Below are 53,168 nucleotides of genomic sequence, written 5' to 3' on the forward strand. Positions count from 1 at the left end.
ACGGGGGGAAGGACTGGCTCCCGGACTAGGCTGCGACGTTCCTCTCGCAACCAGAGACCTGCCACAGCCCAGGGATTTCTGTCGGCCTGGCCGGGAACCGAAGGACGCCTGTTCATGGCTGCTTTACGGATATAGTGATTAGTGGCTTTAATGACATGTACAGAGACCACAGACATCACATGGGCCTGTCCTCAGTCACCTGGACCATGCAAAGGGCATGTCAGCAGCTACCACCACCCTGCGCACAGGAACCGGCGTTCCCAGACACCTCGGGGGGCTGAGATCTGCAGCTGCCCCAACCTCCCGCCTGGGCTGGAGCCTGCTGTTTGCCCCAGTTCTACTGGCCAGGCGATGCCTGGGAGCCCCTGGGGCAGCAGGTTGGATACCCCTGGGCCAGGGCTGCAGCGGGCAGTGGGACCCCCAGCAGAGCCCTGGCACTAGTGCAGCTCAGTCACCTGTGGGCGGGGGGCAGAGGAAGGAGAGATGCCAAGGGCAGAAACAGCTTCCCACAGGGCAACCCCTGCCCTTAGTGCCAGAGCCAGCTGTGGGGGGTCAGGGGACGCCAGTGCTCGGAGCAGAGCCATCATCACGTGACAGGATCTGTGTCCGGAGAAAGCCCGTGGCCAGTGCCGTCAGAGGGGTTAAACCTACTGGCAGGGGACCAGCTGCCCCATGAAGCAGCGAGGAGTCACGGAAGGCATGGGCAGAGCCAGCCAGTCACAGGCACAAAGAAATCTCCTCCAACGGCAGACCTGCCTGGGGAAAACCATCTTATTAGGAGAGATCCAGCGCCAGGCCACCCTACCGGGGGAGGGGAGCTGGTCCCCAGGGCACCGGACCACCCTACCGGGGGAGGGGGAGGGGGCTGGGGCACATGACTTACGAGGAGACGATGAGGGAACTGGGCTTATTTAGTCCTGCAGAAGAGAAGAGTGAGGGGGGATTTGATAGCAGCCTTCAGCTACCTTAAGTGGGGTTCCAAAGCAGATGGAGCTTGTCTGTTCTCAGTGGTGGCAGATGACAGAACAAGGAGCAATGGTCTCAAGTTGCAGTGGGGGAGGCTTAGGTTGGATATTAGGAAACACTATTTCACTAGGAGGGTGGTGAGGCAGTGGAACGGGTTACCGGAGTGGTGGGGGGAGAAGAGACCCGTTCCTGGGGAATGACCAGTCCACTGGAAGGCTCGTCTCTCCCCCACCCCATGCTGTCTGTCCTTCCCCCTCCTCTTGTCCACACCCCGAGCCCCGGTGCCCCCCCCCGCCTGATCTACTCGCAGTTTAGACACCGAGCCCTGGGGAACCCTGGCCCTTCCCCTCCCCACCCTGCGGGCAGCCTGCGGCACTGGGCTCACCCTGCCATGCTGTCCGAGCCCCCCAGGGGGAAGGGTGGGGAGTGGGTCAGACGGCAGCACTGCAGGAGGGGTCAGAGCAGGCCGAGCCCAGCCCGGGCGGAGCCAGCAGCCCCACGCCAGGCACGTAGCGGGAGCGACCAGGGGCCCGGCTCTGGCTGGCCTCGGCCACAGCGGCCATTCGCACGGTGCTCTCTGTCTCCAGCAGTCTCTCCCAGTGGTACACCAGGCCGTGAACCTGGCACCACTTCATGGCAGCAGACAGACCGGCTAGGGCCTCGGCAGCGGTGACCTGGCTCCCTGGGTCCAGGTCCCCGTCCTCCTCTGAGCACTCAGCAGCCTCGGCCCACTGGCTCCTCTGGGCCAGGGCACACTCCTCACTGGTCATCTCGCCCACGGCCGGCTCCTCGGCATCCATGCCGACGAACTCGCTGAAGTCCTGCTCGCTCATGAAGGGCGGCCGGGGCACGTCGGCCAGCGGCGGCAGGTCCAGCTCCTCCCGCTCAAAGGGCGCCAGGTGGAAGCCGGCCTTCCGAAAGCAGCTCTGCACCGTGGCCTGCCGGACCAGGCTCCACGCCTGGTGCAGCATGTAAACGGCGTCCAGCAGTGTGACCCGCCCGGCGATCTCAGCCGCCCGCCCCTGCTCTGGGCTCAGCAGGGCCTTGGCCGCCACCAGTGCCCGGTAGTGTCCCTTCAGATTGCGGACGACGCCCATGTCCAAGGGCTGGGTGATGCTGCTGGTGTTGGGGGGGAAGAAGGCCAGCTTGATGTGGCGCAGCTTGGCCTGCAGCTCGCGGGGGTGGGCGCTGTTGTGGGCCAGGAAGAGCAGGACCTTGCGCCGGTTGCGTCGCAGCTCCTGGTCCCACTGCAGAGCCCACTGCTGGAAGATGTGCGCGGTCACCCAGGCGTTGGCTGAGTTGGCGTAGGTGATGGGCAGGGCGCGCAGGTCCTTGGGCAGGCACCGCGGCCGCCGGCTCTTGCCCACCAACAGCAGGCGCCTCTTCTCCGTGCCGGCCTGGTTGGCGCAGCAGAGGACGGAGACGCGGTCCTTGGCCTTCTTGCTGCTCAGGAGTGGTGGGTCCCGGCCGGGGTAGCAGCGGTACAGCAGCCCGGTCTCGTCGGCATTGAAGATGTTCTCGGCACTGTAGCCGGCCAGCAGGGAGGGCAGCACCTCGTTCACCCAGGTGTGGGCGCTGCCGACATCCGCGTCCTGCTTCTCGCCGAGCTGCCGCTTGAAGACGATGTTGTGGCGGGTCTTCCACCGGCAGAGCCAGCCGTCCGTGGCCTCGAACTCCCGGCCTGAGTGCAAGGCCAGCTCCTGGGCCTTGGCCTTCAGGATGGGGCCCGAGAGCCTCTCCCCCCTGGCCAGGGCCTGCTGGAACCAGAGGAACAGCGCGTCCTCCACCTCTCCGCCCTTGCCCTCCCGCTTGCGCTTCCGCAGTGGGTTGGCGTTGGTGCGCCAGTCGGCCAGAATCTGCTCCCTGCTGCGGCCGATCCGGCCCGCCTGGCTCTTGGAGATCCCAAACAGCTTGGCCACGCTGGACAGGGAGGCAGAGGGTGACTCTAGGGCCTGCAGCAGCTTGACCCGGTCAGCCAGCGAGAGCTCCTTCCTCTTGGAAATGACTGCGGTTGTGCAGCAAGAGAGGCGACGCTTGGAAGAGTCTGCGGGGAAAGAGACCCTGTCAGCTCTCCGCAGCCCGCCCAGCGCCTCTCCCACACCTCGTTCCCAGGGCAGCCCTGGGCAACTGGGCCCCACACACCCCACATCTTCCTGGAGCAGTCGTACCCCCTCCAGCCCCAGGCTCTGAGCCCTGCAGCCCTCCTGGGAGCAAAGATCATCCCTGGCTACCAATGGGGAAACTGAGGCACAGAGAGAGGCTGTTACTTGTCCAAGGTCTCAAAGCACCTCACTGGCAGATCTTGGAACAAAACCCAGGACTCCTGGCTCCCACCTCCCAGCAGATCCCATTCCCCTCCTAGAGCTGGGAATAAGAACGCAGGAGTCCCGGCTCCCAGTCCCACTGGAAACCCTCCACGTGCAGCCCTGAATGAGTCACCTGCAATGAGAGGCTGTGACCCAGGAGTGGGGAGCTGTCATGGTATAATTCCCCACTCTGAACCTTAGCAAGATGGGGTACCAGCATGAATTCCTCTAAGCTCAATTACCAGCTTAGTACTTGTATCGCTGCCACCAACCAGGAATTCCAGTGCCTGGTACACTCTGGTCCCCCCAAAACCTTGCCCGGGGAGCCCCAAGACCCAGACCCTCTGGATCTTAACACAAGGAAAGTAAACCCTTTCCCTCACTGTTGCCTCTCCCAGGCTTTCCCTCCCTGGGTTACCCTGGAAGATCACTGTGATTCAAACTCCTTGAATCTTAAAACAGAGAGGAAAATGCACCTTCCTCCCTTCTTCTCTCTCCCCCTCCCAGACTCTCCCTGAGAGAGACAGTAATCCTAACACCGAGAGAAATTAACCTTTCTCTCCCCCTTCCCTCCTTTCTCCCCACCAATTCCCTGGTGGCTCCAGACCCAGTCCCCTGGGGCCTCACCAGAATAAAAAACAATCAGGTTCTTAAACAAGAAAAGCTTTTAATTAAAGAAGGAAAAAACAGTAAAAAATTATCTTTGTAAATTTAAAATGGAATATGTTACAGAGTCTTTCAGCTATAGACACTGGGAATACCCTCCCAGCCTAAGTATACAAGTACAAAGTAAAATCCTTCCAGCCAAATACACATTTGCAAATAAAGAAAACGACCATAAGTCTAACTCGCCTTATCTACCTAGTACTCACTATTCTGAACACATAAGAGCCTGTATCGGAGAGATTGGAGAGAAACCTGGTTGCACATCTGGTCACTCTCAGAACCGAGAGAGAACAACAACCAAACACTAACAGCACATACACAAACTTCCCTCCCTCGAGATTTGAAAGTATCCTGTCCCCTGATCGGTCCTCTGGTCAGGTGACAGCCAGGCTCACTGATCTTGTTAACCCTTTACAGGCAAAAGAGACATGAAGTACTTCTGTTCTATTAACCCTTAACTATCTGTATATGACAGGAGCCCACCCTGTTCTCAACCCCTGCGCTAGCAGCTGGTCACCCTCCCCACTGGGGGCTCTGAGCAATAGGAAACCACAAGATCATACCTCGCCCAGACCATGGGGCTGCCACAGCCCAGCCTGCATTCCCTGTAAGGAGCAGCAGCCGGGAGTTCCTAGGAACGATCTGTGAGTCCCAGCACGACACTCATGTGGGGCTTTTTCAGACAGAGTTTGAGTTTGGGCCCCTCCGCTGGGACGTGGGCACTAAACCCTGGTGGGGAATCGACTCCAGGAGCCAGCGGCTGCAGGCGCTGCTTGCAGAGAGCGTGGGACACATTCCCCAGCAGCAGGGAGAGATCGCCAGGAGCGGAGACGGGTCAGCCGCGCTAACAGGACACAAGGCTACGTGAGGTGCAAGGCGGAGAGTCAGCCGTGAGCAGTAATGCAGAGACAGCGTTTGCACGTGTGATAACAGGCCATGCTACACAGGGACCTGGCCATGCACACGCACAGTCACTACAGCTGTGTACGAGCACGCTAGAAACTATGGGCCTGGAAGTCTCCAGGCCTGAGTCTCCTGTCTCGGGCCGTGTGCCGCTGTTTGCACCTGAGCCATCATACGCCCATGCTGCCCAGCCGTCAGCGACAACTCGGGGCAAAGCAAGGGGGGAGGGGGCAGGGCCTCGGAGAGGGCATGCCAGGCCAGCCAGCTCCATCCAGGCTAGGAACTGGGTCCGCAGAGGTGTGTGCATCACTCACCTGGGGCTCTCCGTCGCTCTCCTTTGGGGCTCTCCCTCGATCGCAGCTCCTGGCTGTCCCTGACATGCGGCTCTTCCCCTCGCTCCAGATTAGAGACGAGCTCAGGTTTGGGGCTTGCAGAGCCTGGGCCGGGGGGAGAAGCACAGTCAGTTTCTGGCACTTTCCCAGGACCCTGGCTCGGGCTCCCCTGGGCTGCTGTGGAGGTGGGGGGGGGGCGCGGTGCTTGGGGTCAGGTGAGAAACAGTCCTCAGAGCTGGCGCTAAAGGGGCCGTCTTGTATGAGGCACAGTCAGAGTGGTTAATTCCCACAGGGGCCAGACAGAATCTCCCCCCACACCCTGCCCCCCAACCCTCCATCGTCCCCCGCCAGGGCTCCCCACCCTGCCAGCGCCTGGAGCGCTCAGACACGTCTGCACAAGCAATGTGTTGACCAGGGCTACGAGGCCAGATCTGGGCAAAAGCAGTCCCTGGGGCTCAGTGCTGGGCACCACGCACAACCGGGTTGAAATGGAGACAGGGACCGAGTGAGACCCCCAAGAAGTCAGCAGGGGATATTGCAGGTCACAGCTGAAGTGCACAGACAGGAGCTAATGCAGCCCCACACCAGCCTTCCCACGCCTCTCCCGCTCTGATGCCAGCCCACCCCGGTGCCCACCCCACACCTCACCTGCCCCAGCCTGCCCTGGTCCCAGGCCACCCCATGCCTTGCCCACCCCACACCTCGCCTGCCCCAGCCCACCCCATGCCTTGCCATGCCCCACAGGGGTTCCATGGTTGTCACAATCAATCAGCTTTCCCCACAGCAGGAACCGGTGGGGGACCCCAGTGAGTTCTGAGTTGGGGGCTGCTACTAACAAGGGATGGCCGAGGAGCTCACCCAGTGAGGCCAGCAGTTCGTAATTCTCCAGCATTACGTGGCGGTACAGCTCCCGCTGCCATCCGGCCAGTTTCTTCCACTCCTCCTTGGTGAAATACACAGCGACATCCTCAAAGGTCATGGGCCCCTGGGAAACAAGCCACCCCTGCTCAGCACCACCCGCTTCGGCGGCCTGTGGACACTCGCAGCCCGGACTTGGGGCCCTTCGCTTTGACCACGTCGCCCTCTCTTTGCTGCCCTCCACTAGCTCCTTCGCTGCTAGTTCTCACTGTCCGTCCTCACCCACCCGCTATCTCCCTCTCAGCTGCCAGCCGGCGCAGGGCCCGCCTGGTACACTGTCAAACAAGCCCCTCGGCGCCCCCACAGAACCACCTGGGTATCCACCTTCACGAGCCTCCTGTGCCGGAGGCTGGGACACCCCGAGCCTGCTGCCCGCCACGCTCAGCCCCGCTGCATTGTGTCCCCAAGCCTGCCCTCCGCCCGCCCGCCTCTGCTGTCTCTGGGCTGGTACCTACCGACCAGCTCCTGGGGCCCAGGCTTCCTGCTCAGAGCGTGACCCACAAGGGGGGCCCGGCCCGGCCCACGCCTGGGGCGACCAGGCAATCGCTAGCTAATAAGCCAGCCCAGGCAGGCGGGTTCCCAGGCAGGTTCCCACTTGAGCGGGGCTGCGGCTCTTCGCAGGGAGGGGGTTGCAGTGTAACGCTCAGGAGGCAACACATGGATCCAGCGTCCCAGGGCCTCAGCCCCCTCATGCCAGGCTCCAGGGCAGGATGCAGGCATCACCCTTTGCTGTGGATGGGAAGCGAGCCAGAGACAGGCCTCCCCGGCTGGGCTGTTCCAAGTGGGGTGTGCTGGGGAGCCCCTGCTCCACAATGGCAGGGACTGCGGCCGGGGGGGGGGGGGAGGGGAGGCTCTGCAGAGGTTGGGAGCAGCAGGGTTTGAGTGGCAGCAATGCTGCCAGGTGCGCTGGACTGAGATGCCCTGACGGGGGGGGGGGGGGGGGGGGGGAGGAACTACCCTTTGTCTGCACTGCCTGGCACGGTGTGCAGCTATTCCCTGATCCCCATTTCACAGAGGGGGATACTGAGGCACAGAGCCGGGAAAGGACTCGAAGAGGTTCCACAGCAAGTCAGGAACAAAACCCAGGAGCGCTAACTCCCAGCCCCCTCCCCTCAGCCACTAGGCCCCATTCTTCTCCCAGAGCTGGGAATGGAACCCAGGAGTCCTGGCTCCCAAACCCCCTCCTCCCGGGCCCAGCCGCAGCACCTAGGAAGCAGCAAGAGCGCTGCTGGCTGGAGACGCCGCCAACCCTCGGTGCCTCCGCCCGGCCCGGCCCGGCGCAGCCCCGCGCCCCCCAGAGCTCCCCCCCCGGCCCGGCCCCGGCGCCCCCCAGAGCCTCCCCCCCCGCCTGGCCCCGGCGCCCCCCAGAGCTCCCCCCTCGGCCCGGCCCGGGCGCCCCCCAGAGCCTCCCCCCCCCCGCCTGGCCCCGGCGCCCCCCAGAGCCTCCCCCCCCGCCTGGCCCCGGCGCCCCCCAGAGCTCCCCCCCCGGCCCGGCCCCGGCGCCCCCCAGAGCCTCCCCCCCCCGGCCCGGCCCGGCGCCCCCCAGAGCTCCCCCCTCGGCCCGGCCCGGCGCCCCCCAGAGCCCGCAGCCCGGCCCGGCCCGGCGCCCCCCAGAGCCTCCCCCCCCCCCCGCCTGGCCCCGGCGCCCCCCAGAGCCTCCCCCCCCCCGCCTGGCCCCGGCGCCCCCCAGAGCCTCCCCCCCCGCCTGGCCCCGGCGCCCCCCAGAGCCTCCCCCCTCGGCCCGGCCCGGGCGCCCCCCAGAGCCCCCAGCCCGGCCCGGCCCGGGCGCCCCCCAGAGCCCCCAGCCCGGCCCTACCCTACCTGCGCCGAAGCCCCTGCAGCCATTTCCCCGCTCTCCCCCCCGCGAGCGATGGGGCCGCGGCTGCCCAGCGGCACATGCCCTCGCCCGGCCCCCGGTGCAGCGCGCCCCGGTCCGGCCCTGCCGGCGGCTGCGGGAGGGACGCGGCGCCCAGCCCCGCAAAGCCCCCAACCTGCCCCGGGCGCAGCCGGCTCCTGGCGCACGCTGGGCCCCGCCGTCCCGGCTTTGTCCTTGGCAGCCCCGCCCCGCGTCCCGGGGGGCCGCGCAGCCTGCACCGGGCTGGGGGAGGCGATTGCGGGCGGCCCCTGCGCTGTGTGCGGGGCTCGCCCCGGCCGGGCTGCAAGGCGCTCCGGCTACAAGTCAGCCTGAAATCCGCAGCCGGTGGCCGGGCCTGGAGCCTGCGGGTTCGTTCGCAACGCTCCGAGCGCGGCAGCTGGTGCCGGCTGCGGTGACCCAGGGGACCCAGCCGCGCCGCGGAAGACGCTGGCCAGGCCCCTGGCCCCAGCCTGGCGGAGGGCTCGGCCCAGCCTCTGGCAGGTACAGTGAGGCCGGTCCCTGGGCGCGGTCAGACACCGCGGGGAGCTGGGAAAGCAGGAGGGTTTGGTTTCCTCCCGCGGTCTGTGAAGCGCAGGGTGCGAGGAAGAGCTGCGCGGTGCGCGGTGCGGGGGCACAGACGTGGGACCAGCTCCAGCTAAGGCGAGCTGCGTTTAGTCCGTCGGTTACGGGGACAGCCAGACCGCCTTTATTATTATTTCTTGTGAACCCAGCACATTTAAGGTAATTTTATTTAATGAAAGAAGTAAAATGCTGTTTTTGTGCATTTTCAATTGACTTTGACTCCCTCAGGGAGCTGATGGGCAGGATCCCCTGGGAGAATAACATGAGGGGGAAAGGAGTCCAGGAGAGCTGGCTGTATTTTAAAGAATCCTTATTGAGGTTGCAGGAACAAACCATCCTGATGTGTAGGAAGAATAGTAAATATGGCAGGCGACCAGCTTGGCTTAACGGTGAAATCCTTGCTGATCTTAAACGCAAAAAAGAAGCTCACAAGAAGAGGAAGACTGGACAAACGACCAGGGAGGAGTATAAAAATATTGCTCAGGCTGCAGGAGTGAAATCAGGAAGGCCAAATCCCACTTGGAGTTGCAGCTAGCAAGAGATGTTAAGAGTAACAAGAAGGTTTCTTCAGGTATGTTAGCAACAAGAAGACAGTCAAGGAAAGTATCAGAGGGGTAGCCGTGTTAGTCTGGATCTGTAAAAGCAGCAAAGAGTCCTGTGGCACCTTATAGACTAACTGACGTTTTGGAGCATGAGCTTTCGTGGGTGAATACCCACTTCCTCAGATGCATGTAGTGGAAATTTCCAGGGGCAGGTGTATATATGCTAGCAAGCAAGCTAGAGATAACGAGGTCAGTTCAGTCAGGTAGGATGAGGCCCTGTTCTAGCAGTTGAGGTGTGAAAGCCAAGATGTAGTTGGCAAGCCATTCACAGTCTTTGTTCAATCCAGAGCTGATGGTGTCAAATTTGCAGATGAACTGAAGCTCAGCAGTTTCTCTTTGAAGTCTGGTCCTGAAGTTTTTTTGCTGCAGGATGGTCACCTTAAGGTCTGCTATAGTGTGGCCAGGGAGGTTGAAGTGTTCACCTACAGGTTTTTGTATATTGCCATTCCTAATGTCTGATTTGTGTCCACTTATCCTTTTCCGTAGCGACTGTCCAGTTTGGCTGATGTACATAGCAGAGGGGCATTGCTGGCATATGATGGCGTATATTACATTGGTGGACGTGCAGGTGAATGAACCGGTGATGGTGTGGCTGATCTGGTTAGGTCCTGTGATGGTGTCGCTGGTGTAGATATGTGGGCAGAGTTGGCATTGAGGTTTGTTGCATGGATTGGTTCCTGAGCTAGAGTTACTATGCTGTGGTGTGCAGTTACTGGTGAGAATATGTTTCAGGTTGGCAGGTTGTCTGTGGGCAAGGACTGGCCTGCCACCCAAGGAAAGTGTGGACCCCTCACTGAATGAGGGAGGCAACCTATTGACAGAGGCTGTGGAAAAAGCTAATGTACTCAATGTTTTTTTTGCCTCTGTCTTCACAAACAAGGTCAGCTCCCAGACTACTGCACTGGACAGCACAGCATGGGAAGAAGGTGACCAGCCCTCTGTGGAGAAAGAAGTGGTTAGGGACTATTTAGAAAAACTAGACAAGCACAGGTCCACGGGGCCAGATGCACTGCATCCGAGGGGCTAAAGGAGTTGGCGGATGTGATTGCAGAGCCATTGGCCATTATCTTTGAAAACTCATGGTGATCGGGGGAGGTCCCGGATGACTGGAAAAAGGCTAATGTAGTGCCCATCTTTAAAAAAGGGAAGGAGGAGGATCCGGGGAACTACAGGCCAGTCAGCCTCACCTCAGTCCCCGGAAAAATCATGGAGCAGGTCCTCAAGGAATCAATTCTGAAGCACTTAGAGGAGAGGAAAGTGATCAGGAACAGTCAGCATGGATTCACCAAGGGCAAGTCATGCCTGACTAACCTAATTGCCTTCTATGAGGAGATAACTGGGTCTGTGGAGGAGGGGAAAGCAGTGGACGTGTTATTCCTTGACTTTAGCAAAGCTTTTGATACGATCTCCCACAGTATTCTTGCCAGCAAGTTAAAGAAGTATGGGCTGGATGAATGGACTATAAGGTGGATAGAAAGCTGGCTAGATTGTCGGGCTCAAGGGGCAGTGATCAACGGCTCCATGTCTAGTTGGCAGCCGGTTTTTAGCTGAGTGCCCCAAGGGTCGGTCCTGGGGCCAGTTTTGTTCAATATCTTAATTAATGATCTGGAGGAGGGTGTGGACTGCACTCTCAGCAAGTTTGCAGATGACACTAAACTGGGAGGAGTGGTAGATACGCTGGAGGGTAGGGATAGGGTACAGAGGGACCTAGACAAACTAGAGGATTGGGCCAAAAGAAACCTGATAAGGTTCAACAAGGACAAGTGCAGAGTCCTGCACTTAGGACGGAAGAATCCCAGGCACTGCTACAGACTAGGGACTGAATGGCTAGGCAGCAGTTCTGCAGAAAAGAACCTGGGGGTTACAGGGGACGAGAAGCTGGATATGAGTCAACAGTGTGCCCTTGTTGCCAAGAAGGCTAACAGCATTTTGGGCTGTATAACTAAGGGCATTGCCAGCAGATCAAGGGACGTGATCATTCCCTCTGTTCAACATTGGTGAGGCCTCATCTGGAGTACTGTGTCCAGTTTTGGGCCCGCCGCTACAAGGAGGATGTGGAAAAATTGGAAAGAGTCCAGCGGAGGGCAACAAAAATCATTAGGAGTGTGGGGCATATGACTTATGAGGAGAGGCTGAGGGAACTGGGATTGTTTAGTCTGCAGAAGAGAAGAATGAGAGGGGATTTGATAGCTGCTTTCAACCACCTGAAAGGGGGTTCTTCTTCGAGTGATTGCTCATATGCATTCCAGTTAGGTGTGCGCGCGCCGCGTGCACGTTCGTCGGAGAAACTTTTACCCTAGCAACCCAGTCGGGTCGGCTGGGCGCCCCCTGCAGTGGCGCCGCCATGGCGCCCAATATATATCCCAGCCGACCCGGCCACCCTTCAGTTCCTTCTTACCGCCCGTGTCGGTCGTTGGAACTGTGGAGCGCGGCTTCGCTGATCTCCACACTCCCTAGCAGCTCATTTAGCTTTCGTTGTACATAGTTAATTATTGTATATAGATAGTTTATAGTTATCAATAGTCAGTAATTTAGTGTTGTTAGTTTAGTTTTTAGTGGTAGCGAGGGGATCGGGGTACCCCCCCCCTCCCCCACACGGGGAGCCGGAGCCCATGCCCGGCTCCTCCGGTTTCAAGCCCTGTTCGGCTTGTCACAAACCTATGCCTGTGGGAGACCCTCATGACTCCTGCTTAAAATGCCTAGGGGAGTCGCACTTAACTGCTAAGTGCTCAATCTGCAAGTCCTTTAAACCAAGGACCAAAAGGAGCGGGACATCAGATTAAGACAGCTCCTAATGGAAGCGGCCTTGACACCTTCGCCCTCGGCTCAGAGCGCAAGCAAGCCGGTGAGCAAGGGCACCGCGGCACCGAGTACCTCCTCCAAGAAGGCGGCACCGAAACCGGGCCAGAGCCGCTCCACCTCCCCGAGACCGAAGGCGGCGAAGGCACAAATCGTCTCACCATCAGCCGCCCCGCAGCCAGACCCTGCGCAGAAGGCGGATTGCCCGGCACCGATACCGACCGCGGCACCGCCCAAACCGGTACCGTCGACTCCGGCCCCGCGAGGTCCGTCGAGTCCGGCACCTGGTAGCTCCCCGGTGCACACAGTGGTAGAGCTCTCCACACCTACTACCCCGGAGACATTTGCCGCGGCGAGAGAGCTGATCGCCATTAAGGAGGCACCCATGCCCTTACCCCCGGCACCGCCGGTGCGGGTCCTGTGTTCTATGGGCAAGCCGACCCTGACCAGACCAACTTCGGTCAGTGTAACAGACCGGCACCGCTCCAGGTCGCGGTCCGGCAGACGCTCAGCTTCAAGACGCCGTTCAGGCTCACGGCGTCGGTCCCGATCCCGATCCCGATCCCGGTACCGATCGAGCTCCCGGCACCGATCACCTCGACGGCGATCGCCTAGGCACCGGTCGAGCTCTCGGCACCGATCACCCCGGTACCGCTCAGGCTCCCGGCACCGGTCAGGCTCCCGGCACCGGTCGACGTCACGTGCGTCAACTTTGTACTCCCGGCACCGCTCCAGCTCACGGCACCGCAGGGAGCACCGTGCCTATAGAAGCAGATCCAGACAACGGCACTCGCGATCCCGGTCGACCTCCCGGCACCGAGCCGGTCGCAGGTCCCGGTCTCGCTCTCCCCACCGATACCAGCACCGGTCGCCAGTATCCAGAGGTGTGAGGTCGGTCGGCACCTCGGCACCGACCTTTGCAGCACCACCGTGGCCATCAAGAGGCACGTCGGCATCCTCCCATGCTGGTAGCTATTACGAACCCGAAGTACCGCTGGGAGAGTTTCAAGACCCACACACACAGGACACGAGTGCCCAACAGTGGGGTTTCTGGACACCATGGGCTTACCAACAGACCCAGGGTGCCCCCCTACCTCAGCCACGTCCCACTACTGCAGAGCATCGGGTGCCAGAGGCCACTGTTTCCCGACCTCCCGTGATTGAGCCGGACAAACAGCCGCGTCCAGACTCACCGGGCTGTCACGAGCAGGAACCAGAGGAACAACGAGACGCCGCACAGGATGACCTCATCCCCGGAGTCTCCTCCTCCTCCTCGCCGGACGAGGCAGTGGCCGGGACTTCAACATCGGGTCCTCCACCAATAGATCTCAGGGCCCACCAGGACCTCCTCCGTAGGGTGGCCCTTAATATCAACCTCCCCGTGGAGGAAGTCTCAGAGGTTCAGGACCCGGTGGTGAGCATCCTATCGGCAGATGCCCCTACCCGAGTAGCTCTACCGTTTATACGGACTATTCAGTCTACCACCGAAAACCTGTGGCAGTCACCAGCCTCCATCCCGCCGACAGCTAAAGGGGTGGAGAGGAAGTACATGGTACCCTCTCGAGGGTACGAGTACCTGTATGTACACCCTCCCCCCTCCTCCCTCGTGGCCCAGTCGGTCAACGACAGGGAACGACATGGACAACAGGCACCGGCCCCCAAGTCCAAGGAGGCTAAGCGCATGGACCTCATGGGTCGCAAGGTCTACTCAGCGGGGGCCTTGCAACTCCGTGTGGCCAACCAGCAGGCCCTTCTAGGACGTTATAACCACAACATATGGGTGGAGGTGGGTAAGTTCGCAGAACTGCTACCCCAGGACTCACGCCCAGAATTCAACGCATTCCTGGAGGAAGGTAAGAAGGTGGCCAGGACTGCCCTCCAGGCCTCCCTCGATGCAGCTGATTCGGCAGCCAGAACCATTGCGTCAGGAATAACCATGCGGCGCATCTCATGGTTGCAAGCCTCCACACTACCTCCAGAACTACAATACACTATCCAAGACCTACCCTTTGACGGGAAAGGGTTGTTCTCGGAGAAGACGGACTCAAAATTGCAAAATCTAAAAGACAATCGGGTCATTATTCGCTCTCTGGGGATGCATACCCCGTCCACCCAGCGTAGACCCTTCAGGCCCCAAACACGGCGCCCATACTTCCCACCCCGTCAGAGGCAAGACCTCAATAGATGGCGTGGACGCGGGGGACGCAGACGCCAACCCAGCTCCCAGGGAGGCCAGAACCAAGGGCCCTCCAAGTCACAACCGGGCCCCAAGTCCGGGTTTTGAAGGTGCGCCCGGGGACGGCTTATCAGTCTCAATTCAGGATCCTTTCCCTACCTTCTACAACCGCCTCTCCCGCTTCCTCCCGGCGTGGTCTCAATTAACGTCAGACCGTTGGGTACTACGCACAGTAAAGCATGGATACCATCTACAATTTGCTTCTTCACCCCCTTCCCGCCCCCCTTCCCAGTCCCTCTTCAGGGACCCCTCTCACGAGCAAACCCTCCTACAGGAGGTTCGTTCCCTCCTGGTGGCGGGGGCCATAGAGGAAGTACCTCTAGCCGAGAGAGGCAAGGGATTCTACTCCCGATATTTCCTGATTCCCAAATCCAAGGGAGGTCTCAGACCCATCCTAGACCTTCGGGGCCTCAACAAGTGGATGCTCAAGTTGAAGTTCCGTATGATCTCCCTGGGAACCATTATCCCATCCCTGGATCCTGGAGACTGGTACGCCGCCCTCGACATGAAAGACGCGTACTTCCATATTGCCATCTTCCCACCGCACAGGAAGTACCTCCGCTTCACGGTCGCACATCAGCACTTTCAATTCACAGTTCTACCCTTCGGTCTCTCGACGGCCCCGAGGGTGTTCACCAAGTGCATGGCCGTCGTAGCTGCCTACCTCCGTCGGCGGAAAATCCATGTCTTTCCGTACCTAGACGACTGGCTCCTGAAAGGTTCCTCCCAGTCGCAAGTACGACGACATGTAGAGGCCGCCACGGACCTCTTTTCCCGACTGGGACTGCTTGTCAATACCGAGAAGTCCAGCCTGGTTCCAACACAGAGGTTGGACTTCATAGGTGCGACCCTGGACTCGATTCAGGCCAGGGCCTTCTTACCTCAACCCCGCTTCCAGGCGATCGGTGCGATCATCCGGAGCTTGCAAGCATCCCCTCTCACCTCTGCTCGAGTATGCCTCACACTCCTCGGTCATATGGCCGCTTGCACTTACGTGACAAAGCATGCCAGACTCAGAATGAGGCCCCTCCAAACGTGGCTTCATTCAGTATACCGACCGAGCAGAGACCACCCGGATGTGTTAGTGACGGTGCCCCCCGACCCTCTTCGCTCCCTCGACTGGTGGCTGACCCCATCGTTGGTATGCGCGGGGATGCCATTCCATCCGCAACAGCCATCGATAACTCTAACAACCGATGCGTCATCCCTGGGGTGGGGAGCTCACGTAGAAAACCTTCGCACCCAGGGCCTATGGTCGTCCCACGAGCTAACACTCCACATAAATGTCCGGGAGCTAAGAGCAGTCCGCCTTGCCTGCCGGGCATTTCTCAGTCACCTGCAAGGCCGTTGTGTTTCCGTACTCACGGACAACACAACGGCCATGTATTATATCAACAAACAGGGGGGAACCCGGTCGTCTCCCCTTTGCCAAGAGGCCATTCGACTCTGGGATTTCTGTATAGCCCACTCGATAGACTTAGTGGCATCCTTTCTCCCAGGGGTCGAGAACACGCTGGCGGACAACCTCAGCCGATCCTTCCTCTGCCACGAATGGTCGATCAGACCGGACGTCATACATTCCATCTTCCAGAGGTGGGGATTTCCCCGCATAGACCTCTTCGCAACCAGGTCCAACAGGAAGTGCCAGGAGTTTTGCTCCTTTCAAGGTCTCTCCCCGGGGTCGACCACGGACGCTTTTCTCCTGCCGTGGACCCGCCATCTCCTGTATGCCTTCCCTCCGTTCCCCCTGGTACACAAGGTCCTGTTGAAGCTGCGCAGAGACAAGGCGCACCTGATCCTGATCGCACCTGCGTGGCCCAGACAGCACTGGTTCACGGCCTTGCTGGACCTATCTGTGGCCCCCCAATTCACCTTCCTCTCCATCCAGACCTGATTACCCAGAATCATGGCACGCTTCACCACCCGGACCTGCGAGCCCTGCATCTCACGGCATGGCTCCTGCATGGCTGAGCTCGGCGGAGCTCAGCTGCTCTGCACCGGTCCAACATATACTTCTTAACAGCAGGAAGCCCTCCACTCGCTCTACGTACAGGGCCAAGTGGAAGCGTTTCTCTTGCTGGTGCGCTTCTCAAGGGGTGAACCCTACACAATCCCCAGTTTCCATAATCCTCGACTACCTCTGGTACCTTAAGCAGCAAGACCTAGCAACTTCCTCCTTAAAGGTGCACTTGGCGGCCATTTCAGCCTTCCGACCAGGCGAAGATGGCCGCTCCATATTCTCTCATCCCTTAGTCACCAGATTTCTTAAAGGACTGGAGCGACTATACCCCCCTGTACGCCGCCCTGCCCCTACTTGGGACCTCAACGTAGTCCTGAACAGGCTCATGCTCCCACCATTCGAGCCACTGGCGACGTGCTCGCTCACACACCTATCATGGAAGACGGCTTTCCTGGTAGCCATAACATCGGCCAGACGGGTCTCAGAGCTGAAAGCTCTCACAGTGGACCCACCCTACACCGTCTTCCATAAAGACAAAGTACATCTACGACCCCACCCGACGTTCCTCCCTAAGGTGGTGTCCGCCTTCCATACAAACCAGGACATCTTCCTCCCCGTCTTCTTTCCGAAACCACACTCTTCTCGGCGGGAGCAACAGCTACACTCCTTGGACGTACGTAGAGCGCTTGCTTTCTACATCGAGAGGACCAAGGGGTTTCGGAAGTCCCCTCAGCTGTTCGTGGCGATCGCAGAACGCATGAGAGGGCAACCTATATCCTCTCAGAGGATCTCCTCCTGGGTAACTGCTTGCATCCGCGCATGCTACGACTTAGCTCGTGTCCCCTCTGGCCACCTCACAGCACACTCCACAAGAGCCCAGGCGACATCGGCGGCCTTCCTGGCGCACGTGCCTATACAGGAGATATGTCGTGCGGCGACCTGGTCATCGGTACACACTTTCACCGATCACTATGCGTTAGTCAGACAATCTAGAGATGATGCGGCCTTTGGCGTAGCAGTTTTAAATACCGCCACATCTCGCTCCGACCCCACCGCCTAGGTAAGGCTTGGGAATCACCTAACTGGAATGCATATGAGCAATCACTCGAAGAAGAAAAGACGGTTACTTACCTTTGTAACTGTTGTTCTTCGAGATGTGTTGCTCATATCCATTCCAAACCCACCCTCCTTCCCCACTGTCGGAGTAGCCGGCAAGAAGGAACTGAAGGGTGGCTGGGTCGGCTGGGATATATATTGGGCGCCATGGCGGCGCCACTCCAGGGGGCGCCCAGCCGACCCGACTGGGTTGCTAGGGTAAAAGTTTCTCCGACGAACGTGCACGCGGCGCGCACACCTAACTGGAATGGATATGAGCAACACATCTCGAAGAACAACAGTTACAAAGGTAAGTAACCGTCTTTTCCAGAGAGGATGGATCTAGACTGTTCTCAGTGGTGGCAGATGACAGAACAAGGAGCAATGGTCTCAAGTTGCAGTGAGGGAGGTCTAGGTTGGATATTAGGAAACACTATTTCACTAGGAGGGTGGTGAAGCACTGGAATGGGTTCCCTAGGGAGGTGGTGGAATCTCCTTCCTTAGAGGTTTTTAGGGCCCACCTTGACAAAGCCCTGGCTGGGGTGATTTAGTTGGGGTTGGTCCTGTTTTGAGCAGGGGGTTGGACTAGATACCTCCTGAGGTCCCTTCCAACCTTGATATTCTATGATTCCCTGGTTCTGCTGGGAGAGTTGGTTGTGCCTGGAATTGAGGAGAAGGCCTAGCGAACCTGTGAGATTGGCCACCAAGAGCAACCCGCCTCCTGCGACAAAACAAACCAGCATACGGTATAACCCAGGGTGCTCCGTTCCTCTCCAGCTGCAAGGCAAAATCCTGCCTTGACTCTAACAAGCCTGCTGGGCGTGAGATGGTCAGCACAGAATTTGGGCCATCACCCCGGGCTAGATTTCTCTGTCTTGTATTTTTACTAGGCAGCTATTCTGGTGCTCCTGTGTTATAAAAGCAGGGAAGCCGAGCCGGCTGTGAGCGACACTGGGACGTGTGCACACCCTTGGCTCTGTGTCTCGGGGAAGTGTCTGTGTTTTACTTGGGTTGGGCAGTGGCTTAAAGGCAGAAAGCTGCCCCCCCTCCCACTCCTGAGGCAGCTGGTGATATTCCAGGAGGAATCCCCATGCAGAGACTTTACAAGGTGTAGAAATGGTCCAAGGAAAATCAAAATTAAAACCCTTTTTCCACATCATTTCTTCCCTGGATTCAAATATGTGATATTGAAAATCGTGAGGCTGTTCTAGGGAGACCAGCCGTCCGAGGAGATGGGAGAAGAGCTCACGCGCTTTGGGGCTTGTCTGTCTAGGTGCTGTCATTTCCAGTGGGTTTCTGACGTCTCCATTGCTAGCCAGGAATCGAGGCTCTAGAAATCCGGCTTCATCCTGTTGCCCACCCCGTCGAGCTGGGCTCTCCAAGTAAGAGTTATTGCCATGAGTCGGGACGGGAGCACGGATCTCACAGCTCCGGGGCAGCCTGGCGGATGTGTTGGTCTCCGAGCTCTAGCCCCTGTTCTCGTGGCTGCTCTGCCTGACACCCGTGTTCCTCTCATGTTCCTTCTGCTTTGCGTCGCTGGCTGGCGCGAAGCAGAGCCCACGGGTGACTCTGGCACAGACCAGGACACAGGGTGGCAGCCAATTGGCCAGAGTTCTGGCTTAGGCCGGCGGTGGGACCGTGAGCGAAGGAGAAGGGAGGCAGTAAGGTGCTCTGCTGGGGGTGCCTGTGAGATGGACGGGGCACTGGATTTATCTAACGGCTTTGTGAGTGACGGAGGAGGGTGAACGCGGCATGGGCTACATTCGCTGCTGCTGACCTGGGAGGGGTTGGAGAACCAGTGAGAAGTGACACACAGGGGCCTTTGAGATGCAAGTGTGGGGAAGGCCCAGCAGAGTGTGAGTGTCCCGTGGGGCACGGTCTCTGCCGGCGGGTGGGAAGTCAGCATCCCCGGCCCTGAGGAGCCAGACTGCTCTGGAGGGATGACACGGAGAGAAGTGGCTCCCGAGGGCATGGCAGGAGCCGGGGAAATGCCCCAGGGAGTTCACCACTAACAGAGCTTGGGTGTTTCTGGTTCGTCTCCTTGCTCTCTTGCTGAATTCCCGCGTGGCCTGTCTGGCGCCCCAGGAGCTCGGCCATGGCTGCGTGCCGAGCGTTCGAGGAGGGGGAGGGACTGTCGCACTGGGTCAGGCCAGGGGCCCTGTGGTGCGGGGTCTGACTGTGGCCAGTTGTTCCAAAGGAAGGGGCAGCGATGGGATCACCAGTCCCGGGGGGTGCTGGGATTTGAAGAGGGAGATCGTGTGGTGCCGGGAAGGGGGCAGGGGAAGGAAGGAGCTACAGAGGGCTGAGCACAGCACAGTTGTGGGCATGGGCAGGGAGAGACACTGGGGAGCACACGGCCCTGGGTTACTGGGTCCCCAATGCATGGGGAGTTCAAATCCTCACACTGCAAACATGCCCCTCGTCCTCACCGCCTGGCCTGAGCCCGTGGAGGAGCCGTGTCTCTGGTTAAAGGCAGATGCTGCCTGGGAATTGGGTTCTGGATCATTCCTGCCACGCCCTGGGTGACCCGGGAGGCCCAGAGCATGACTCGTCTTTCCCTTGGGCAGGCTCCGGTGGCCTCGACGCGGAAAGCCCAGCTCAGATGGAGCGAGGGGACAGGCTGCGTGTGGGCGATCGCAGGGAGAGGAGAGAGAGGGGAACGCCTGACGCCTATGGCACAGGTGAGTGTGCGTTGAGCCCCCCTGGACTGCTCAGCAGGAAACCGGCCGCTCTCGCTTTACCGACTCCACGCCATGGAGAGCCCACCCTGCCCTGAACGGCCCATCCCCACCCCGCAGCGCTCACACGGTGCATCTTCTTCCCAGCTGCAACGTTTCTAACTTCAGCTTCCAGCCCCCGTCCGTTGTTCTGCCGTGGCGTGAACGGCTCCCTGAGGACAGAGGGTTCAGGAGCTCGACGGTGTCACCTCTGAACCTGCTCTTGGTTGAAAAGTATCTGCCAGTGCCGGGGCCCCGGGAACCAGACTGTGACTCTCTGTCCTTGCAGGTTCTGCTGACCTCAAACCCCAGGTGTTTATTAAAATGGAGCAGGAAGAGGAGCCGTGCACGGGGGGGCCCCCAGAGCAGAGAGAGAGAGGAATTCTCCATGCCCCTGGCACAGGTGAGTGCTGCGAAATTCCACCTGGGGTTGACCAGGCAAAGGGAGGCCAGGAAGAGCCAGGATCTTGGGGAAACTCGTATAAACTGCTACAGTCGGGCTGCCTGCGTCCTGCCAGCTGTTTCTGACCGTGGAAGGGCCCCAGATCGCGCGAGCTGCACTAGAAGTTGATCAAAGCCGGGCGTGCTTGGAGCTGCAGGGTCGCTACCAGCACCGGAGCCTTTGCCACAGAGGGGAGCTGGGATTGACTGGGATCTAGACGAGTTGAGCAGAGGTAGGGGCTCGTCGAGCAGCAGCGCAGTCCCTGTGCTCGTGTGCAGCCGGGACCCTGCTTCCCAGAGCAAGGCGTGATCCCACCTCGAGGAGTGCGGTCGTGGGATGTGGGCCCATCCCCAGGGAGTGGGTCTGAGCCCCTGGCACAGGGACGCCTCGTGCGGTGGGTCTGGCTCTCCTGACCCAAAGGGCCCCGGTGCTCTCTCTGGAGAAATAAGCGTTATTTGTCTGCCCTGGGCCGTGAAAGGACAGGCACAAAATATTCCCCATGCAAGAAACCCAAAGTCCCAGTCCAGGTTCCCCAGCCGGGTGCTGTGCAGCCCAGAGTCTCCCAGGGTTAGTCCAGCCCAGGACTGCCCCAGCTTGTCCCACGGAGACCCAGGACGTGATTCCTTCTCCCCTTCTCTCTCTTTCCCTCTCCCAGGTGCAGGCTGGCCTGACGTGAAGCATGAGATTGTGGTGAAAGTGGAGCCAGATGACGAGTCATATGTGGGCTATACCCAAGGCCTGGGGGACCGAGACCTCCCCGGCTACCCCAGCACTGGTGAGTGATGCTAACCCCCTCAGGTCCAGCCCGGTTAAACGCTGATCAGGGCTGGCTGTGTCCGGCCCCCCTACGTCCCCCTGTAAAGGGAGGCGCAGACACTTCCCAGCCAGGCAAGGCCAGGCCCTGCCCTGCAGCGCTCCCAGTCTAGGTCCGGGAAGAGCCGAGGCGGCTGGCTGGGGGTGTGCGGGGAAGGGCTGGGGGGGGAGGGGCTCAGGCGGTTAGGAGTTCGGCAGTGTCTGCAGGGAAGGCTTAGAACCACAAGCACGTCCTGCCCTCGCAGTGCGGGTGACCCAGCTCTGCCCGGGAGCACAGCGAGCCCCGTCCCACTGGCCCTGCCCTGCCCCAGGGCATGCAGGGCAGCCCCCACTGAGCCGGCTAGGCAATGGGGTTGGCCTGCCCCTCTGCCCAGTGCTGGGGGCGGCTCCAGCTGGAGCCAGTCCAGCTCCTTGCCCGGCAGCAATGGGGCAGCCCGAAAAGGTGCCACCAGACGTCTGCCCTCGCGCTGGGAGGACGCAGGGGAGTCTCCGTATGTCCCCACGGCGCGAGTGCACGGGCCAGGCATCTCTGCCCTCGCGCTGGGAGGACGTAGAGGAGTCTCCGTGCGTCCCCACGGCGCGAGCACGTGGGCCGGGCGTCTCTTCTCTCACACTGGGAGGACGCAGAGGAGTCTCCGTGTGTCCCCACAGCGCGAGTGCGCTGACTGGGTGTCTCTGCCCTCGCGCTGGGAGGACGCAGAGGAGTCTCCGTGCGTCCCCACGGCGCGAGCGCGCGGGCTGGGTGGCTCTGCCCTCGCGCTGGGAGGACGCAGAGGAGTCTCCGTGCGTCCCCATGGCACGAGCGCGCGGGCCGGGTGTCTCTGCCCTCGCGCTGGGAGGACGCATAGGAGTCTCCATGCGTCCCCACGGCGCGAGCGCACGGGCCGGGCGTCTCTGCCCTCGCGCTGGGAGGACGCAGAGGAGTCTCCGTACGTCCCCACGGCGCGAGTGCGCAGGCCGGGTATCTCTGCCCTCGCGCTGGGAGGACGCAGAGGAGTCTCCGTGCGTCCCCATGGCGCGAGCGTGCTGGCCGGGCCTTGGGACTGGGGCTGGTTCCCCCAGCGCAGCAGCAAAGCTACGAGTTCTGCAAGAACGTTGGGCGGCAGCAGGTACCTCGCTGCCCTGAAACTGGCTGAATCCCTGCCAGGAAGTGACACGATGAACAGGGGCTGCATTTCCCCCAGTGCCCTGCACGTCCCTGAGTGTAACTGGGACAGGCCGGGTGGCCGGGGGGTTAGAGGGTCTGAGGTTTGGCTGAGGAGAGGTCCCGGGTGCTTCAGCTCCCTGACGGTAACCGGGAATAAGACCTCCCTGGCGTGCCTGAGGGGTGAACGCGCTGCGGGGAAGAGCTCCTAGAAATGAACGCTGCTGACCGCGGGAGAGCAGCTTAGCAGGAGTCGAATGCTGCCCTGGAGCCAGTCTCTCCCTCGCAGCCGTGCCGTGGGCACAGGGACCGTGCAACGTGCTTGGCTTTCCGCAGGTATCAAAGCAGAGATCGTGGTCAAAACGGAGCCCGAGGACAATGCCTACGGCGAATGTGCCCAGCATTACGGTGAAGGAGACGGTCCCAACGACCCCTTCTGTGAGTGGTGCTGGGATCCACCGGGACGGTCATCGGGGGCAGGTGTGAGGGGAAGAACTCAGGGACCCGCCTGTAGATTTCTCAAGGTGGCCCCCCTGCTGTTGCCAGCTCCTGGCACACCCAGCTCCAGTGTCTGGTGTCCTGGTTCGCCTACAGGAGTCACCAGAAGCTGGGGCACCCTGCGGCCTGGGGGGCGTGGGGGGATTTGGGGCAGACTGTAGTAAGTGGGAGGAGGACAGGATGGGGCCTTGGGGGTATATTCACAGGCAGGGACAGAAGCTCTGAGGTCTCTTGCTGCGTCTTTCACACACAGACAGACACACTCCAGCCAGTGTTCCCAGGGGCAGTCAAAACCCAATTTAAAGCTGTTTCGCAGGTTCTCCCTCCCCAGCCCGAGTGACCGCAGGAAACAGCGGGTCAGGGTTTTTCTTTCCTGTGAACAGGTGACGCAAACCCAGAGATTATCGTGAAAGTGGAGCCAGACGATGAGTCGGCCATTGGCTATCCCCGGGGCCTGAGCGAAGGCAGAATTCCCGGCTACCCCAGCCCAGGTGAGCCGTGCGGATCCCCGGAGCAGCTCCGAGGACAGGAAGAGCTGGAAACTCAGGGGGGCCCTGTATGAAATTGGCGAGCCAGGCTCGCTGTGTTGTGCCGGCTCCTGGCACATGGATCCTGCATAGCCACTGGCTGCAGTGGAGCCCAGAACTGCAAATCTCCCTGCCCTCGTGAGCGAGAGACCGTCCCACTCCAGGGGGGCCGGAGGCTAAGCCCCGGTTACCTGGGGGCGCTCGCGTTAAGAGATTGCCCACAGCAGTGCTGTCAGGAGGCCTGAACTGCCCCCTCAAGGCAGGAGGCAGGCCTCCTCACCAGGGGGCAGCTCTAGACATTTCGCCGCCCCAAGAGCAGTGGCATGCCGTGGGGGGCGATTTGCCGGTCGCCGGTCCAGCAGCTCCGGTGGACCTCTTGCAGGTGTGCCTGCAGAGGGTCCACTCGTACTGTGGCTCACCGAAGCCGTGGGACCAGCGGACCCTCCGGAGGCACGCCTGCGGGAGGTCCACTGGATCAGCAGGACCAGAGGACCCTCCACTTGGCGTGCTGGGGCCTGGAGCCGCCCCTGCTCCCCACTCGCCATCTGCAGCTGGGAGGGATGCAGCTGGGCCTGGGACGGGTCTGTGCCTGCTGAGTGCTGTCTGACTCGTGACAAGAAAGACCTTGTGAAAATTACCTGAGGGCCTCTGGCTGTGCGCGCCTCTTCGGCCACGACGCTGACCCAGCAGGGTGGTGGGAGCCGGCCCTGGTTGTGCGCGCCTCTTCGGCTGCAACGCTGACCCAGCGGGGTGGGGGGAGCCGGCCCTGGTTGTGCGCGCCTCTTCGGCTGCAACACTGACCCAGCGGGGTTATGGGAGCCGGCCCTGGCTGTGTGCACCTCTTCAGCCGCGACGCTGACCCAGCGGGGTCGGGGGAGCCGGCCCTGGTTGTGCGCGCCTCTTCGGCTGTGACGCTGCCCCAGCGGGGTTGTGGGAGCCGGCCCTGGCTGTGACCCCATGAGAAGCCAAGAGAAATTCCTTCACTGCCTTGTGCGAGTGCGATGACCTGGCCTCCAGCGGGGTTCCCTGGTCAGACTGTGACAGGGCTGCCCTCCGCCAGCTCCCTGGCCTCCTTCCCAAGCATGTCTCCAGCACATCTGTACTTGGGTAAGCCAGCGAGTCTCGCAAGCCGGTTGCAAACCAAGGAGAGAGCTGGGTGCCATTTGGTCAGTAACGGTGGAGCGTGAATTTTGCTGTTGCTTCACCAGCTCCTCACAGCATGATCCAGTCCAACCATTGCTGCCAGGCACCCTCAAAGGAGCGAGAGCGTCTGTTTCACATAAGCCAGCAAAGGGCCGAGCCTGCTCCCACGGTGCCCTGGCATCTTGGGCCTAGAAACGAGCCTAGAAATATGAAAATAGCAACACCTGGATCCCTGATGTTTCTCTTTTGTCTTATTGATGCTTTAAGTCTTTTTAGCTGCCTCTGGCTTCCATGAGGTGTTGGACTGTGCAGCAGGGAATGGGGCCTGAAGTGAGGCCATGTCTGCACTGGCACGTTCGTCGGCAAAACATCTGTCACTCAGGAGTGTGAAAAGAATAAACACCCCCCGAGCGATATAAGTGTCGCCAGCATAAGTGCTAGTTTGCATAGTGCCATGGTGGGTGGAGATGCTCTCCTGCTACCACCGCTCGGTGAGCTGGTTTTATGATGTTGACAGGGGACCTCTCCCCTGTGGGTGTTGTGCAGCCCCCCGACCTCTCCCCCGTCAATGTAACCAGGGCTTTGGAGCGGAACCCGGACCTGGAGCACGGAGCAGTGGAGCTCTAGGTTTTTGCCCAGAGCTGGAGCGGAGCCGGAACACAGAAAATCTTGACTGCTTCACTGCTCCAGTTTTTTTTTTTTCCCAATCCTAAATGAATGATATTTAGCAAGAAAGTCTTAAAGATGCCAAAAAGTTTCAGTTTCTATAACAATTGATATTAATATCTACTTTACCACTTTACGTAAAGTGTCACAGTTATTCTCACTTAGGCCAAAATCGAGATTTAATGTACAGATCCAAAATTACAATTAAAGAACCAGATAATTATCAGACATCCGGCAACAGTGCAGGCAGGCTGCTCCCACCCTTGTGCCAAGGCTAGGCGAGTACATACACGCGTAGATCAATTAGATTAGTATGTGTTGATACTTCTTTTGTAAGGGTTGATCAACGAGACGCGCCGAGTGCTGCGATTACGGAAAAGTGTGACGCGAGATGCAACATTTAAGATATCACAAACAGGTATATTGCAAAAAAAATATTTTTGTTTATTGATATATTAAGATATCACAAGAAATATCATAGAATCATAGAATATCAGGGTTGGAAGGGTCCTCAGGAGGTATCTAGTCCAACCCCCTGCTCAAAGGGGGACCAAACCCAACTAAATCATCAGCCAGGGCTTTGTCAAGCTGGGCCTTAAAAACCTCTAAGGAAGGAGATTCCACCACCTCCCTAGGGAACCCATTCCAGTGCTTCACCACCCTCCTAGTGAAATAGTGTTTCCTAATATCCAGCCTAGACCTCCTCCACTGCAACTTGAGACCATTGCTCCTTGTTCTGTCATCTGCCACCACTGAGAACAGTCTAGATCCATCCTCTTTGGAACCCCCTTTCAGGTAGTTGAAAGCAGCTATCAAATCCCGCCTCACTCTTCTCTTCTGCAGACTAAACAATCCCATTTCCCTCAACCTCTCCTCATAAGTCATGTGCTCCAGCCCCCTAATCATTTTTGTTGCCCTCTAATGGACTCTTTCCAATTTTTCCACATCCTTCTTGTAGTGTGGGGACCAAAACTGGACACAGGACTCCAGATGTGGCCTCACCAATGCCGAATAGAGGGAATGATCACATCCCTCGATCTGCTGGCAATGCCCCTACTTATACAGCCCAAAATGCTGTTAGCCTTCTTGGCAACAAGGGCACACTGTTTGATTCCTTGAGGACCTGCTCCATGATTTTTCCAGGGGCTGAGGTGAGGCTGACTGGCCTGTAGTTTCCCGGATCCTCCTCCTTCCCTTTTTTAAAGATGGGCACTACATTAGCCTTTTTCCAGTCATTCGGGACCTCCTCCGTTCACCATGAGTTTTCAAAGATAATGGCCAATGGCTCTGCAATCACATCCGCCAACTCCTTTAGCCCCTCGGATGCAGCACATCCGGCCCCATGGACTTGTGCTCGTCCAGTTTTTCTAAATAGTCCCAAACCACTTCTTTCTCCACAGAGGTCTGATCACCTTCTCCCTCTACTGTGCTGACCAGTGCAGCAATATGGGAGCTGACCTTGTTTGTGAAGACAGAAGGAAAAAAAGCATTGAGAACATTAGCTTTTTCCACATCCTCTGTCACTAGGTTGTCTCCCTCATTCAGTGAGGGGCCCACAGGTTCCTTGACTTTCTTCTTGTTGCTAACATACCTGAAGAAACCCTTCTTGTTACTCTTAACATCTCTTGCTAGCTGCAACTCTAAGTGGGATTTGGCCTTCCTGATTTCACTCCTGCAGCCTGAGCAATATTTTATACTCCTCCCTGGTCATTTGTCCAGTCTTCCACTTCTTGTAAGCTTCTTTTTGCGTTTAAGATCAGCAAGGATTTCACTGTTATGCCAAACTGGTCGCCTGCCACATTTACTGTTCTTTCTCCACATTGGGATGGTTTTTTTTGCCGCCTCAATAAGGATTCTTTAAAATACAGCCAGCTCTCCTGGACTCCTTTGCCCCATTTTCATTACCACTACAAATAGTTCTTTTTCTCTCCTGCTGATAACAGCTCACCTTAACTGATCACTCTATACACACTCTTACAGTGTGTATGGCAACACCCGTTGTTTCATGCTCTCTGTGTATATATCTATTTTCCTACTGTATTTTCCACTGCATGCATCTGATAAAGTGGGCCGTAGCCCACAAAAGCTTATGCTCAAATAAATTTGTTAGTCTCTAAGGTGCCACAAGTACTCCTGTTCTTTTTGCCCCTCAGGTTGTTCTCCCAGGCGATCCTGCCCATCAGTTCTCTGAGGGAGTCAAAGTCTGCTTTTCTGAAGTCCAGGGTCTGTATTCTGCTGCTCTCCTTTCTTCCTTGTGTCAGGATCCTGAACTCGACCATCTCATGGTCTCCCAGGTTCCCATCCACTTTTGCTTCCCCTACTAACTCTTCTCTGTTTGTGAGCTGCAGATCAAGAAGAGCTCTGCCCCTAGTTGGTTCCTCCAGCACTTGGACCAGGAAATTGTCCCTAACACTTTCCAAAAACTTCCTGGATTGTCTGTGTACTGCTGTATTGCTCTCCCAGCAGATATCAGGGTGATTAAAGTCTCCCATGAGAACCAGGGCCTGTGATCTAGTAACTTCTGCTAGCTGCCGGAAGAAAGCCTCATCCCCCTGGTCTGGTGGGCTCTAGCAAACTCACACCACGACATCACCCTTGTTGCTCACACTTCTAAACTTAATCCAGAGACTCTCAGGTTTTTCTGCAGTTTCACACCAGAGCTTTTAGCAGTCATACTCTCTCTTACATACAATGCAACTCCCCCACCTTTTCTGCCCTGTCTGTCCTTCCTGAACAGTTTATATCCATCCATGACAGTGCTCCAGTCATGTGAGTTGTCCCACCAAGTCTCTGGTATTCCAATCACATCATAGTTCCTTGACTGTGCCAGGACTTCCAGTTCTCCCTGCTTGTTTCCCAGGCTTCTTGCATTTGTGTGTAGGCACTTAAGATAACTCGCCGATTGTCCCACTTTCTCGGTCTGAGACAGGAGTCCTCCCCTCTTGCACTCTCCTGCTCGTGCTTCCTCCCAGTATCCCATTTCCCCACTTACCTCAGGGCTTTGGTCTCCTTCCCCCAGTGAACCTAGTTTAAAGCCTCCTCACTAGGTTAGCCAGCCTGCTTGCGAAGATGCTCTTCCCTCTCTTCGTTAGGTGGAGCCCGTCTCTGCCTAGCACGCCTCCTTCTTGGAACATCATCCCATGGTCGAAGAATCCAAAGCCTTCTTTCCGACACCACCTGCGTAGCCATTCATTGACTTCCACGATTCAACGGTCTCTATCTGGGCCTTTTCCCTGCACAGAGAGGATGGACGAGAACATCACTTGTCTCTCAAACTCCTTTATCCTTCCCAGAGCCACGTAGTCTGCAGTGATCCGCTCAAGGTCATTCTTGGCAGTTTCATTGGTGCCCACGTGGAGAAGCAGGAAGGGGTAGCGATCTGAGGGCTTGATGAGTCTCGGCAGTGTCTCCGTCACATTGTGAATCCTAGCTCCTGGCAAGCAGCAGACCTCTCTGTTTTCTTGGTCAGGGTGGCAGATAGATGACTCAGTCCCCCTGAGGAGGGAGTCCCCAACCACCACCACCCACTTCCTTCTCTTGGAAGCGGTGGTCGTAGAACCCCCATCCCTAGGACAGTGCATCTCGTGCCTTCCAATCGGTGGAGTCTCGTTCAACTCCCTTCCCTCAGATGTATCATCTAGTCCACTCTCCGCATTAGTACCTGTGGAGAGAACATGAAAACGGTTGCTCACCTGTATCTGCATTGCTGGTACATGGACACTCTTCTTTCTTCTTCTGGAGGTCACATGCTACTAAATTTCTTTGCTGTCCCTCTCTTCCCTCTGCACAGCCTGCTCCGATTCTTCAGAACGTTGTGCCCGTAGGAGGATATCCTGACATCTGTCCAGGAAATCTTCATTTTCTCATATGCAGCACAGGGTCAATATCTGTTTCTCCAGATCTCGAACCTTCTCTTCCAATATGGAGACCAGCTTGCACTTTGTCCAGACAAAGTCGCTTCTGTCCTGTGGAAAAAAGACAAACATGGCACAACCTGTGCAGGTTACAACAGCTGAACGCTCACCTTTCATTCTAAGAACCTCCTCAGCTGTTGCAGAAACTACTCAGAGAAGCCCGCAAGATGAAAGCCTCAGTGGGCTCTCCGTAGGCAAACTCCCAGACAAACTCCCTCTGTTAGCCTCTCCTCTGTTCGCCGCTCAGCTGGTTCGCTGCTGACTGCCTCTTTATAACAGGCCCACTCAAGGCCCACTGGAACAAAGCACTCCCAATTCACACTTTTCAAACAAACAGTCAAGCACATGGTCAAACTGACAAACTGTCCCTGCAACAGACACTCAGATACTCACCAACACGGCCCTCCAGTGCAGCACTTAGCGTCCCTCCTCTCAGACAGATCCCAGGCAAACTCCCTCTGTTAGACTGTGCTGTTCACTGCGATGTTAACTACTTAAGCTCATTTCTCACATGGGCTCCGGTTACCAGTACATCTGTTCATTTGTACATGCCCCCGTATCACTCTGGCGGACTTATTTTATATGTCATCTGTTCAATGGTCTTTTGATAGCGTTGTTTGTAATTCTAAATTTACTGAAAAAGTCGCGTGCAGCAGGCATAGAAATATACAGGAAACATTTTTGCATAAATTAGGAGTGATTTTTGTGATATATCCAGAGTGACTGGAAAATGTCCAACACAACTTTGGGGGTGAATTTTTAGGTCATCTTAAGAAAAAAACGTTTCTGTGAACATGTGTCCTAAAATTCTTCCTAAGGGAGCTACAGTCCCTTCAAGGAGGTGATGAAAAGTTAAGGTCTGATTAATATCTCAAAAACGCTTTAATATAAAGTAATGAAATTATGTCCATGTCTTAGCGTTAGTATGTGCTACCATATTACATTATCCAAAATTATTTAAACCATAGGCGTCCCGAACTGGCGCTTGGTCATTTTTATTTCATATTTCAAGAAAGGCTTGTCAGCAACTGCCCTGGCTACGAGTGGTAATATTATGTTCCATAATAAGTTAATAATTTTTGGTTATATATTATTAGGTTTAAAATGTATGGTTCCAAAGTTGAAAAAAAAGTAATAAGTAAAATTGTATCATTCTAAGCATCTAAGAAGATTAAAATTTTTAAACAGTTTTCTCGGAAATGGTTAATTATACAAAATAAATTGAGTACCATTTGAATGCATGTTTAAGCATTAAATCATATTCCAAGGTCATATCTGTTAAATAGTCGAAGATTTAAAAAATACTTAATAAAATTGGCCCAGTGCCCCCAGTTCACGACGCCTGCAGTTTAAATAATTTTAGTTGAATGATGTTGTATGATAGAACATTGGAAATAAACTTTAATGGGAAAGTGGATTCAAATTGCAGGCTCAGTCCTTTTAGTAAAGAGCAAATTTTCGGAAATATGTTTTTCCTTCATCAGGCTGGAAACATTTATACAAGATAGAGCAAATACCAGGTTCTATCTTGTATAATCTATTCAGGCCGATGAAGCAAAAACATATTTCAAAAAAATTGCTCTCTTTACTAAAAGGACTGTGCTTACAATTTGAATCTGCTTTCCCGTTAAAGTTTATTTTCAACCTCGTAACGTGTAGCCTCGTTACTTCCCAACAATTAATGGTGTAGAACAGCCATACCATGTACTAATGCTATGGCACATACCAAATTTCATTGATATATCTATTAAAAAAAATAATTGGAGATATACCTATCTCCTCCAGCCCCCTGCCTTCATTAGCAGGACCAAGTACTGATTTTTTGCCCAGATCCCTAAGTGGCTCCCTCAAGGATTGAGCTCACAACCCTGGGTTTAGCAGGCTAATGCTCAAACCACTGAGCTATCCCGTTTTTGAGATATTAATTAAAAACTTGGAAAATAGTTCGAATATTTTTACCACAAAATTTTATAAGAAAAACTAACTTGCAATTTATAAATAAAAATTTATATTATGTATATTAAAAATACTTCTTACTTCATTAAAACTGCAAGAAACATGTTAACATATTAAAATATACTTTAATAATAATTGTGTAAAAAGAAAATGCAATCATTTTTGTCCAGAAAATCCAAAATAAATTGGAAGTACCTTAAGTGGTTAAGATATCACAAGCAGGAATGTTATAAAACAATGTAATGCTTTTGTTCATTGCTTTTCGAAGATCATAACAAGAAACATTTGGATGTGGTAGCAGCACAGGAAGATTTGGCCAAGGCTTCAACAAAAAAATCAAGTCTGTCCCCCATGATTGATAGCCGATTTACGGAAAAGGATCTCAACGACGTCTTTACTTTTGAATTTGAAAAGTCCAAATTTGGGCTTTTGGGAAAAGCCAAGAAGAAATCGGCAACATGCAAGGTGGAAAAGGAAGTGAATGGAGAGCTCAAAACATGTAGCTTCAAGACAAGTGAAGCAAGTGCCGTGAAAAGTTTCAACCTTTGGCGACATGTAAAACGTAACCATCCTGAAAAGTATGCGGCTCTGGTTACAAAAAAGGATCAGGAAGATGAAGCAAAACCAAAAGCTGACGCGGCTAAACGACGTTCATCTGGCTCTTTGAAAACTCCTGGAGAAAATATTTTTTGCAGAGCTTCATCCAAAAAGAAACCCAGAATTGAGCAAACAAAACTTGCCTCATATTTGAAGTCCTCAAATGTTACAGTCACCATGGATGCCAATACTTTCCGTGAAGGGCTGATGGAAATGGTTTGCTTGAGTTCAACACCGCTCACTACTTTCGGGTTAAAGAACAAAGGATTCCAAAAAATTGCAGGTGAAATGGGTCGGCAGCTTGGCGTTTCGATGGGGCATGATGCGGTTCGTCATTTAGTTATCAGCACAGCTGAGTCTGGCCGCAAAGAGCTCAAGAAAGCTTTGGAGCAAAAATTGTGCTACCTGAAAATGGATGCGGCAACCCGTGGAAACAGAAATTTCCTTGCAATCAATGCTCAGTACTATGAGGAAGGCAAAGATAAAGCTGTGATAAAAACTCTGGACATAATCGACACTGAAGGGCGTCACAATTCTTCGTACGTGAAAGCTCAAGTAAAAGCTATTTTAGAAAAATTTGGAATCAGTGAAATGCAAGTGCTGAGCATCTGCGTTGACAATGCAGCAAACATGATGTGTGCTGTCAAAAATGTCAGCGAGGTCAATGAAACCATTTCTACCTCTGAGAACAGGGATGTGGACAGAACTGAAGCTATTTTGCCTGATGAAGGAACTAAAGGAATTGATGAAATTGAACTCAATGTGGATGCTGCTGCGCAATGGGCTAATGACCCTACTCTCATACTTCCAACATGGCTTCATGAGGACGACTCAAAAGTCCAGCTGATGAGGTGTGGTATTCACACTCTTCAGTTGGCAATCTGGGATGGACTGAACAAAGAACATGCGAAGAAATTTCTGGCAAAAATTCGACAAGTCGTTCTCAAACTACGAACCCCAAGTATTCAAAGTGTTCTGCTTGATCTACATGGGATAACTCAGTCATTGGATACTGTGACTCGCTGGGGTTCCACATTTGCGATGATTGATCAGCTTCTTGTTTTTCAATCTTACTGTGAACAAGTGGCTGCTGCTGGAACAAGAGAACTCAAGTTAACAAAAGCTGAATGGGATGAAGTGAAGAACCTGCGAGACCTCTTGGCAAAGCCAAACCAAACAACCGTGAATCTTCAAGCTGTCGATGTAACTCCAGGAGTTTTAATGAAGGAATGGCGAAAACTGTCAAAATTCTTGCAAGAAAATGGTGGACAAATCGCAGAAGGAATTCTATCCTCCATGCAGAAACACGAAGAGAAGCTTTTTGACAATATTCATTTCCTTGCTGGAGTTTATGTTGACCCACGGTATCGGATTCTTCTTACCTCAAGGGAAATACCAAAGGCAAAGGAAGGGCTCCTTGATATTGCTCGACGACTCGAAAAACAAAATCTATTGCTACATTTGAACTCGGCGAAAGAGGTTGAAGAAAACAACACACAACAAAAGGAGTCATCAACAATCAAATTTGCGGTTTCAGAATGTTCACATCTTTCAGAAATAGGCTGTTCTCAAACTTCTGTCTCCACTCTGAACTTATTTGAGCGTCCATCCCTGAGACGTCTTCAGCCATCATGGGGAAATGGCGATAATTCAAGCATCAATTCTTCAGAAGATGACGACTTTGAAAAGGAATTGGATAAACAAGAAAGACGCCGGCGAGTTTCTGCAATTCATAATTGTAATGAAGCATTATTTGAGAGAAACTTTCGGGATGATTGTGAGGCAATGGAGTCTATTGGTAGGCTAAAAGTTAAGTCTGTTTTTGAGGCCATTCACAGCTACCCACACCGCATTCAGGCTGCCTGTAGAATTGCTTCGAGCATGCCAACAACTCAAGCTAGCGTAGAGCGACTGTTTTCGGCTTTAAAGTTAATTTTAAATGATTTGCGGCAGACTATGAAAGACGACTTGATTGCTGCAATAATTTTTTACAGAATGAATTATGAATGATTCTAGTTTATTTCATTGTTGATGACATTTAAATTGTTTTCAAAGTCTGAATATAAATAGTTTTTTTCCAAAATTACAGTATGAACTTTTTTATTTAGTTAATAATTCATTTGAGTCAGAGCACGGAGCGAGTCGGAGTGGAGCTGGAGCAGTCACTATTGGTGCCGGAGCGGAGCTGGAGCAGAGAAATTCAAAAATTGGATTGCTCCAAATCCCTGATTTGAATCAAGGAGAGCTTGACAGAAATCAAAAATTAATTAATCTAGTAAATTAGAAATGTATTCACCAATTTCTAATAAAAATGTAAAATGTAAGAATCTGAATAAATGTAAATCAAGCTTTATAATAACTGCTTCAATAAACGTGTGCAGACATAGTGTAGCAAAAAGCAGCACAAATTTAGTGTCAGGGCCACATTTAGTTGGAAATCAGCACGTTACCAACCAGTGAGACTCAACCTTTCTTTAGGGAAAGGACTAAAAAGGACAATGCAAGAGGGCTAAGTTGGTGGTTTATGCTGAGGATTGAAATCAAGGCTTACTATCTGCTGATTTCATAGATTATTAGGGTTGGAAGGGACCTCAGGAGGTATCTAGTCCAACCCCCTGCTCAAAGCAGGGTCAATCCCTAAATGACCCCCTCAAGGATTGAACTCACAACCAGGGCCGGCGCTTCCATTAGACGACTCTAGGCAGTCGCCTATGGTGCCAGGATTTGGGGGGTGGCATTTTGTGAGCTCCCCATGGGGCGCACGGGAGCATCCGGTTCTGCTCCCGTCGTGCCGCCAAAAAAGGACCTTCTGCCGACGTGCTGCGGAAAACAGCGGCAGGCAATTGAGCAGCTCAATGACTGCCACTGTCGCCTGCGGCATTTCGGCGGAGGGTCCTTCTTCGGCGGCACGACGGGAGCGGAACCAGAAGCTCCCACGCTCCCCTGGGGAGCTCACAAAATGCCACCCCCTGAATTCTGCCTAGGGCGCCATGCTCCTGCTCACAACCCTGGGTTTAGCAGGTCAATGCTCAAACCACTGAGCTATCCCTCCCCCAAATGATTAAAATTGATGATTTAAATTGCTCTGATTTAAATCAATTCACCCTGACAGCAATGGCTGCCCCTCACCCCCGGGTCATCTCCATTTTGACAGGAGTGGAGGCAGATAACAGTCAGTTTCCCCCACACGCTGCCCTTCCTGCTGTGGGTTTCTCCCAGCTTCTTGCAATGGGTGCTTTCCCTGTAATTAATTGTGAGCCTCGCCAGGGCCAGCATTGGGTGTGCAGGGCACACAAGAGCAAGGGCTCACACTTTGTTCAAAATTCCTTCAAACCTAGGGGAAGGTGCAGTGGGCTGGGAGCCTGGAGATGGAATTCAAAGCTCCTCTCCTATTGGCTGGCGTTAATAATTCTGTGCAATTCACAACCAATCAGTGACCAGATGCTCATCCCCCTGCCTTAGGACGCAGCAACCATCATTCCCACAGGGTAATGGAGAAATGGCACTAGGTCACTTCTGGCAGTTGGGGGACTAGAACCTGTGTCCCCAGCAATGCAGTGTGATGCTCCCCAGGGGCACCCAAGGTTGGGAGGCACCTCACCACCAGCTGCCCTTAGCATGAAAGAGTCTTGTCTAGTCCTGCTGTGGATCAGCTCCTTGAACCCACCAGCCTCTGATGGCACAATCACTGCCCACCAGGCCCCTCTCTCTATCGGTAGCGCCAGGCCCACACCAACCCTGAGTCCTTGGAGCATCCCTGCGGTGTCCAGCCACTGGCCACCCTCAGACTGACCAGGCTGAGTGTTCCCAAAGGACCAGGACACCCCAGCTGAACACGCAACTCTTCGATACTTTACTAGTGAAAACAAGGGCACATTTATCGTCAAAGATTCAGGGGCTGGTGAGTAAGGACCCTGGAAACAAATGGTTATGGGTAAAACAAACCGTAACATGCTTTCTAGAGACTGAACGTAACAGATCATACAATCCCTGAAGGAGTTCATCTCACCCCAAATCCTCTGCCGTTTTCAAGCCAGGCTGGCTGAGACCTTGCTTCCAAATACGCTGTCCATTGACATCCGGGGTGCAGCACCCCAGTGTGTCTCCTCTGCCTTCAAGACAGACCCCCCCCCCAGCTCATTGGCTTTACCCACAGCCAGGACAACCCCTGGGCTGCGTGTTTCCTGTGTGCTCCATTCCTACTGACCTCCGGTCTCCTCAGTAACATTTGACTTGGTATGTAAATGGGCAGAACTTACAACTCAACAGAGAGACGCGGGATCCTCACCTCCTGCCCAGAGGAACCGGCTAAGGCATGGCGCCGTTTGGTGATCACTTCGACCTCACCGGCTGAAGCACACAGGTCGCTGAAGCGACCTCACCGGCTGAAGACCGAGACCCGTAACTCCTGTGCAGTGCACGTGTAGACACTTCACAGGGATGTTGAGGACGAGTGAGATTCTGGCTTTCATGTAAGACCTCGCCTGACATTCTTCGGTGACCCAGAACGTTACCACCAGACGCAGGAGCTCTCTGTAAGTCCCCGGTACCCCCTTGTCAGTTGGACTAAGAGGTTTTTGGGTCACAGGCTGACCCTAGCACCAGGCACAATCATGCTACTAAGGAAGCTTAGCAACTGCCCCAAGCACGAGAGCCGGTGAATGGCCCTGCTTGGTCCCCAGAGCAGCTGAGGATTGAGCTGACTGTCTAGTGGCATTGTGACCAAGCTGAGAGGAGAGGTAGGACATGGAGCTTGCCTGTAGGGCTGAGTCGCGTCAGAGCTAGCTGTGTGTCTATGTCCCCCAGCTCTCACCCACAGTCCAGGACAGGGAGAACCTTTCCTGGTGCTGCCTGTGAGTGTGACGTCCTGATAACTACGCTCTGTCCTCGATGCCTACCGGATCCGAGCGCTGCCACAAGCCAGCAGGCCGGTTCCAGGGACCATGCACCAGTGCTATGACTGCAGACCCCAGGAATCACAGCTGGAAAAGCCCCTTGGACAGGAGAATGGACAGCCCAAGAGCAGGGCTGGAGCGAGCCAGTACCCAGAGTCCACTGCCCGCATTCTCGTTACTGGGTATGTTATCACAGCCCTGCCCCAGGCCAGCGGAGAGCCCAGCCGCCAGCTCACCAGCAGACCCAAGATGGCTGCTGGCTTCCACTGGTGGGTCCCATTCAGAGGCACGCAAAGGGGGAAGGCGGCTTGGAGCAAACAGGCTGTCAGCACAGGAGAGAGGGGCCTGCAAAACCCGCAGAGAGGAGCTGGGGACCCCAGCGTTCCCAGCTGCAGCAGCTGCCAGGCTGGCTTTGCCCAGGGGCCAGCACCTCCCTGCAGGTTCATTCTCCTAGGCTGCGTGGCTGGGGGTGGGGGGGGGCCCTGGTCCTAGCACCCTGAGGGCTGGGTCTCCCATACACAGGGCTGGGGGATGGAGCCCGCCCAGGGTAGTACAGTGTCTACTTAAGGGCTTATGTGCCGGCTTCAGCCCTGCTCCCAGGCTTGGGGAGCTCAGAGCTCTGCCAACAACTTCGCAAACCAGACCTCGGCTTCAGCCCCCGCAGCCAGGAGAACGGCGATGAAATGCATTGACTTCCTGCTTCCCGTTCCTCATGGCCACGCAGGCGCCGGCTGGAGGGTATCGTCCTGCCCCAGCACACTCTGAACACACCCCGTGGCCTCGGGGAGCAAGAACCGGAACCTGCCAGGCAGACCCCTTGGAAGCAAGTTCTCTGTCCTGTCCCCACCGCCGGGGGTTTGGTGGAGTGGCGCATGCCTCAGGAAGCCTTGCTTGGGGATGCTGCTTTAGACAGTGCTGGCGAGTGCACATTTCCCACAACAAGGTCGTTCTCTGATTGCCGCAGCAGCGCTGCCACCACTCACCACAAATTGTGCAATATCTGATATTTTACATAAAGTCCCAGCTCCTGGAGTCATGTGAATACATGGGAAGCACAGGATCATTGAGCTGCAGGACTGGAGGGGTCCTTGATAGGTCATCCAGTCCAGCCCCAGTGCGGAGGCAGGATTAAGTATTTCCTGCCCCATCCCTGATAGGTGTCTGTCCAACCTGCTCTTAAAATCCTCCAGTCACAGACTCCCCACAACCTCCCTGGGCAGTTTACAGGCAGTCCTTGACATTATGACGTTCGACTTACAACGAACAGCACTTACCACATTTCTGAACTGACATCCTGATTCGACTTACAATAACAGTTTCAACCTGATGGTGCTTGGTCCCGCAATGGAATGGATTGTGGTTCTGAGTTATGATGTTTTGACTTATGATGCAATTTTCAGGAACCGATTGTGTCATAAGTCCGAGGACTGCCTGTATTCCAGTGCTTAACCACCCTGACAGGTAGGGAGTTTTTACTACTGTCCAACCTAAACCTCCCTTGCTGCAATTTAAGCCCATTGCTTCTTGTCCTGTCCTCAGAGGTTAAAGAGAACAATTTACCTCCTTCCTCCTTGTAACAACCTTTTATGTACTTGAAAACTGCTCTCATGTCCCCTCTCACTCTTCTCTTCTCCAGACTAAACAATTTTTTCAATCTTCCCTTGTAGCTCATGTTTTCTGGGACCAACCTTTGGTGCCTTCAGCACCCCTGCATCACACCCTGAGCCCCCAGCAGCGAATCCCCCTGGACTGGAAGCCTGGGAAGGACTTACACACCCCAGGGAATAATGCACCCCCCCAACTTCTGCAGAGGGGAGTGACTCTCAGCCAGCGCTGTAAAACAGGAGGGTTTGTTAGATGTCGGGAACACAGCGTAGGACATTCTTCGTTCACATACAGAGTTACAGCGTAGTCCATCCAGGCCAGTCTTGAGCCCAGGGCCCTCTCTGACCTCCAGTCCAGAAGAGGGAATCCTGCTTCCAGCAGCCCACACGTAACAACTCAACTGGCCCCCACTCCATCCTTTGTCCTCCAGTTGGTCACTACTGACTGGCCTCCTGCAGAGGGTGGATCATCCATGGTCGTTACTTGCTAGGGCTAGGCAGATGGAGTGGCCATTGTCCTCTCCAGGTCCCAGACAGCCAGGCATCAGCCACTCCTGGGTCTCCGCAAAGAGTAAACCTCCCCTCCACACTGTTAACCATGCAGACCATGGGGGAGACTGAGGCACACACATTATTCATCCAAAATAGTATGAAAAAATCCAAACTCGGCCACATCTCACAATGTTGGGTTTTTTTGCACCTGTTTTGTATTATTGACTCCTTTTTAATCAGAGATCCACTAGTACCCCCAGATCTCTTCTTGCAGCCCTGCTTCCTCGGCAGTCACTGCCCATAGTGTGTGTGCAACTGACTGCTCCTTCCTAAGGGGAGAACTTTGCATTTGTCCTTATTGAATTTCATCCTGTTTACTTCAGACTATTTCTCCAGAGTGTCCAGATTCTTTTGAATTCCAATTCCATCCTCCAAAGCACCTGCAACCCCTCCCAGTTTGGTATCATCCGCAAACTTTATCAGCGTTCTCTCTCTGTCAGTAGCCAAATCATTTATGACCATATTGACTAGAACTGGACCCAGGGCAGATCCCTGTGGGACCCCACTCACTCTGCGATTCCAGCTTGACTGTGAACCACTGGTACCTACACTCTGGGAATGGGTCTCCAACCAGTCATGCACCCATAGGCTCCTGCCGCCTCTCTTTCTCTAGTGCACTTATGAGGTCATAGGAGACAGCATCACAAACCGTATTAAAGCCGAGCTCTGTCACCTCCCCCCAGCCTTGTGGTCCGGGCAGAAAAGGATGTGAAGTTGGCTTGACACTGACTGGAGTGCAGCCCCTTGAGGTGCTCACAGAGTCATCTCAGCTTTCATTCAAAACCAACCTTTCCGCTCCGCACATCTGAGGAGAGCTTGTAAATGTGACAACCCCGTGACAATGCGGTTCTGGCGGGACCCAACTGAGAGTGCCAATTCAGGACCAATCGCTTAAACAGGGCAGTCACAGCCCAGGGAAGGGGTTTCTCCACCTGTACGGCAAACCAAACCAGCCAGACAAAAAGGACTTTGGTCTCACCCCACTGGCTAACCACAAGTCACACAAGTAATTCCCTTAGATGCTCCAGTCTCCCAATATCACCACCAGTGCCACTCGTCCTGGGGATGAATGGTTACGAAAACCAACACCCCAATAAAAGAAAAAGGTTCTCTCGATCCCAAAGGACCAAGCCCCAGACCCAGGTCAATATACACATCAGATCTTACCCACAAATCACGCTGTTGCCAATCCTTTAGAATCTAAAATCTAAAGGTTTATTCATAAAAGGAAAAAGATAGAGATGAGAGCTAGAATTGGTTACATGGAATCAATTCCATACAGTGATGGCAAAGTTCTTAGTCCAGGTTTGTAGCAATGATGGAGTAAACTGCAGGTTCAAATCAAGTCTCTGGAGAACATCCCCCACTGGGATGGGTCATCAGTCCTTTGTTCAGAGCTTCAGTTTGTAGCAAAGTCCCTCCAGAGGTAAGAAGCAGGATTGAAGACCAGATGGAGATGAGGCATCCGCCTTATATAGGCACTTCCAGGTGTAAGAACACTCCTTTGTTCTTACTGTGGAAAATTACAGCAAAATGGAGTCTGCAGTCACATGGGCCAGTCCCTGCACACCCTGCTGAGTTACAAGGCGTATCTGCCTTCTCTCCCTGGGTCAATTGAGTAGCTGATGGTCCTTAATGTGCCTTCAAGCAGGCTAGGCAGAGCTAACACCCACTTGTCTGGGATGTATCCCAGAAGCACAGCATAAGTTTGAAATACAGACAGGATAGAGCCAATACTTATAACTTCAACTACATAATGATACAGACATACAGACAGCATAATCATAACCAGCAACCCATAACCTGGTCTTAGACACCTTATATGACCCCCTTTACACAAGATTTGGTGTCACTACAGCACCTTGCTTGCAACCATGTTCTGTATGGTCCCAGATTATATCAATAATGTCACACACCCCTACAGACCCCCATAGGCGCCCAACCCACAAGAGCCAAGAGGCTCCCACTGTTTCTCATCCAGTGGTGCTGCGGGCACCCCTTAGCCCTGGTTTCCCATCTACGTCCGCATGGGGCGAGGGGGGTGGAGTTGCGGCCCCAAGGCCAGCGGGCAACACGTTGGGGCTGGTGGGGAGAAGCCGGGCTAAGGCAGCACAGGGCTGGGTTCAGGGTGAGAATCCAGATCCCTCCCCCTGTGGGCCATGGCATATCCCTTGGCCGCAGGGTCAGGGAACTGGAGCAGGGCCCTCACCAGCAGCACTGGGCCCCAGCAGCCAGGCCTGCTCCCGCAGCTCCCCAGCACCTGTGGGGAGTTCAGCCCCCTGCCCCCAATGCTGCTTCTTAAGGAGCCCCAGCTTCCGCCTCTTCTCCCCACACCAGCACCCAAGGCAGGTTCTGCTCGCCGCGCTCTGGCATGGCCTGTGACGCCAGGAGGGGCTCGATGCCCGCACATGGCCCCGGAAGCTTAGTGGCTGGCGATCCCCAGTGAGAGGCTGCAGAGCCTGACCCAGAGCCCCATTCTGCGAGCGCTTGTCACAGCCCAGTCAGTCGGATGGGAGTTTACAACAGGGTGGAGGGAGAACGGCCTGGTATTACCATTTCCCTGCTGTCTGGGCTCTCACCATATCCCCGGGCCGCACGGCAGGGCTGGGCACCAGGGGCTCATTTGAGACCAAAACAGCCACACGGGGTCAGACCAACGGTCCAGCCAGCTCAGGGTCCTGGCTTCCGACAGCGGCCAGCGCTGGGTGCCCCAGAGGGAATGGGCAGAACAGGGCAGTCGAGGGACCCATCCCGTCGTCCAGGCCATGGAAACCATCTGAGCCCACTCACGCAGGCTGCCCAGAGCCCCTTCCACAGCGAGAGCTCCCCACTCTCTAATGCACGTCTACACACAGTGCCACAGACACCGCCCAGGCCTTGTGTCCTTTCCACCAGGGAGTGGCCTTGTTTCCCCTACTTCTCAGGTGGGGACACCATGGCCCAGGCCGGCGAGGCGCCTGGCCCAGGATCGCACGCGGAAGGGGTGGCAGGGCCAGCTGTGGGGCTCAGCTCTCCGGCTGGGCAGGCCTGTGCGTTCGTCCTGAGCCTGGCCTCTCTTGGCACCCGGTGGACACGCTGGTGCCGTTCCAGCTGCCGTGGCAGGCGGAAGTGCTGGCCACATTGGGGGCAGGTGAGGGGCGCAGGGCCCGCATGCAACCACTGGTGCATCGTGTACCTGTCCTTGCGCGTGAAGCCCTTCCCGCACTCGGTGCACGTGAACGGCTTCTGCCGCTCGTGCTCCAGCCGGTGCGCGTCCCAGGCCTCCCTGGAGTCGAAGGCCTGGCCGCACTTCCGGCAAGGCCTGTCCGGCGCGTGGGCCCGCTGGTGCGCCAGCAGTGCCCGTATGCTGCCGAAGCGCTGGCTGCACTGGGCACAGGGGTGCAGCAGCGGGCGGGCATGGACCTGGCGGTGGGTGGCCAGGGACCTGCGCCGGGTGAAGTGCCGCCCGCACTGCGCGCAGGGGAATAGCTGCTCCGGCGCGGGGCTCTTGCGACGCTCCTTCCGGGTGCACTCGGCGCAGGAGGTGGGCTTCACGGCCGAGCGGCACCGCTTGCCAAGCGTGTTCCGCCGCTGCAGACTCGTGCCGCACTTGCAGCAGAGGAAGAACGCCTCCCTGGCATGCAGCGGCTGGTGGCGCTGCAGGAGGTAGGCGTAGGGGAAGACCTCGGGGCAGTAGGGGCAGGGGAAGGAGCCCCTCTCGCGCTTTGCCGGTGGCTCCACCATCAGGATGATCCTGTCGCTGCATTTGGTGCATTTGAAGGGCTTCCCTCCGCCCAGCTCCATGCGCACCTGGTCCACCATGTGCTTGCTGTAGACGACGTTGCACATGCAGGCCACGCAGGTGAACGTCCGCTCCCGCAAGTGGGCCCTCTGGTGTGCCGCCAGCCTGGCCCGGCCGGATACCATCTTCCCGCACTCCCCACAGGGCAGGTTTTGCTCCCTGAGATGGGTCCTCAGCACGTGCACAATAAGGAGGCCCCGCTCCGAGAAGCTTTGCCCGCAGTCTTTGCAGGTATTTGGCGCCTTCCCCTGGGGTGCTGGGATGGCTGCTGCTCCTCCCAGGGATTTCTGGGCTCCCCACAGCTTCTCCTCAGCTCCAGCCCAGATTCCATCACCTGCTGGGCAAAAAGAGAGACCAGCCATTACCGCCAGCGCCCCGAGAGGGAAGGAGCCTGGATCCACAGCAGTTTATCAAGGGGAATTTAGCTTGGAGGAGAAAGGGCAGAAAAGATTTCCCCTCTGGGATGTCAGAGAGGGCAGCCAGCGCGGTGCAGCCAGCAGCGATGAGGTGCGCTCTGCGGCCGCCGTGGGGAGCTCCGTATCGCAGGGCAATGAGCCCAGCCCCAGACGCTGTCTCAGGGAACGGGCAAGCCAAGGAGAGAGTCTAGCACGAGAGGGAGTGGGGCGGGAGGCGGCGCTGAGGAGGCAGGGAGGTAGCAGGGTGGGAGGGCAGGGGATGAGGGCAGCGCTGAGGGGGCAGGGAGATAGCAGGGTGGGAGGGCAGGGGATGAGGGCAGAGGGCGGCGCTGAGGGGGCAGGGAGGGAGCAGGGCAGGAGGGCAGGGGATGAGGGCAGTGGACGGCGCTGAGGGGGCGGGGAGGGAGCAGGATGAGGGGCGGCGCTGAGGGAGCGGGGTGGGAGGGCAGGGGGTAGTGCTGAGGGAGGGGCGTGGGAGCGGGACGGAGGGCAGTGGGGCAGCACTGAGGGAGTGGGACAGGAGGGCAGGGAGCGGCGCTGAGGGAGGGGGGCAGGAGCGCAGTGGGAGGGCAGCAGGACGGGAGGACTGGGGGGCGGCGCTAAGGAGTGGGGTGGGAGGGCAGGGAGGCAGCGCTGAGGGAGCAGGGCAGGGGGGTGGCACTGAGAGGGGGGTGGGAGTGGGACAGGAGGGCAGTGGGGCAGCGCTGAGGGAGCGGGACGGGAGGGCAGGGGATGAGGGCAGGGAGCAGGGCAGGGGGCGGCGCTGAGGGAGGGAGGCAGGCAGGAGCGCGGTGGGAGGACAGAGGGGCAGCGCTGAGGAAGCGGGGTGGGAGGGCAGGGGATGAGGGCGGGGGGCGGCACTGAGGGAGTGGGGCAGGGCAGGGGGCATTACTGAAGATGGAGGTTCAAACATTCTGCACAAGAACCAGGGCAGGGTCACGAGGGATACCGGCAGGGCACAGGGGCGGGCGGGGGCGGAGGAAGCAGCCAGGGCTGGGCTGTGGCTCCGTGTAAGGGGTGAATTTATGGACCTCAGGGGGGAGAAGGGACAGAATCTGGCAAGGGGGGGCCCCCGGAGGCAGCCCGCGCCCCTGGCAGGACGGAGCTGCAGCCACCACGAGACGGAAGGAAACCGCACAGAGGAAATACAGTCAGTGGAGGACAGGACGACACGTGCCAGGAGCAGGCCTGGGAGGTCAAAGCCCACCCTACCGAGAAACAGGACCACATCCACCCCCAGCCCCTCCCAGCCTCCCCTGAGCCGAGCCCCTGGCATCACTCACCCATGCTGGGGGCCTCAGGAATCGCTCTCTCCTGCCCCTGCTGGGGCTCTTCCTCTCGCTCCATTTCACAGCTGCTCTCTGGCTTGGGGGCTGCAGAGCCTGCGCATGGAGGAGAGTCACAGGCATGAGGGGAGTCGAGACTTGTCATGCTCAGACACGCAGAGCAGGACATTCGGAAACGGCCCCTCAGCCCGTGTACTGGCAAGATGGAGCCAGGGCAGGATCACACCTGCAGGGCTCACTACAGCCCCCAGCTACCCCGGGGCAGCAGAGCCAGTGCCTGGGTCTTTCTGGGAGCCGAGGTCCTGGGGCTCTGAGGACCCAGGGCCCATGGACAGCTGGGGTTTGGCTAGAGGTGCAGTCTGGGACCCGGGCATCGACCCCCCAGCCCCCCGAGCTGCTCGGAGCCCCAGCTCACGGAGCGTACGTTTCTCTAGGGCTGCTCCCAGGCCAGGCCACCCCGGTGCAGCTAACTCCCAGGAGCAAACCGATGGGCACCAACATAACCCCCAGAAGCACCGGAATGACAGAGGTGGTGAACCAAGGTCCCGGCTCCGTCCCCACACTCAGGCCACGACGAAGGGTGGAACAGGCACTACCTGGCATTTAGCAACCAGGCGCAGGAGTTCCCTGGGCCCCCCCGGGGAACCGTGACAAGACGTGCCTGGCCCATGGGTTGGTCACTTCCAGTGAGGAACGCCCAAGAAACGCAGGGAAGGAGGAGGTCGCTGTCTCTGTCTCTGCCAGGGCAGAACCTTTCAACCTGGTCATGGATCCCGGGGCCTATGGATGGCGCTGGTCGCCAAGCGGGGAGGCCAGGCCAGGTGAGCCGGACTCCATGAGGGAGCGCTGCAGGTGGCCAGACCCAGCCAGAGATGAGGCGCTGGCCGGGGGGGGCTTGGAGTGGTGCCCAAGGCTGGGGCTGACTGACGCTGCTGCCCTGCATGGGGTGGGAGGGCAGGACCGGCTGTCCCAGCGGTGGGCAGCAGGGCCCTTTGCTCAGTCACGGGCCCCCTGCCAGGAGTTTGGGGTTGGGGGCAGGACAGGGGTTAACTGACTATTTGTGCTACTGCTGAAGAGATGGACAGGGAGCCTCACCCAGCGAGGCCACCAGCTCGAAATTCTCCCTCATCACGGCCCAGTACAGCTCCCTCTGCCATTCGGCTAATGCTGCCCACTCCACTGGGGAGAATCGGACCACCACGTCCTCGAACGCCACCTGCAGCACAAGCCACCCCCACAGTCCTGAATAGCCGCACCCAGGCCCTCCACAGTCACCACCCACCCAGGGAGGCAGCCAGGAGGGCCCAGCTCCGTTCCCCATCTCCCATCTTGGAGGTGGCCCTGGGAAGGAGGGCAGCCATGGGAGCAGTGCAGGGGCGCTGGAGCCAGACGGTTTCATGGCACTGGCCTCTTCCTCCCCAGCACTCAAGCCGACAGCAGGTCCTCTGGCCAGGGAAGGCCGAGTGTTGCGACTGGCTGCCCTGCATGGCAGAATGAGCCAGCTGCTGGGATGGGGAACCGAGGCAGCCAGACAGCAGCCTGGAACTTGGCTCTGCCTGCGTTTCCAAGGCAATAGGGTGGGGGAGCCCTTGGAGCCATCAGCCCAGGGCACTGCCGGAAGCACCGTCCAGTCCTGGCACATCTGTCCCAGGCCCCCTCCCTCTGCTCTCTACCTGCGCCGGCTGCAGGTAGCTCTGTGTCTCGCACACCTGTCCCTGGTGCAGGAGAACCCTGGAGAACGAAGGAGCCCAGACAAACCGACCATCCCAGGTGCACGGCCCAGCTCGGTGACTCGCTGCAACCCAACCATCCGACTGGGCGGCGGTGGAGCCTGCGTGGGGCAGAGAACGGCACCGCATTATCCGAGCATGCGGGAGAGGCCACCTGGATGGAGTGAAGGCGCGAGCTCTCTGCGTGGTGACACCACTCGCAGAGGACGGGGAAGGGCCGGGGTACCCAGCCCACCTCATGCCACACGGTAACGGGCTGCAGAGTCTGGGCTCCCCAGGTGAACAACTGTCCCATTGCTGAAGAGTGCGAAAAGCCCCCCCACAGCCAGCAACCGAACAGGGAACCCCAGGCCGGGGCTGAGGGACACCAAGCCTGGAATAGGGGCTGTGGGTCGGGAGAGAGGGGTGTCTGCAGAGCTTGTGGGAAGCCCAGGGCTGGTCTAGAAGGGGGCTGTGGGTCAGAGGCACCAGCAGAGCTGGGGGGGAGCCCAGGGCTGGAATAGTTGGGGGCTGAGGATCAGGATTGGGAGGTGTCGGCAGAGCTGTGAGGGAGGAGGGAGCCCAGGGCTGGGATATCAGGGGGCTGAGGAACAGGATTGGGAGCTGTCGGCAGAGCTGTGTGGGGAGGACGAAGCCCAGGGCTGGGATATCAGGGGCCTGCAGGTCGGGAGTGAGGGGCACTGGTGGAGCTGTGGGGGGAGGAGGGAGCCCAGGGCTGGGATATCAGGGGCCTGCAGGTCGGGAGTGAGGGGCGCTGGTGGAGCTGTGGGGGGAGGAGGGAGCCCAGGGCTGGGATATCAGGGGCCTGCAGGTCGGGAGTGAGGGGCGCTGGTGGAGCTGTGGGGGGGAGGAGGGAGCCCAGGGCTGGGATATCAGGGGCCTGCAGGTCGGGAGTGAGGGGCGCTGGTGGAGCTGTATGCTGATCCAGGCCTGGCTAGTATGTTAATCCACAGATCACACAAGGGCCAGACCTAACCAAGTGGCTGTCACAGGGGACTGAGGTGAGGCAAACCCGCAGCCGTTGCAGGGCTGCTCGCTTAGCTGCCAGGACTCACTCCTCCCGCAGAGCAGCAGTGACCCAGCCTTGGACAAGGCCGGGTCCTGTAAGGGGGGGTGGGCTTAGCTCCCAGCCCACGTGCAGTCACCCGACAGGCCGGCCACGCCAGTAATGTCTCGCCCGCTGAGCAGAGACAAACCAGAAGCCGCTGGAGGGCCCCCGAGTGAAACTCTCCTGCTGGGCTGAAATCCAGCTGCTGGTGAGCCGGGGACATCGGCGTGAACCTCTGCCCAGCCAGAGAACAGGCACCTCTGAGCTCACCAGGTCCCCGACCAGGCAGCTCCTAGGGGTGCCCAGCCAGCGCAGACCACAGGGTCCCAGGGCTGTGTCTCCTCATCCTCCACCACTACTGGCGTCCCATGGAGGGATCACAGGCAGCTTTGCTGTAGCTGGCCCTGAGAATGCAGAGATCTGGGCCGGTGGCCCTGGCCGAGGGGAGCGGCCTGGGGAGCTGGGAACAGCGCTTCAGGCCTGGCTGGGTCCCCCGGGACAGCCAGGCTGTGACCAAATGGCACACACCCATCTCCCCTGGGAGGTGCCCTCCCCACTCTAGCCTCACCCCCGGCGGGCTGGCCCAGATGAACAGGGCACTCAACCTAGCACGTTTGCAGTGCACACAGAACACCTGACCTAGAGCACCCGTTCCCCGAGACCCCGCAGGGGCAGGGCTGGGGCGGTGTCTGCGAACTGCCAGCGACCCGGCTCACACAGAGCATCCGAGCGGCTCGAGTGCCCGACTCCTCGCCAGCACAGAGCCTGACACACCGGGGAGCTATCAGCGGGTTTGCGCTGCAGGCCTCCCCACTCCACAGCACAGCAACTCAGGGGGGAGTTCGGTATCACTCACCCAGGCTGGAGGGCTGGGAGGTTCCTCCCCCACTCTTCCCCTGGGGAGCCCTGACTTTATCCGCCTTCCAGGTGATCTCCACTGTGGCGCCCGCAGAGCCTGTTTGGGGGAAGAGAATCACAAGCTGGGTCTCCTGTGGCCACCGAGTGCTGGGACGTGGACCACACGGGGACATGGTATGACAACGTCCCCTTCCATCCTATGGAGCAGGCTGCCTGGCAGCCCCAGACTGGCCGTGCGAGGCTCCAAGGATCTCTGTGACAACAGCGGGGCACCATTTCTCTTGCTCCACAAGCCCTGGGGCCATTCACGGCGCAGCCTTGCTCTCTCCTGCCCTGGGAACCCCTTCTTGTGTGCTTGTTCCCGTATCTCCCTGGCACCTTGCCCTGTGCCCCAGGCTGAGCCTGCCCGGGCACTGCACACCAGCTCTGCCTGACAGCAGCAGCAGAGCTGGGACCTCGCCCTGCTTGTTCAGGGAGGAGAACTGGCCCCTGCTCAGCCAGAACTACCCTGGCTCACTTAGCATGCTGCCAAAAGCAGCTCCTAGGCCCTCAGCCCTACGGCACAGGAACAAACATGGGGCCCCGAGGCCTGTTTGGGAGATCACCAGGCCCAGCCGCCCAGCGCTGTCAACACATGACCTTAGCGTGAAACCCGACATTCTCCTGCACGCTTGGCAGAGGAGAGGAGCTGAAAACATCATAGGTCAGGACAAACCCCCCCTGCACGGAGCTTTGACAAAAATCTCCCCATTTTCAGGCCAATCTCATGATTTCTGGGGTCTGCCTGGTGGTTTCGGAATTCCTGGGGCTTGCGATTCTGGACCATGCCCCGGCGGAACCCCATTACCCCAGCACAAGGCCTGGCTGGGTTAGCACTGTCCCTATGGCCCCCAGTCTGGGCTCTGCCAGGACAAGGACCGGGCCAGTCCTGCACCAGCCTAGAGAACAGCTTCCCCACTGACTAGCCCCCATGATTGCCTCTCTCAGGGAGGACACCCCCTAAGCGTCCACGGGAAAACGCCTCCCTCAGTGCGCCTCGCCCTGGCCTGGCAGTGACAGCATCACCGGGGATCCCAGGGGAATGGCGTCGCTGCTGGGCTCAGTGACGTTGGGGCTGGTCTCTTCAAGTCAGGGATTTTCATGTGTGCAGCTGCAAAGAAAGGGATCCTCACCCAGCGAGGCCACCAGCGCATAATTCTCCTTCATCACGTCCCAGTACAGGTTCTTCTGCCATTCCGCTAAGGCCGCCCACTCGTCCGGGGAGAAATAGACTGCGATATCCTCGAACGCCACCGGCACCTGCAACAACACGCTGCCCCGTTCAGCACTGCCGGCTCCAACAGGATCTAAATCTCTGAGGGACTGAGAGTCCTGACTCCACTCATCAAACAGCAACGATTTTTGGTCTCTAGCCACGGAGGCCCACGGGACCCAGGACCCGTTAGGGGGAAAAGGCCCCATCCCCTGCACCCCGGAGCCAGCCATTCCCCCCACCCTGGGGCCAGCTGCTCCCTAGAGGGGAAAAAGCTCTTACCCCATTCCCCACTCACGCCCCACTCACGCTCCCCAGGCTCCACGGGGCTGGGCAGGGCCTGGGAGAGGTGGCCAGAGAGGAGCCGCGGGAGGGGAAGGGCTGGTGCCCGGCAGGGGCTGTTCCCTTCCATCTCTGGGGAGGGGAGAGATGACTCGGGCAATGCAGGAGAAGCCAGGGGCCTGGCCTAGGGAATGGGCCATGTTGCTGGATCCGAGGCCCAGAGCCTAGGCCTGGCAGGTGGGAAGGGAAGGTCTGGGGAGGGGCAGCGAGGGCACCCAGGGGCCGTCCCAGGGAAGGAGGAGCGAGGGAGCAGGTTCCTGGCAGGGAGCGCTGGGCAGGGCCCAGGGTGGCGGCTGGTGCGACTCTGCCAAAGGGAGCTGGGTGACACTCAGCACACCAGATACCGAAGGAAAGAAATGGGCACAAAGTGACACCCACTTGCAAAGCGTCTTCTGCTTATTCTGCCCCCGGGACGTTAGTGGCACTGCCAGTCCCCTGCCCGACACAGCCGAGCGGTCGCCCTGCGCAGCCCGGCCCCCGGCACTGCCCGGCCCGGGCCCCTGGCACTGCGCAGCCCCCGGCACTGCCCGGCCCGGGCCCCTGGCACTGCGCAGCCCCCGGCACTGCCCGGCCCGGGCCCCTGGCACTGCGCAGCCCCCGGCACTGCCCGGCCCGGGCCCCTGGCACTGCGCAGGCCCCCGGCACTGCCCGGCCCGGGCCCCTGGCACTGCGCAGCCCCCGGCACTGCCCGGCCCGGGCCCCTGGCACTGCGCAGCCCCCGGCACTGCCCGGCCCGGGCCCCTGGCACTGCGCAGCCCCCGGCACTGCCCGGCCCGGGCCCCTGGCACTGCGCAGCCCCCGGCACTGCCCGGCCCGGCCCGGCCCCCGGCACTGCGCAGCCCCCGGCACTGCCCGGCCCGGCCCGGCCCCCGACACAGCCCGGCCCGGGCCCCTGGCACTGCCCGGCCCGGGCCCCGGCACTGCGCAGCCCCCGGCACTGCCCGGCCCGGGCCCCTGGCACTGCGCAGCCCCCGGCACTGCCCGGCCCGGGCCCCTGGCACTGCGCAGCCCCCGGCACTGCCCGGCCCGGCTGCCTTCGCGCAGCCCGCACCTTGGGGCTCAAGGTACATCTGTTCCGAGCTGTCGGGGCAGGGCCCGGCCCCGGGGGGCCCGATCCCCGCACAGCCCGGGACACGCAGCACCGGGGGGGTGCACAGGGGCGGGATCCCGCGAAGCGGCTCTGCTCGGGCTCGGGCTGCCCAGCTGCTCCCGGCCCGGGAGCGGATCTGCGGGGCGCGGCGGGTCCCTCCCCGGGCTGCGGCTGCTCCGAGGAGCCAGATTCCCCCCAGGCGCCAGCGTCCTACCCGGGCGCGGAGCCCCGCAGCCATGGCCCCGGCCGGGCGCTGGGACGCGGCGGGCTCCGGCGGCCCCGTGCGGGGCGGTGCGCGGCGAGCTGGGCACGGAGCCGCCCGGGAGCGCAGCGCTGCGTCGGGGGCGCCCCGAGAACAGGGCGGAGCAGCCCCGCTCGCGCTCGGTGCATGCCGGGAGCTGCAGTCCGGTCCGGTCTGTGGGCAGCGGCCCCGCTCGCGCTCGGTGCATGCCGGGAGCTGCAGTCCGGTCCGGTCTGTGGGCTGCGGCCGCGCTCGGTGCATGCCGGGAGCTGTAGTCCGGTCCGGTCTGTGGGCTGCGGCCCCGCTCGCGCTCGGTGCATGTCGGGAGCTGTAGTCCGGTCCGGTCCGGTCTGTGGGCAGCGGCCGCGCTCGGTGCATGCCGGGAGCTGTAGTCCGGTCCGGTCCGGTCTGTGGGCAGCGGCCCCGCTCGCGCTCGGTGCATGTCGGGAGCTGTAGTCCGGTCCGGAGGCTGCGGCCGCGCTCGGTGCATGTCGGGAGGTGTAGTCCGGTCCGGAGGCTGCAGCCCCGCTCGCGCTCGGTGCATGCCGGGAGCTGTAGTCCGGTCCGGTCCGGAGGCTGCAGCCCCGCTCGCGCTCGGTGCATGCCGGGAGCTGTAGTCCGGTCCGGTCCGGAGGCTGCAGCCCCGCTCGCGCTCGGTGCATGCCGGGAGCTGTAGTCCGGTCCGGTCCCGCCGACTGGGTCGTGGGAAGGAGCCGGAGAACCCCCCCCCCGCCCCGAGTTCTCGTGGAAATAGATGTTGGGTTTTTAGCGACACCAGATAAACAACCTGCCCCCGCCCCATCACCTCCGCCCCCGCCCACCGGTTTCTTTCCTTACAAGGTTTTTTTTTTAATGTGTTTTGGTTAAAAAAAAATCAATGTTCAAAAACATGAATTTGTGCCTGCGAATGGCACGTGAGAGACCAGCACATGGGGCCGGACACGTTCGGGTTCCAGTTTTTTATTTAAAACAAAAATCAGAAACTTTCACCCCACATGAAATGGGGCTGGAAACGTGTCCAGTGCGGTGGGAATTCCTGCTGGGTTTTCATTGGAAACACGATTGTACTGAACAAAGCCAGCAGCCCCCGTCTGCCCGGCCTTGGTCTGACGCCCTGCAGCGAGTTCAGGCTCCCCAGGGCTGGCAGCATGAAACCGGCTCCACGGCCAGGATCCAGCCAAGATCTGGCTTCCAAGCCCCAGGGGTTTCTACCCCCTGGACTTCGTTTCCACTGGGCCTTGAGCCTGGCACAGTCACTGACTCCTGTGCCAAACAGGCACCAAATGCTACTTCCCATCTTGTGACAGCGAGTTCCACTGCTTAATAACACTGCCTATGGGTGGGGTTAAACAGGCTGCCTCTGATTTCCACTGGGTGTCTGTCTCCCTTCCGGTTTCCTATCACCTTAATCACTTGTGAAATCAACAGCCACTCAGTCCCATTGAAGCGATTTCACTGCCCTCCTCCCCCGCTCTGAGGAGTATCCCATCACGTGCTAATTTGGGGTCACTGTGGTGGATGTCAGTAACTTCCTGATGTGCCCAAACGCCTTGCTGAGTTCTGCAGTCCCACCCCCACTGCAGTCCCTTTTTAGAGATACCAGATCGTTGGGTTTGTTACTGTAGCAAGTGTGAAAGTAGAATGAATTATATAGTAAGAATAGAAAGGATTAAAGAAATGTTGTCTGTACCTTTAAGCAAAGTTGTTGGAATGTTGCAACCAGGTGTCAGGAATAGACATTAACATAGAACAATTGCACCGTTTAAGGGCAATTGGTGAAGTATTAGCCTTAGATTGATAACAGTTAGTAAGGAAATAGGATATGCATGCTGCGCCCCAGGTGAATTTTACTGTTTTGATTTCTTTGTCCCTTTGTCTAAATTCCAGCTCTTTTATCTGTATATATAAGACTGTTTGGGCCTTGCATGGCCACTCACATATTCTGAATGTTATTGGCGGAGCGCTGCGCTAATAAACAGAGTGGTCTGACAAATTGTGAGTCCTGATTCTAACTTTGACAATTTGGAGGTTCCACCGAGATGGCAACCGTCTTCACTGGGGCTGTGTGATTCCTGACTGTTTTGTGGGATGACCGTGCAGCCGGCACCTGGGCGTTTGGCCCAAGCGGTCCCCCACTAGAGCGGAAAGGCGCACAGCCACAGTGAGGTCTACGCCATCGAACCTGTTGGTTCCCACTCTGTTCTGGTAGGGATCCCGGGATCTGACATCAGGAATCTGGTCAGGTAATTATTTCTGTATTTTGTCCGGACTGAGGACTGTCCTGTCTCTGTGTCTATCTGTCCTCTTGTGGAGTGTTTGAGTCTGGGTGCCGTCTCTGTCTGGGGATCGGCTGACCAAGGGGTTCCTGTCCCTGCGGTCTGAGTGAGTGGAATCTGCACAATTGCAGCCGCACCGCACTTTGGGTAAAACCCTGTG

The 53,168-nt window shown here is 57.6% G+C and overlaps 3 protein-coding genes across 6 annotated transcripts; 1 reads left to right on the forward strand and 2 right to left on the reverse strand.

Annotated features, from left to right (window-relative positions):
- Window positions 1–1,248: 1,248 nt before the first annotated feature.
- On the reverse strand, window positions 1,249–8,098 carry LOC127045854 (tigger transposable element-derived protein 3-like). Its single transcript, XM_050942595.1, has 4 exons — window positions 7,913–8,098; window positions 6,032–6,158; window positions 5,156–5,278; window positions 1,249–3,010 (listed from the first exon to the last, which is right to left on the reverse strand). Exons 1-4 carry the CDS (start codon window positions 7,934–7,936, stop codon window positions 1,398–1,400), a joined length of 1,887 nt encoding a protein of 628 aa, XP_050798552.1. The 5' UTR covers window positions 7,937–8,098; the 3' UTR covers window positions 1,249–1,397.
- Window positions 8,099–18,617: 10,519 nt separating this feature from the next.
- On the forward strand, window positions 18,618–36,002 carry LOC127045816 (uncharacterized). Of its 3 annotated transcripts, XM_050942466.1 has the most exons (7): window positions 18,618–19,901; window positions 20,227–20,340; window positions 21,035–21,154; window positions 22,673–22,774; window positions 23,218–23,325; window positions 25,508–25,588; window positions 31,309–34,383. In XM_050942466.1, exons 1-7 carry the CDS (start codon window positions 19,697–19,699, stop codon window positions 33,645–33,647), a joined length of 3,069 nt encoding a protein of 1,022 aa, XP_050798423.1. In that variant the 5' UTR covers window positions 18,618–19,696; the 3' UTR covers window positions 33,648–34,383. The 3 variants fall into 3 exon arrangements, with proteins under 3 accessions (XP_050798423.1, XP_050798425.1, XP_050798424.1); XM_050942468.1 differs by lacking the exons at window positions 25,508–25,588; window positions 31,309–34,383 and adding an exon at window positions 35,890–36,002; XM_050942467.1 differs by lacking the exon at window positions 25,508–25,588 and having other exon boundaries at window positions 31,309–34,382.
- A 3,893-nt stretch (window positions 36,003–39,895) lies between these two features.
- On the reverse strand, window positions 39,896–50,866 carry LOC127045859 (zinc finger protein 135-like). 2 transcript variants are annotated; one of them, XM_050942604.1, is made up of 7 exons: window positions 50,706–50,866; window positions 48,980–49,106; window positions 47,806–47,904; window positions 45,845–46,002; window positions 45,267–45,387; window positions 44,169–44,267; window positions 39,896–42,806 (listed from the first exon to the last, which is right to left on the reverse strand). In XM_050942604.1, the coding sequence occupies exons 1-7, from the start codon at window positions 50,727–50,729 to the stop codon at window positions 41,602–41,604; spliced, it is 1,833 nt and encodes a 610-aa protein (XP_050798561.1). In that variant the 5' UTR covers window positions 50,730–50,866; the 3' UTR covers window positions 39,896–41,601. The 2 variants fall into 2 exon arrangements, with proteins under 2 accessions (XP_050798561.1, XP_050798562.1); XM_050942605.1 differs by lacking the exon at window positions 50,706–50,866 and adding an exon at window positions 50,453–50,531 and having other exon boundaries at window positions 39,898–42,806; window positions 47,806–49,106.
- Between the last annotated feature and the right edge of the window lie 2,302 nt (window positions 50,867–53,168).

This window comes from Gopherus flavomarginatus, chromosome 2 (assembly GCF_025201925.1).
Source record: "Gopherus flavomarginatus isolate rGopFla2 chromosome 2, rGopFla2.mat.asm, whole genome shotgun sequence".
Taxonomy (NCBI): domain Eukaryota; kingdom Metazoa; phylum Chordata; order Testudines; family Testudinidae; genus Gopherus; species Gopherus flavomarginatus.

Excerpts from the sequence above, each read along its gene's own strand:
- LOC127045854 (XM_050942595.1), bottom strand. The coding sequence starts at position 7,936 with ATGGCTGCAGGGGCTTCGGCGCAG. Across the intron at positions 6,159-7,912 it reads CTGCAGGGGCTTCGGCGCAG|GGGCCCATGACCTTTGAGGA; the intron begins GTAGGGTAGGGC and ends CTTGTTTCCCAG. Across the intron at positions 5,279-6,031 it reads CGAACTGCTGGCCTCACTGG|GCTCTGCAAGCCCCAAACCT; the intron begins GTGAGCTCCTCG and ends CCCCCGGCCCAG.
- LOC127045816 (XM_050942466.1), top strand. The coding sequence starts at position 19,697 with ATGCTGCCTGGGAATTGGGTTCTGGATCATTCCTGCCACGCCCTGGGT. Across the intron at positions 19,902-20,226 it reads GCCTGACGCCTATGGCACAG|GTTCTGCTGACCTCAAACCC; the intron begins GTGAGTGTGCGT and ends CTGTCCTTGCAG. Across the intron at positions 23,326-25,507 it reads TCCCGGCTACCCCAGCCCAG|GGTTGATCAACGAGACGCGC; the intron begins GTGAGCCGTGCG and ends TTCTTTTGTAAG.
- LOC127045859 (XM_050942604.1), bottom strand. The coding sequence starts at position 50,729 with ATGGCTGCGGGGCTCCGCGCCCGG. Across the intron at positions 49,107-50,705 it reads CTGCGGGGCTCCGCGCCCGG|GTGCCGGTGGCGTTCGAGGA; the intron begins GTAGGACGCTGG and ends GTGTTGTTGCAG. Across the intron at positions 46,003-47,805 it reads CTCCCAGCCCTCCAGCCTGG|GCTCCACCGCCGCCCAGTCG; the intron begins GTGAGTGATACC and ends TGCCCCACGCAG.